Genomic DNA, 70,128 nt, shown 5'->3' with positions numbered 1-70,128 from the left:
CTTGTTCATCAAGGTGTTGAAGTCAGGATAGATCTGAGGAGTGAGCAGGGTCCTGAGTTCTGGGTTTAGTCCCTTCTTGAACATGTCCTGCTTCTTCTCGTCGTCGTTCACTTCATCTGGCGCATATCGAGACAGCTCCATAAACTGGTGAGTATATTCTTCCACCGACATACTCCTCTGCTGAAGTGCGCGGAACTCATCTGCCTTGCGCTTCATGGTGGCCGAGGGGATGTGATAACGGCGGAACTCCCTCACGAATTCATTCCAGGTGATGGTGGAGGCATCTCTGGCAGCAGCGCAGTAATTTTCCCACCAGGCTAAGGCAGTCCCGGTGAGTTGATGTGCTGCCAGGAGGACTTTATCTCGATCCTGGCACCCAAACGGCTCGAGCTTCCTCTGGATCCCACGGAGCCAATCATCTGCGTCCAAGGGGTTGCTGGATCCGGCAAAAGTGGGTGGCTTGGCCCTCAGAAAAGCTGTCAGCTTGTCATTAAAGGTCTGCTCTCGTGGCTGCCTGTTTACTAGAGCATTGGCCAGTGTCTCCAGTATGAGAGTCTGGTTATGGATTATTTGTGCCAGTTCCATGAAGGGTGGTGGTGGTGGTGGCAGCTGTGCATCATGATTTTCTCCTCTGCCCTGACTCACTTCTTGTTCTTCCTGGGGATGGTTTTGCCCGTTAAGGCGTACTCCTGCATCAGCGGCTGCAGGGTCCCTGACACGGGAGGCCCTCGTAACGCTTCGGGAAACCATCTGTAGAACAGGTGGGTTAGGGTTAAGATTAGGTGATGTTTAAGTTGTTTATTATGTAAGACAAAGCAGAATCACACTTCCGCCGAAAAGCACACAACAACAAACGCATAACAAGGCAGACAAGCAACTTCATTGAAGCGAAGCAGGGTACAACACGGGGACACGACTAGAACGCGTACAACACATCCGGGTACAAGTTCATACTAGGGTACAACTTAAACCGAAGGGGCTAGAGGGGTACAACACTGGGGTAGGGTCGGACATTCTACTCGCGGGGTGAGCCTTCTCCTGGGGCGGGGGGTGCGAGTAGTCCTTGCTCACCGTCCTCTAAGCTCCCATTCTCTTGGGGTTGCGCAGCAGCTTCTCCTTCTTCGGCAGCAGTAGACCCTTCGGGATTCTCGGGTGGAGCTCGAGGGCTTCCAAAGAGCGTTCCCCATCCTATGACGGGTGTCCCAAGTAGAACATGGTCTTCTCCGATGGCCGGAACTGGGGTCCCACTTCTGGTCCATTCTTGCATGCGCCGGTCGCGGGCTTGTCTGAGACTCTCCTGTGCAACTGCCTCACTGCTGATCGCGGCTGCGGCTCTTGCCTCGGCTTGGGCTGCTCGGACCTGTTGGAGTCTCACTGCGAGTTCAGCTTGCTCAGCACGATGGGTCTGCTCCCTCAGCAGGTGGGCCTGCTCATCGAAGAGTTGATCCAAAGCGGCTAGGTAGTTAGCCACTTGGTACAGAGGGTCCTCTTCATGGCGGCGTCGTTCCAGACTCCTCATGCGAGCTTCCCAAACAGGGGTTCTGATGGCCGGCGGGAAGAACCTCATTGGTGTGGGTGCTAGGTGTTCTTCGAAAATCCGGCATAGGTAGCGGAGTGTCTTCCTGATAGCCAAGGGGTAGGTGTCATGGTGCCTAAATCCCGTAGCGGTCACTCGCCAGGATTGGATGTCGGGGTAGTGATCACTTCTGGCGATGACTATGATCACCCTGCAGCGGAGAGTGCCATGATGCTCGTACTCTCTGCTGTAGTACCTTGGGCGTTCCGTGACGCCAAGGCTCTCCAGGGCGTTGATCAAGAGGCTGGGGAACCAGGTGCAGCTTGGCAATCGCCCTGGGTCCATCCTTCCGCAGCCATCTGAAAACAAAGATAGGGTGAGGATCTTGCACGAATATTTGCGGTACACAAAGGGGTAGATGGTTTTTATTTATGGCATCATGGTGGGGTACAACTTCATGGGGTACATGATTATTAGAGCAAAGGTTCTAGCTTAGAGACTACTCCTATCATGGGGATTCTTCCTCAATTCTAAAGGAGCGCTTCTTCAGTGGAAGGTACTGATCCATCACATCATCCTCGGTCTGAGTTCCTTTATCCCAGTGGGTTTCTTCGGGTTCTTCTTCTTCAGTCTGAGTGCCAACGTCCCAATGGGTTTCCATGGGTTCTTCTTCTTCATCTTCCTCTATCCATCCACCTATTCCCCAGCGAGCCTCGTACCTCCGCATCTGAGCTTGGAGAGCGGCTAGCGAGTTCTCGGCACGTGCGGCCCTTGTCCGCTGCTCTTCCAGTTCTGCCTCTTTTTCATCCATTTGGACTTGGAGGGCAGCCAGGGAATATTCGGCGTGTACGGTCCTCGTCTGTTGTTCTTCCAGCTCCTGGGTTGCCTTTTCTGCTCTGTGGACTTGTTGCTTTAGCTGTGCTGCTTGCTCGCGGTAGAGCTCATCCAGGCCGGTGAGATAGATGGACAGGTGGGATACAGTGTCTTCCAGATCTTCTTCTTCCCTCCCGAGTCCTCTCATTCGGGCGATCCAGGTGCGTCCTCTTCCTTCAGTTGGCGGGAAGAACCCCATAGGAGTCCGCTGAAGGTGATGCTTGTAGATCACTCGAAGCCGTCGCAGGGCTTTACGGGCGGCTTTCCGATAGGTATCCGGGAAACGGAATCCAGTGGTGGAGATGAACCAAGGGTCCACATCAGGATAGCGGGTGCTTCTTGCTATGAAGATCATCAGGTCACACCGAAGAGTACCCTTGGAGTCGTACTCCCGATAGAGGAACTCTGGTGGATCCACAACTCCGATGCGTTCCAGGCTGAGTATCAACAACTTGGGAAGGCCGGGCTCTGCGAAACAGATTCCGCCAATCCATCCATTGTCAGCCATCTGGAACAGGGCAAGAACCAAAGGTAAGTGTTTGTGTGAGGAAAGGATTAAGGATAGAAAAGTCCTAAGGTAAAGGGTCTAAAAACAGGTTTCGCTCCTAGGATCACGTCCTACGGCCAACCTACGGCTCTGATACCACCTGAAGCGTCCCCTCATAAGAGAAGACTTAAATGTGATACAAAACACCAGTCCCAGGAGGCTGATGCCACATTTATTACATTAGATGGTTCAAAACCGTACAAACCTTAGAGGACACTCGATACAGATGATAATAATAATTAACCAAGCTACGACGTAACACCAGACCGCAAACCACATGGGGTCTACCACGGGCTCTGAGTGCTGCGACAGCGGAGGCATCTCAACAGGGCCGGTTCCACAGGCAAGGTTGGGTGTAGAACGATAACCCTACTCGGTGTCGTCCGGTACGAAGTCCGGGTCTTCTTCTGTAAAAAGTAAGAGTGGGGTGAGTACAAACGTACTCAGCAAGTCCAACCACACCCACGGAGGGTGTTATAACAAAATAATATGCATAGGTAGATCAAGGATAAGGTTACGGTTTAATTTGAAGAAAAACGACATTTTATGCAGGGGTTTATTTTACGAAAAACCATTTAGAAATCAGTTTTTTTTTGCAGTAACACAGAGTTCAGGTTTTAAAACTGCTACCGGACTCCCCGTCCGTCGTAGCACACGGCACAACTGCCGGAACCAATTCCAAAACAACTCACACCAACCCATCCCAAAGAAACACTAGTTATGTGACCACACCGTAACTCGCCCAATACCGTGGGCACGGACTATTCGAATAGATTCTTAACTCTGCAGAGGTGTGCAACTTTACCCACAAGTAGGATACCACAACTCGAACACCGTCGTGTCGGTGTAGATCCCAACATAGCCATTACCCACCATAGCTAAGCCTGACTAGCCATCACGGGATGCACCAAGGGGTCATTGACCGTTCACTTAGGTATAACCGGGCATAAGTCACTCGGGGCTTATCCCTTTTCCTTAGTCACCCGTTGCTCTCAGCTCTCCTGATGGCTATCACACCAACTAGTGGGATTTATGCTACGCCGTTGCCCATTCAACGGTCGAGTGGTTTGCACGTTAGTGGAGTTAGGTGAGATGACACACCAACTCGGTCCTTAGACACGACAAGATGGATATCTCCCTTCTTTGCCCTGCCACACAGGCATAAGCACACCAGTCGGCAATTCACACAGAAATGCCGTCCATCCCGTCCATACTCATCTTTCGAAAATCCACGTTTTATCCCTTCCCACACGCACACATTTTCTTTATCAAATAAATTATGTTAAGAGTAAAGTCCTAAGCGTTCTAATATCGATTAACGTCCAAGCAAAATCAGACATTAATCTAGGTGGTCAAGGAATGGTCATCACAAAACAAGGGGCGGCTATCCAACCGTGTTTTCATGCAAGTAAAACCTATGCAACTTTATAAAACAGGCCATTGGGTGGTGATTATAAAACTAGGACAGAAACATGCATCAAAGGATGGATTGAACTTGCTGTCTTCGTAGCCTTCGGGGAAGTCCTATCCTTCGGGCTCGGGGTCGCGGAACTGGTCCTCGTTCTCCTGCTCACAGTACTGCTCGTTGACGGGCTCTCCTTCATTCACTCCGTGATCTACGACGCAAACAAACAAGACACAGGAAATAAAAGGTTTATCGTTGAGCTCGAAACAGAGACACATAAAATATAGAGTATAGAGTGCTAATTTCGTGTGGTTTCCGAGTGACATGGCCAATACTGAGTTAAATTAGGCAGGGTAGAGTTTTGGTTTGATCCGGGGTTGTTTGGTACATGAAATGATAGGTTTTATAAAGGTTCGTGGGTTAGTTAAGGGGCCAGGGACCTGGTTGTAAATAAGCTTGAGTAGGCAGGGGTCTGTTTGTAATTTTTTGTAATCTTTTGGGTTATTCTGGAGAGGTCAGGGGTATATTTGAGATTAAGTTTATATTGGAAGAGGGTTTATTCGCAAATATATTAAAGGTGGGGGAGATTCTGCAAAAGGCAAAAAGGGTGGAAGGTTCCTTTAAGAAAAAGAGGAAAGGGGGAGGGGTTTTTGGCAAAATTGCCATCCCCTTCCTCCCTCCCACGTTGGGAAACAGGGGAGGTGTCCCCGGGGTGCCGGCGGCGGCCGATTTGGCCGTCCTGGACCACGGCGGCGGCCGGGGGTGGGGGAAAAGGGCTAGGAGGGGCGTGGGGTTCGATTCCCCAGCTCACCTCGGCTCGGGGCGCGGCGAGGGAGCAGGGCGACGTGAACCGGCGACGGCGGGCGGAAATGGCGGCGGCGGCGGCGCTGTGAGCTGCGAGGAGAGGCGGTGGTGGCCGGGGAAGTTTGGGTGCGGAGGAGCGGCGCCGGCGGGGCCTTTTATAGCCGTTGTAGGTCGGTTTGGGGGGGGGCGTGGCCGGTGGCGAGTAGGTGGTGCCCGGCGGGCGGCGCGGCGGGCCTTAATGGCGCTCGGCCGCGCTCGCGCGTCGTGGAGCGGCGCACGGGCAGCGATGTTGTGCAGGGATGACGGGACGTGTGCGGCAGCGGTGAGCACAGGGCGGCGCTGTGCGGGGCAGCGGCGGGCGGCGTGCGGCGCGGCCAGGCGCGCACGTGGGCTCGGCGGAGCTCACATCGCTGCGGCCCGGCGCGTTCGCCCACGGCCCTGTGCTCCGTGCGCGCGTGCGCGCAAGCGGGGCGAGGCGCAGCGGGGTGGCGCGGGCGACGAGGCGGCGGTGCGCGGGAGCGGGCAGCCTGGCAGCGGCGGGTGGCGCGGCGGTGCGCCGAGCACGCGGTCCACGCGCGTGGACCGGCTCGGCGGGGCGTGCATTACGAGCGGGGGAGGCGGGGTGCGGCTCGGAGCGAGCGGGGCGGCGTGGTGCGTGTACAAGACCGGCGCGGTGGTCAGGCCGCTCGGCTCGGGGAGGGAGGAAAAGAAGAAAAAGAGAAAAGGGGGAAAAGAAATGGGAAAAAGAAATAGGAAAAAGAAAATGGGAGGGAGGGAAAGGAAAAGGAGGGGGGGCGGTGCGCGCCAGCGGCGACCGCGACTGCGGTCGGCCACGCATGGCGTGCGGCCACGGGAGGTGGGGCACGCGGTCGGAGGGAAGAGGGGAAAAAGGAGGGGGCGGGATTCGCAGCGGCTGGTCACGACGCGTCACGCTGGATGGGAAGGAGATGAGACGTGGATTGAATTCGGGTGTCGGGTCAGATCTCCGGGGATCGGGAGATCGGAACAGGAGGGTTTCCGGGAAGTTAGGGTTAGGGTTTGAGTCGAGCTCAACAACAAAAACAAATTTAGCGCATGATTTATTTTGGTGAGTTTTCGGGATGTCACATATAGCCGGTGAGGTTGATCCACATAGGATCCAAGATTTTAAAAGTTGCTACCGGACTCCTCATTCGCTGTAGCACACGGCACTGCTGCCGGACACTCTTCCAAAGCAACTCACGCCAACCCAACCATTCCCAGAAGATGTACTAGTTGTGTGACCAAACCGTAACCCGCTCAATACTGTGAGCACGGCTATCTCTGCAGATGTGTGCAACTTTACCCACAAGCGGGGTACCACAGCACGATCATCTTAGTGTCGGTGCAGATCCCAACAAAGCCATTACTCACCTTAGCTAGACCTGACTAGCCAATACGGGATCCACCAAGGGGTCATTGACCTGTCACCGAGGTTTAACCGGGGCATAAGTCACACAGAACTTATCCCTTCTCCTTGATCACCCGTTGCTCTCAGCTCTCCTGATGACTATCAGGCTAACTAGTGGGGTTTGTGCTAAGCCATTGCCACACACAACGGTCGAGTGGTTTGCACGACAGTCGAGTTAGGCAAGACAACACATCAACTCGGTCCTTATTGTGACAAGATGGATATCTCCCAACCTTCTTGCTCAACCACAAAGGTACGAGCACACCTTTTGGCGATTCACACAGAAATGCCATCCATTTCATCAGAACACATCGTTCATTTATTTTCAACAAATCCACCTTTTCCCTTCCCACACACTCACACATTTTCCTTTTATAAAACCATTATATTTGATGTGTAGTAGAACGAGAATAAGGTCCTAAGTAATTCTAGCGGTGATCAACATCCACATAAAACGAATCGTATATAGACATCAATCTAGGTGGTCAAGGCATAGTTATAACAAGTCAAGGGGTGGCTATCCAACCATGTTTTAGTAGTAAAAACATATGCAATTTTGTAAAAATAGGCCAATAGGTTGTGTTTATAAAACTAGGACAAAATATGCATCAAAGGACGAGATTGAACTTGTCGTTCACAAAGCCTTCCGGGAAGTCCTGATCGAGGTACTGTCCTTCGGGTTCGGGGTCACGGTACTGGTCCTCACACTCTTGCTCGTGGTACTGCTCGTCAATGGGTTCCCCCTCGTTCACACCGTGATCTACGGCACACACAAACAAGCACACAATAAAGAAAAAGAAATAAAGGTTTTAACATTGAGCTCAGATCGGGAAAAATTAAGATATGGTGATAGGAGTAATATTTTTGGGTGGTTTTCTAATGGCATGGCCAAAATTATGTTAGAAATGGCGTGATAAAGTTTTGGGGCAAACGGAGGATTTTTGGCACATGAAATGATAAGTTAAAGGTAAGTTTAGGGGCTAATCCGGGGTCCAGGGGCCTATTTGTAATTATTTCTGGGAGTGACAGGACTTGAATAGAATTTTGGAAATTGTTCAGGCCACTAAATGTTTTATATAGTGTAGGGGTTGATTTGGAATAATTAAAGATGGAGGGGGGTTCTTTTAAAAGGGATCTATAGAGAGGGGGGCTCTTTAATAAAAAGGGGAAAGTGCAGGGGCCTAGGGGTAAAACTGCCCCTTCTTCCTCCTCTCTGTCCCGTGAAACAGAGGAGGGGGCGGCCTGCCGGCGGCGGCCTGGGGCCGGCGGCCTGGGAGCTCGTCGGCGCCCGGGGAGAGGGGGAAAAGGGAGATGAGGCCGAGGGGGATCGATTCCCCTCCTCACCTCGAGCGGGGATGGGGTGTGGCGGCCTGGCCACGGTGGTGCGCGGCGGTCGGCGGCGATGGTCGTGGCGGCGGCGCTGTGGGCGTGGGGATGGGGCGAGCGGAGGTGGCCGGCGTTGTGGAGGTGGAGAGTGCGGTGGAGGGCCTATTTATAGGCCGGGAGGGCAAGGGAAGAAAATGGAGCGGTGTTGGCGGCTGGTGGTGGCCAGCGAGCTCGAGGACGAGCTTTAATGGCGGTGGGGTAGCTCCGTCCACTTGCGAGCGTCGCCTAGCAGTGCTGTGGCACGGACGCGACGGCGAGAGGACGGAGGGGCGGCGCAAGTGGGCATGGCTGGTGGCCAATGGCGGGGCGCCGTGTGCGTGGCCGGCTCTGCTTCGCAGGCGAGCGCGAGAGGCGAGGCGACCATGGGGGTACGGCGCGCAGAGGGCGAGACGGCGAGCAGCGGCCGCAAGCGGGGGAGGCGGCGCCCAGGGAAGGCGCCCGGCATCCAGGGGAGAGGCTCGGCGCAGGGGGCCTCGGCGTGCAGCGCGTGCGGGAAAGGGAGAGGGAGCAGGAAGAAGAGAGAAGAAGAGAGAAAAGAAAAGGAAAAAGGAAAAGAAAAAAGGGAAAAAGAAAAGGAGAAAAAGAGAGTGGCGCCGGCGGGATTCGCGGCGGCGGTCGGCCACACGCGTACTGCGGCGTTCGGCCGGTCAGCGACGAGCACGCAAGAACGAGGAAAAGAAAGAGATGGGACAATGATTGGTACTGGTGTCGGGACGGCGAATCGCTGGGAAAAACTTCGGGGGATCAGGATGTCGGACAGAAGGATTTGGAATGATTCGAGCTCAGCATCAAAAGGAATTTGAAAAAAATATTTTTAATGAGTAATTTATTTGGGTGAATTTTTGGGATGTTACAGTCCCCCTCGTCAGAGCAATGGGCGCTCCGGGTTTAATGCGTATGCCCGCGCATCTTCTGCACGGGCAGCCGCGTGGTCGACGTCGGCGTGATGCCTCGCCTGCTGCCGGCCTTGTATGACACTGCGCGCGTCGTAGTTGGGGCCAACGCGACCGTGGACCGGTGGCCTCGGTGGGAGAGGAGCACTGTGCCTCGGATGGCTCCCGCCCTGGGCGGCCCGCGCCGCCAGCAGGGCACGAGGCGGCGGCCTATCGACGGTGCAGTGGGGAGCTTGCCGCTTGTTGAACGGCGGCGAGCTCCACCAGGTTTTTAACCTGGCGGTGAAGGTTCCTCTGAGCCAGGTCTTCTGGCTCCGGGAGTGTCTGCAGAAGGATTGCTGCTGCGGCGATGTTCTAGCCCGCGCGGAACTCCTGCGGGAGTTCCATGCGGGCGTCCTTGATGATATCGCGGTTGACTCCGCGTGCATGCTGCCGCGCAGAACCAATGGGGTTTCCCCCCTTTGACCCGAAATGGGCCCACGGAGGCTGGTCCACCGGCGGGGGCGTGTGCTGCTGCCGAAGACGAAGATCCTCAGTGTTGGCCTGCGCATTGGCGAGTGCCTACGCGCAGTGATCTGAGGGGGTGTGCGTCTATTGAGACGGCACCACTTCTGGTGGCGGGTCATTGGGTGCGCCAGCCATGGCGCACACGTGTTGCGGGGCGGACGCGCCCTCCAGGTAGTTGTCTCCCATGCTAGAGGAATCACTCAGGGGATCCTCGAAACATAGGAGGTCGTGGACGGAGTCGGGATAGCTCCCTGCCATGCCCACGAACGAGGACTGGTGCCCGCGCGTGGCCCTGCGCATCTCCCGGGCGTAGGTGCCCGTAGAGTTGCATAGGCCGAATGGCAGCTGATCAGAAAACGAGTGGGGTGGCGCCAGCGGAGGTCTGCTCGCGAGCTGCCGACAAACATTGGCCAAAGAGTAGAGGACCAATTTGACATCCTCGGTGGCCGGGTTGGTCGCCATCATGAGCGCGATGCGGCGGAGCACCACGCGGGTTGGCTGTGATGGCTTGCACTTCCTGATACGCCAGCGAATCGATCGCTGGCGCTTTAGTTTGTGAAGCATGGGCGGAGGAGCGGGCTCCTCGGAGGCCGCCGAAGTGGCATTCTCCTCGCGGAGGTGCAGTACACCGAGCTGGTCGGTGACGAACTCCAGACTTCCAAACTGGAAGGCCTGGGAAGGCGGGAATGGTGGAGGCGCCCACGATCCGTTGCGGGGGATCGCGGGGAACTCCAAGGAGCCGAAGCGGATCGTCTCGCCCTGGCTCACCGCCGGGGCGGCGAATTGAGTGATCAAAACCATCCGATCGCCGAAGCAGTGAACACACAAAGCGCTCCCGATGGACGGCGCCAAACTGTCCTTACTGAGAATGGGTGACTACTAAACTAATCGATTGCTCATTTGTTGTGCGCTTGATCGGATATGGTCTAGCTCGCAAAGACTCGAGGATTCAGACTGGTTCAGACCGAATGTGCCCTACGTCCAGTATGGGGGTGGTGTTCTCGCTCTATTGCTCTCGAGCCCGGGTGCTCAAAGTTCAAAGGGGAGCTTACAAACTGTTCAAGCAGTGTCGAACCACTAGGAGTCCAACCCTTTTCCTACGTGGGGGGCTTTCCCTTTTATAGTTCAAGGTGGGTCCCCATTTACATATATCTATCGTTGTGTCTTGGTTCCACCGGGGAGTCCTTTGTCTTTGTCAGTCGTCGGGGCCCACTCGATCAGTCGGGAGTGGGGAGGCTTGAGTCCGGCTAGTTTTCTTGGGCAGCGGGTTGTCTAAGTGTTGTCCCATCCTTGGTCAGTTGGGACGGCGCTCGCCACTCGGATGGTCGCTCGGGGGGTCATCTCCCGTCCTGTCCGTCTGTACCTACGCCTCTTATCCGCAGCGCTACCGCACGTCCTCCCCGCGTAGCCTCTGTGGCGGAACCACCCAAAACTACTGGGCCCGGGTGCACTGATCTTCGTTGCTAAGCAACTCTGACCCAATTTTGGCACTCACCGGTAGTTCCTCGAGTGAAGCCTCGATAAAAGCCACGCTATTCCAGGATCAGCAGACAACACTCACACGAAGGTGAGCCCAGAGATTACAACACAAACCATTTCATACATCTCAGAGTGATTGCAGCGGAAAGAAAATTTATTACAAACCATGTTCAGAGTAGCACAGTACTACAGAGTTCCAACTACTCAATTATTTAAGTCTCATGTTCAGCGGAAGCATTAAAAGATAACTAACGAAATAACGTGACGCATCGGTAAAGCCCGTACGAATGCGTCACTCAGCGGGAGGGTGATTAGCACTAGCTGAAGGGCCATCCCACTCAACCGACCAACCCGGAGGTAGAGTACAAGGCCAAGTAAGACTCGCAAACAGATCTTCAAAGTTAGTACCTGAAAAACAGTGCCACAAGCAAGGCTGAGTATACTAATACTCAGCAAGACTGACCCGTCTCCGGATATAACATAGTCCGATAACTAGACATGCAAGGCTTTTTGGTTGGTAGGGTTTGTTTGCCAAAAAAATGCCGCTAAGTGTTGATCCTTACTTTCAGGTTTTACTTAGCCAGATTCTAGTGGAATTAACCATTCTAGATTTGCAACTAACTCTACTCAAACATGGTAGAGCAACCATTTAATCAACCAGCCGTATTATCATCATCCTGTTCCACTTGTTACTCTATGTGACCGAAATCATTAAGCAATCTCATGCCGTGAGAGGCGGACGATTCCGAATCGAATTTCAACCTGGCCAGGGGAACCTAGACCACACGCATGGGGATTGACTTCGCTCCCGCCCACGCTACTTTTCCCCTTTCTTTCCAGTCCGTGGATCCGGGTCACCCTCCCCGACTACAGAGTCCGACCACTCTGCACCCGTACGTCGCGACAAAAATATAAACCCTACTTCTACCAAGAGGGTGAATGGTCGTTCCACTCGCCGGTCCAATCAGGTACTTAAGCTTACCGATTACCATATTTCTCGGTATGTGGCTAGTACTTTCAAACGCTTAACGAAATGAGCCACACACCACGACCTTAGCCATTTTTGACTATACCAGCGGGGTATCACAACTACACAACCCCGCCCGTTGTCCTTACATTTCAACAGGAATTAAAGTCAGTACAATTCCTATTTGCTCGCGAGAGGCAGGAAACCACTCGACTTCTACCGTACCTATTTAGCCTGGCAACTAGTCGATAAAAAGATCCGGTATCAAACATAGGTTCCTAGGGATCATGCATCTATGGTTTTCGATCAACGCCTAGAAAACTTAAATGCAGAAAAACAAAATATTACAGTACATTAATAAATAGATAGCTGAATGATAATTCGGAAAATAGTGGGATTATGCTCCGGGGCTTGCCTTCTTGGGCACTGTCAGGCCGAAAAGCTTCTGGGGCTTGGCCCAGGTCTTGAGACAAGTTAGTACAGTTCAGATTAATCTCCTGCTCCGCACGAGAGTCCGCGGGCACCAGTTCGTAGTCTCCGTCCGCGAGATTACCCGTTTCTATATGCAATGCAAGATTATGAGTTATTCATGGATAACAATTTCTTTCCTTCACGATAAAGTTGTAGTCCACTTAAGTTATTTTAGTGCCGATTTCACATTTCATTGCATGGGCAATCGTTTATAGAGTAGTAAGCATAACTATGGTTATTCATGAATGAGTGGGGTTTTGGGTTTTCATTTTTAATTTCAACACATAACATGCTTTCATTATTTCTTAACATCACAACTACTAAAGAGCTAGTGATGAACACTAAAGTAACTCAGATTCAAAATAAGTAATTATGGTATAGATTTCAACATTTAACCATAAAGCAAAAACTATAACTAATCATGCAAAAGGATTACTCTAGTTACTTCATATTTTTGTACAGAATGTTCCACATGGATTCTGATGCTACAAATTTTATGCAAGCAACTTCAAAGCATGAACTCAGTACTGCAATTTTTCCAGATTTTATACACTTATATAGCAGAGGTGATAAAAAGATTAAAAACAGCAAGCCATTTACAAAGATTAATTCTACAGAAAGTTTTACTGAGGATTTGGTTCTAAAATTTTTACCAGAGACTATTCATGAGATAAACATACTTCGGAAAATTTTTCAAGATTTAACTCACTATGATAAATTAATTATTCAGTTAACTTAGCATGAGTTTGCATAAAATTATCAAGGTGCATTTGACCAGTATTGCATTTGAACTTTTTATTACAGATATAATATACTCTAAACAAGATCATGCCCAAAAATCATGCCCAGAAACATTGTGGATTACTCAAAACAAAAATAGTAAACCTAACCATAAGAAGCTAAGCATGATTATTCGACAAAGCCAAACTCAGTAACTGCAGCTCAAAATTTTTAGACAGGAACACAGAGCTAAAATGAGACTCCAGAAATAAACATGGATTTTTCTGAGCATAACAACTATATATGAGGAATTAAGTTGATTAAACAAGCATAAATCATGGTATATAGCAAATGAACTCTAATAAATCTGAAATTTAGGTATTAGCAGTGTTCTCGTTTTACATGCACGCAATAAAAATTTCAGAGCAAGTTCATGTGCATATTTTCCAGAATTAAATCGAGAAAGCTAACCACAGATTAGAGAATCTTGATTGTTCTAACATGATAACTGTTGTGGTTTGGTGTCATCTTTTTACTGTGACCTTATCATCCTATTAGTGATAACATATCCAAAAATCAAGGTCATTTGATGAGCAGAACTTCATGAACATGCACAAGGTGGTTTTCTTAATCTTTTTCCTAGATTAAATTCGGTTGAGTTTCTGCAAATGTGAATGTTACAAAATTTGTAGATTTTGTTACAATGATTCCAGATCAGTTGAGTTTGCATTTTTTTGATTTTTCTGTGATTTGTTTCGCATTTTAGAAGTTCACTGGTATACACTGTAAATCTTGCAGAGACACCCTTGAACGAAAAAAACAAATTACAACCGGGTCCTTCGCCGGCCTTCTCCGCCGTGGCATCTTGCCGGTGGTGTTCTGCGGTGCAGGGCTTACCGGGGCTGCCACGGGGAGGCGCGTGGGGGAGAAAGGATCGAGGAACACCTACCCTGGTCGACGTTCGAGCGTTTGGAGCACAGGTTCGAGCTCGTCGGCGTTGATGGCGGGCTGGTTGTTCGGTTCGCCGGCGCTGGAGGTGAAGGAGGGCTCGGGGTAGGGGAACAAGGCGCGCACGAGTACCGCGTGAGCTCGTGGATGCTTCTGGGGTAGCTGTCGGGCTCGGTCTTCCCCGGAGATGGCCGGTCCGCGGTGAGCCTGAGCTCGCCGGCGGCGGCGCAAGAAGGGAATGGCGTCGGGAGGGGGTCTGGGTTCGATTCCGCGCGCGGGGAGCGTATCTAGGAGGTGGCGAAGCTATTGCGGTGGTCGGAGGGAGCAATGTGGGGCTGGGCTAGCCGGTCCGCGCGAGCGGGATCTCGGCGGCCATGGCGGAGCGGCGGGAGGAGGAAGAAGGGGAAGAAGGGGCGCGTCTGTGGGTTCTGTGGGTCTTTATAGGCCAACGAGCTCCTGGGTGAGGAATGGAGCGACTGGGGGCGGTCGATTTGGGTCAGGGGCGCACGACGGCGAGCGGGCGGAGCGGCAGCGGCGCGGCGCATGGCGGGGGTGTCGTGGCGGCCCGGGAAGCGGCCTGGGACGCGTGTGGGCGTGGGAGGGTGCCAAGGGGCGGGCCAGGTGGCGCGGAGAGGCTTCCCCGGGTCCATTTGGCCGCGGGCGCGCGGTGGACGAAGTCCACCGGCGGCGTACGGCGGGCGGCGCGAACAGAGCAACCGGGGGAGAGAGAGATGGAGATAAGGGCATAAATGTGATTTCTGAAATTCCAGGGACCTCTCGGTAAACTAAAATTATCTCCTAATTGGAGGGCTCAAATGGAAAAGTGTTGAATACCACTTTTGCATAATTTTTCAAGGTCTACAACTTTCGTGTTATGCAAATTTTCATTTGAAACTCACATTTCGAACTATTGGTGCATTTGCATATTGGCACAAAAGGACTCTAGTTTTATTCAGTTTTTGAATTGATTTTGGCTGAAGTTCAATTGAGCACATGTCAATTGAAACACCTCTCATGAGCCAACAAAAATTTTGTGCACCTTTATGAATTAAATTTTGAGTAGCTTTTCACTCCTTTTTCTTTTTCCTTTAATTTCTTTTGTATGATTTGTCTTTTATTTGATCCTTTCTCTTTAAATTAATTTCTCAAATTTTTCTTTTAACTTTAACTAAGGTACATTGATTGGATTTAAAGGTGCTAACACCTGAGGTGTCACAACCTACCCCCCTTAACAAGAATCTCGTCCCGAGATTGGATGATTGAATTTGAGGTGGGGAAAAGGATATACCTGAGGTAGAGCTAAGGAAACCCGGATAGTGTCGATTAAGATAATCCTCCGTCTCCCAAGTGGCTTCTTCTTCAGTGTGATGAGACCACTGAATTTTATACATTTTTACCACCTTTCGACGAGTACCTCTCTCTTTTTGATCCAGAATTCTGAGTGGATATTCGGTATATGAGAGATCGGGCTCCACTAAAATTTCCTGTTGATCAATGATTTCCGTAGGGACTCGAACACATTTCTTGAGTTGGGATATGTGGAAAACATCATGGATGGCGGCAAGTCGTGAAGGAAGTCGCAAGCGATAAGCCACGGGTCCACATTCTTCAATGATTTCATAAGGCCCGACGTAGCGGGGTGCGAGCTTACCCCTGACTCCGAAACGTTGAACGCCTCGAGTTGGGGATACTCGTAAATAGACGTGATTACCAACCATGAACTTCAAAGGATCCCTTCTTTTATCGAAATAACTCTTTTGCCGAGACTGGGCTGCTCGGAGATTTGCTTGTACTATTTTTACTTTCTCTTCAGCCTCGACCACTAATTCAGGTCCAAAGATTTGACGCTCTCCAGTCTGGGACCAACTCAAAGGGGTTCGACACCGTCGACCGTACAAGGCCTCGAAGGGTGCCATCTTCAGACTGGCCTGATAGCTGTTATTATAGGAAAACTCCGCCAAGGATAAACATTTGTCCCAGTTCTTGTCATAATGAATGACACATGCTCGAAGCATATCTTCAAGAATTTGATTAACCCTTTCGGTCTGTCCGTCAGTCTGTGGATGGTAAGCTGAGCTTCGAATTAATTTAGTTCCGAGAGCTTCTTGGAGTTGCTCCCAAAACCTTGCCACGAACTGAGGACCACGATCCGATACAATTGTTTTGGGTATACCGTGTAGGCAGATAATCCGATCCATATAGATCTCAGCATATTTCTTGGCTCTATATTCAGTATGCACTGGAATAAAATGAGCAGTCTTTGTGAGCCTATCAACAATGACCCAAATGGAATCATGGTGCTGAGAAGTATTTGGTAAGCCCACAATGAAATCCATGCTGATATCTTCCCATTTCCAGGATGGAATTGGTAGAGGTTGGAGAGTTCCAGCAACTTTCAAGTGACTAGCCTTCACTCTCTGACAGGTGTCACATTCTGCGACATATTTGGCAATCTCTCTCTTCATGCGAGTCCACCAAAAATTTTGTCTGAGATCTTGGTACATCTTGGTGCTACCCGGATGAATAGAAAATTTAGAGAGATGTGCTTCGTCTAGGATTTGTTTCCGCAGATCAGGATTCTTGGGAACGACTAGGCGATCCTCGAACCACAAAATTCCTTTATGGTCCACTCGGAAACACTTATATTTATTTTCACCTGCTACTACTTGCTGCTTGATGATACCAACACTTTTGTCGTGTAATTGTGCCATGATGACCTGGTCATAGAGTGTCGGTTCCACCGAAATATGATTCAAAGAGCCCTGAGGAATAATTTCTAATTTCAGCCTTTGCATTTCAGCACACAATGTGTCATTATATGACTCCATTGCAAGGCAATTGCAGTGAACCTTGCGACTGAGCGCATCGGCTACCACATTAGCCTTGCCCGGGTGATAATGAACCTCCAGATCATAATCTTTGATTAATTCCAGCCATCTTCGTTGCCTCATATTCAGCTCACTTTGAGTGAAAATGTATTTGAGACTCTTATGGTCGGTATAGATATTGCAATGGGTGCCCATAAGATAATGTCTCCAAAGCTTGAGAGCATGAATAACGGCGGCTAGTTCCAGATCATGAGTGGGATAATTTAGCTCGTGTGGCCGAAGAGCTCGGGAAGCATAAGCTATCACCCGATTGTCTTGCATTAGAACACAACCAAGACCAGTGCCTGAAGCATCACAATAAACATCGTATGGTTTATTGTTGTCAGGTTGAGCCAAGACTGGTGCAGTGGTTAGATGTGCTCTCAATGTATGGAATGCTTCATCACACTTTGTGTTCCATTTAAACTTGACATCTTTTCTTAGTAGTTCTGTCATGGGCTTAGCAATTCTGGAGAAGTCCGGAATAAATCTGCGGTAATACCCCGCCAAGCCGAGAAAACTGCGGATCTGATGAACTGAAGTAGGAGGCTTCCAGTCCATCACTTCTTGTACTTTGCTGGGATCAACTGAAATGCCTTCACTAGATATAGTGTGACCCAGAAATTTGACTGTGTCCAGCCAGAATTCACACTTGGAGAATTTTGCGTACAGCTTATGATCTCTGAGACGTTGAAGAACAATGCGCAGATGTTGCTCATGTTCTGCTTCATCTTTGGAATAGATCAGAATGTCGTCAATAAAGACCACGACAAACTTGTCAAGTTCCGGCATAAATACCGAGTTCATGAGATACATAAAATAAGCCGGAGCATTGGTGAGACCGAAAGACATAACCAAATATTCATAGAGACCATATCGGGTTGAGAAGGCGGTCTTGGGAATATCGCAAGGCCGGATTTTAATTTGATGATAACCCGAACGAAGATCAATCTTGGAGAAAATCTTTGCTCCAGCCAATTGATCAAACAGTACATCAATGCGGGGAAGTGGATATTTATTTTTGATGGTCACCGCATTGAGAGGCCGGTAGTCAACACACAACCTCAGGCTGTCATCCTTCTTCTTTACGAACAATGCTGGGCAACCCCAAGGTGAAGCACTTGGGCGAATAAAACCCTTGTCCAAAAGTTCTTGTAGCTGGATTTTTAGTTCAGCTAATTCTTTAGGCGGCATTCGGTACGGCCTTTTTGAAATAGGTGCGGTACCAGGCTGAAGTTCAATGATAAATTCGATATCCCGGTCTGGCGGCATACCAGGTAAATCGTCCGGAAACACATCTGCATATTCACGGACTACCGGAATATCTTCGAGACGAATATCTTTCATGGCATAGGCACAAGAGTTGTTGCATTGGTGATGAGGTAAATATAGAACCGATTGACCATGAGTTGGAGAATTTATTTCGACAGCTCGGGAAGTGATATCTAACACTACCCCATGTCTTTTCATCCATTCCATTCCCAAAATAACATCAATTCCTTCTAGTGGTAATAGGATTAACTCGGTTGAAATCGTTCTACTACCCAACTTAAGCGGTGCTGTTCTAACCATTTGGTTGGATGCTATTTTACCACCAGGAGTAGATATCATATAAGAGCCTTTGGTGTGGCAAAAATCTAAACCAACTTTTGCTCCAAACTTAGAATTAATGAAGCTATGAGATGCACCAGAATCGAATAAGATAACTGCGGGGTGATGGTTTATAGAGAATGTACCCGACATGATTGGTGCTCCCTCGGGAAGTTCAGCAAGATTGGTGAAGTTAAGTCGGCCCTGCCTGACTTGAATGGTTTGCCTCTTGCCCTTATTCTGATCGTTCCTGCGAGAAGCCTGCCCTTGAGTTTGTCCCGCCTGGGGGCACATCTTGGCAAAGTGATCTGGACTCCCGCATCGGAAACAGCGGTTATTGTTATCAGGGCGAGCGGCTGGCTGAGTATTCGGCCTAGGGCCGTTCTGCTGCTGCTGAGGTGCAAATCGAGCTTGCTGAGGAAACCCGAATCGAGTCTGCTGCTGCTGTTGGGGAGGTCGAATAATCCAACGCCCTGGCTGAGGGGCCTTCTGAGAGAGTGCGGGTGGGCTATTTTGCACAATACGATACCTCGGTGCAGAGGCACTCGAGGGTCCAGCAGGTGCCTTGCGCTTCTTTTCAGCGCGGTGTGCAGAAATAAGATCTTCCTGAGATATAGCCATATTCACCAATTCATTGAAGGAGTCTGCACGGACAAGATTTAGCCTTTCTTGTAACTTGGTGCTAAGGCCTCGACGGAAGCGTTCACGCTTCTTAGTGTCGGTATCCGCGTGATGTCCAGCATATTGACACAATTGATGGAATACTTGAGCATACTGCACCACGGTACGAGTGCCCTGAGTTAAGGCCAAGAACTCGTTGAGCTTACGGTCAAGAAGTCCAGCTGGAATATGATGATCTCGAAAAGCCAGTTTGAATTCATTCCAATTCACCACATGATCAGCCGGTAGCATCCCGTGGTAATGATCCCACCACATACGAGCTGATCCGCGAAGCTGCTGCGCGGCATAGCGAGTCTTGTTCGCTTCGGAACAAGGAGTAGTCAATAGAGAAAACTTGGACTCGATCGTGCGAATCCAAGCGTCAGCGTCCAGAGGCTCATCCGCTTTATTGAACAGCGGAGGCTGAGTACTGAGGAAATCTTGGTAGCTCGCCTCTTGTGCGTGATGAGCATGATGCCCACCCCGCGGTTGCTGCTGAGCTTGAACCAGCTGCCGCAGAATTTCCGTCTGGGCGGCAAGAACCTCAGCAATACCCACTGGTGGAGGAGGTGGAGGTGGATCGCCATTCCCTCCGGCTCCAAAACCACTAGGGGTGCCTCGAGTTGATCCAACCATCTGAAATGTGAGTACTTTTGCATTAGGCTCATCATTATCATCATTTCAAATGGAATATACAACTCAAAGTGACATGGAGATACTGGAAATTGCTTAATCAGGTTGTGCAGCAACGCCAGCGATACGAAAACGCTCATAACTGGAGTTCGGGACTTGATATAAACTTGAAATTTTTACAGGAGATAGATAATTTCATGATCTACAACTTTGGTAGTCATCACAAAGTCAGATTTCCAGAGTAGGTTAGTCGAAAAATTCATTTACTCCTCCTCTGGTTTTTCTGTTTCACAGAAAACAGAGCTTCTGTAATTTGCGATTATCTCCTGCAATACCAATCCGTTTGGGCTGAAATTTTGCGAGCAGGTTCCTGATGAAATTTGGAACAACTTTGGTATTCAACTCAGGAGCTAAATCCGAAAGGAAAAGAGGATAAAAATTCGAACTAGCTGCTGCCTTCAGCTTTTTGCAGACCACTGACAATTAACACTAGTAGCATTAGGGGTTCATTACATCCATCGTGCTCTCATTTCTACTTGGTCACTCCTAACATCAGTACTAAGGGGGTTACTCAACTCTAAGTTAGCCTAGTAGCCATGATCCAAAAGTAGGCCACACTAAGAGGAGTCTACAAAATCTAAGAAACAGCGCCTCGGTCTACATGTTGACCGATGCCTCACTCGCCGCGGGAGTGTGAACCTCAACCGGCGCGGGCTGCGGCGCCTGGTCCTCGGAGTCCATCTCTGAAACGCCCTCTATCTCCTGGGGCTCGTCCTCCTCGTCCACCTGCATCTCGTCGGGAGGTGCGTGAAGGGCATCCTGCGCGTGCTGTATCGCGTGGAGCTGCCCCTGAGCCTCGTCCACCTCAAGCTGCAGGTCGTGAAACTGGTCCTCCAGGAAGTTGATCGTAGCGTCACGATCCGACACAGTGTCCTGAAGCTCGTGAACCTAGCCGTGGAGCTGGGCGATAAGAGTAGCCCTGCTCTCGAGCTCGGTACTAGCCTCCTGAAGCTGCCCATCTCTCAGCTGGACTGCCAGGTGCAAGGCCTGAGCGTGGTCCACCAACTGAGCGACGGCGTAACTCTGGTAAGTGTGAAGCCTGTAGAGGCCGTCCAAGCACATCGCTGTTGTCCGAAGTGCCCCGACCGGGTCAAGGGTAGCGACCACGTCCACGTGTGCCATCCGGTCGAGCCAAAGCGGGTCTGCCGGGTCAGGTGCAGGGAACAACCCGAACGCGGTCAGAACTACCTCCAGAGGGCGCAAAGAGCAAAAGGTGGTCATCGCCCTCATGGCGGTAAGCTCCCAGGTGTCCAACAGGTAGTGACCGACCATCTGAGTCACGATCGGCTCCCACCCGTTGAGCGGGTGCTGCGGAATCACCATTGTCACACTGCAGCGACGAACTCCGTCCTCCACAAACTCGTGGCCATCGTAAACCGGTGGCTGGAGGTAACCGGCTGCACTCAAAAGCTCCCAAAGACGGCGGGGAAACCCGTCCCAGTGCAGGCAGGCGGAGTGCACGTGCCCCTGCGCGTCAACGACCAGCAGCTCTTCCATCTGTCCCAACAAAAGACCGATGGATCAGCTGATGGTAACAAGAACTACTAACTCTGGAACAGTGAAAGAAATGGCCAAAACTGTAGAGAACTTGCTTCAAAAATTCTCAAAAATTTACACAAGATCCCTCTGATATTAAGGAACAATTCACCTAGTCATCACTAAGGTCAATTCAGATTCTATGGGGGTGATATGCTCAGGTATTCAGAGTGATGTCAACCAGGAAAACTGAGTGTCCAGAGAGGGTGTATTTTGACTATAACTCTCAACCCAGACGTCAAAAATTTTTCAAATTTTTATGGTAAGCTCATCACTTAGTTGTCTACAACTTTCATGTTGAACGATTTTTAGTTTGAACAACTTATAAAGGTCGAAAAATTTCAGTTGTATAGACTGTTCAGAGTTAACAGTTTTACACATGGTTGATCCAAAAATACAAAGGCCATGCTAGAAGGCTTCAAAAATTTTCAAATTTTTACAGCAGCTTGATAACTTAGGAAACATCATTTAGTCTTACTACCCCAAGTCGATTTGAGTGACTTAACAGAAGGTTAAAATTCGTGGAAACCAGGTTACAGACTTTCTGGATGCTCCGTAGGATAGTATTTTCGCTGATTTACTTGCGATTTCTCCAGAGATTTATTTGCTAACCTTTTTGAGAATGAATGCAGAACCTATACGTCCTCACCAAGGAAAAATTGCCAAGTAACCTTGGTCTTACGCGATGACTTTGGTGGCATACATATTACGTCTCTCACTATATAGCTACTCGATATAGCTAGATAGCCTATAATTCGATTTCGAGTTAGCGTACCTGCAGAAGATTGACAGTATATAAAATGAACCTTTCGTGCCAGCACTCACGAAAGCGTCCCCATACATTACCGATCACTATAGAATCGGCATCCATACCATTACCGCCGTATGGACAACGTTAAGCATACGTTATCGAAACAACGTATTGACTGAGTACCGTCTTTGACGGGGAATTGAATTCCAATTTCGAACCATTACTCCCCATATACTCAACCGAAGTTGGTATATGGGCAGCAGCTCAAGTAGGCCACTGCTTGAGCTCCAGCGTTCGGCTCGCATCACCGACGGAAAGGTCAGACTCCCTCAGCTGACTGAGTAAGCATACCTTCGTGGCGATGATGTAGTTGCAGAATTTAGATTACAGAATTTAAAAACTGAAAAGTAATGTGCTGGAACTTAGCCATACAAAATAAGCCACCTGATTATACCCATAAGATCCCATAGGGCTTTACGTTCTAGACTTGTCCTTGGAGATCCTAAACTCTTTCAAAAACTTTAGTAGTTTTGAAGTCAAGTTTTGATTTATTGTTTTGAAAACCGAGGCTGTCATCTCTGGTAGGCTGTCTGCGAGCTCTGATGCCAGCTGTGGCGGAACCACCCAAAACTACTGGGCCCGGGTGCACTGATCTTCGTTGCTAAGCAACTCTGACCCAATTTTGGCACTCACCGGTAGTTCCTCGAGTGAAGCCTCGATAAAAGCCACGCTATTCCAGGATCAGCAGACAACACTCACACGAAGGTGAGCCCAGAGATTACAACACAAACCATTTCATACATCTCAGAGTGATTGCAGCGGAAAGAAAATTTATTACAAACCATGTTCAGAGTAGCACAGTACTACGGAGTTCCAACTACTCAATTATTTAAGTCTCATGTTCAGCGGAAGCATTAAAAGATAACTAACGAAATAACGTGACGCATCGGTAAAGCCCGTACGAATGCGTCACTCAGCGGGAGGGTGATTAGCACTAGCTGAAGGGCCATCCCACTCAACCGACCAACCCGGAGGCAGAGTACAAGGCCAAGTAAGACTCGCAAACAGATCTTCAAAGTTAGTACCTGAAAAACAGTGCCACAAGCAAGGCTGAGTATACTAATACTCAGCAAGACTGACCCGTCTCCGGATATAACATAGTCCGATAACTAGACATGCAAGGCTTTTTGGTTGGTAGGGTTTGTTTGCCAAAAAAATGCCGCTAAGTGTTGATCCTTACTTTCATGTTTTACTTAGCCAGATTCTAGTGGAATTAACCATTCTAGATTTGCAACTAACTCTACTCAAACATGGTAGAGCAACCATTTAATCAACCAGCCGTATTATCATCATCCTGTTCCACTTGTTACTCTATGTGACCGAAATCATTAAGCAATCTCATGCCGTGAGAGGCGGACGATTCCGAATCGAATTTCAACCTGGCCAGGGGAACCTAGACCACACGCATGGGGATTGACTTCGCTCCCGCCCATGCTACTTTTCCCCTTTCTTTCCAGTCCGTGGATCCGGGTCACCCTCCCCGACTACAGAGTCCGACCACTCTGCACCCGTACGTCGCGACAAAAATATAAACCCTACTTCTACCAAGAGGGTGAATGGTCGTTCCACTCGCCGGTCCAATCAGGTACTTAAGCTTACCGATTACCATATTTCTCGGTATGTGGCTAGTACTTTCAAACGCTTAACGAAATGAGCCACACACCACGACCTTAGCCATTTTTGACTATACCAGCGGGGTATCACAACTACACAACCCCGCCCGTTGTCCTTACATTTCAACAGGAATTAAAGTCAGTACAATTCCTATTTGCTCGCGAGAGGCAGGAAACCACTCGACTTCTACCGTACCTATTTAGCCTGGCAACTAGTCGATAAAAAGATCCGGTATCAAACATAGGTTCCTAGGGATCATGCATCTATGGTTTTCGATCAACGCCTAGAAAACTTAAATGCAGAAAAACAAAATATTACAGTACATTAATAAATAGATAGCTGAATGATAATTCGGAAAATAGTGGGATTATGCTCCGGGGCTTGCCTTCTTGGGCACTGTCAGGCCGAAAAGCTTCTGGGGCTTGGCCCAGGTCTTGAGACAAGTTAGTACAGTTCAGATTAATCTCCTGCTCCGCACGAGAGTCCGCGGGCACCAGTTCGTAGTCTCCGTCCGCGAGATTACCCGTTTCTATATGCAATGCAAGATTATGAGTTATTCATGGATAACAATTTCTTTCCTTCACGATAAAGTTGTAGTCCACTTAAGTTATTTTAGTGCCGATTTCACATTTCATTGCATGGGCAATCGTTTATAGAGTAGTAAGCATAACTATGGTTATTCATGAATGAGTGGGGTTTTGGGTTTTCATTTTTAATTTCAACACATAACATGCTTTCATTATTTCTTAACATCACAACTACTAAAGAGCTAGTGATGAACACTAAAGTAACTCAGATTCAAAATAAGTAATTATGGTATAGATTTCAACATTTAACCATAAAGCAAAAACTATAACTAATCATGCAAAAGGATTACTCTAGTTACTTCATATTTTTGTACAGAATGTTCCACATGGATTCTGATGCTACAAATTTTATGCAAGCAACTTCAAAGCATGAACTCAGTACTGCAATTTTTCCAGATTTTATACACTTATATAGCAGAGGTGATAAAAAGATTAAAAACAGCAAGCCATTTACAAAGATTAATTCTACAGAAAGTTTTACTGAGGATTTGGTTCTAAAATTTTTACCAGAGACTATTCATGAGATAAAAATACTTCAGAAAATTTTTCAAGATTTAACTCACTATGATAAATTAATTATTCAGTTAACTTAGCATGAGTTTGCATAAAATTATCAAGGTGCATTTGACCAGTATTGCATTTGAACTTTTTATTACAGATATAATATACTCTAAACAAGATCATGCCCAAAAATCATGCCCAGAAACATTGTGGATTACTCAAAACAAAAATAGTAAACCTAACCATAAGAAGCTAAGCATGATTATTCGACAAATCCAAACTCAGTAACTGCAGCTCAAAATTTTTAGACAGGAACACAGAGCTAAAATGAGACTCCAGAAATAAACATGGATTTTTCTGAGCATAACAACTATATATGAGGAATTAAGTTGATTAAACAAGCATAAATCATGGTATATAGCAAATGAACTCTAATAAATCTGAAATTTAGGTATTAGCAGTGTTCTCGTTTTACATGCACGCAGTAAAAATTTCAGAGCAAGTTCATGTGCATATTTTCCAGAATTAAATCGAGAAAGCTAACCACAGATTAGAGAATCTTGATTGTTCTAACATGATAACTGTTGTGGTTTGGTGTCATCTTTTTACTGTGACCTTATCATCCTATTAGTGATAACATATCCAAAAATCAAGGTCATTTGATGAGCAGAACTTCATGAACATGCACAAGGTGGTTTTCTTAATCTTTTTCCTAGATTAAATTCGGTTGAGTTTCTGCAAATGTGAATGTTACAAAATTTGTAGATTTTGTTACAATGATTCCAGATCAGTTGAGTTTGCATTTTTTTGATTTTTCTGTGATTTGTTTCGCATTTTAGAAGTTCACTGGTATACACTGTAAATCTTGCAGAGACACCCTTGAACGAAAAAAACAAATTACAACCGGGTCCTTCGCCGGCCTTCTCCGCCGTGGCATCTTGCCGGTGGTGTTCTGCGGTGCAGGGCTTACCGGGGCTGCCACGGGGAGGCGCGTGGGGGAGAAAGGATCGAGGAACACCTACCCTGGTCGACGTTCGAGCGTTTGGAGCACAGGTTCGAGCTCGTCGGCGTTGATGGCGGGCTGGTTGTTCGGTTCGCCGGCGCTGGAGGTGAAGGAGGGCTCGGGGTAGGGGAACAAGGCGCGCACGAGCACCGCGTGAGCTCGTGGATGCTTCTGGGGTAGCTGTCGGGCTCGGTCTTCCCCGGAGATGGCCGGTCCGCGGTGAGCCTGAGCTCGCCGGCGGCGGCGCAAGAAGGGAATGGCGTCGGGAGGGGGTCTGGGTTCGATTCCGCGCGCGGGGAGCGTATCTAGGAGGTGGCGAAGCTATTGCGGTGGTCGGAGGGAGCAATGTGGGGCTGGGCTAGCCGGTCCGCGCGAGCGGGATCTCGGCGGCCATGGCGGAGCGGCGGGAGGAGGAAGAAGGGGAAGAAGGGGCGCGTCTGTGGGTTCTGTGGGTCTTTATAGGCCAACGAGCTCCTGGGTGAGGAATGGAGCGACTGGGGGCGGTCGATTTGGGTCAGGGGCGCACGACGGCGAGCGGGCGGAGCGGCAGCGGCGCGGCGCATGGCGGGGGTGTCGTGGCGGCCCGGGAAGCGGCCTGGGACGCGTGTGGGCGTGGGAGGGTGCCAAGGGGCGGGCCAGGTGGCGCGGAGAGGCTTCCCCGGGTCCATTTGGCCGCGGGCGCGCGGTGGACGAAGTCCACCGGCGGCGTACGGCGGGCGGCGCGAACAGAGCAACCGGGGGAGAGAGAGATGGAGATAAGGGCATAAATGTGATTTCTGAAATTCCAGGGACCTCTCGGTAAACTAAAATTATCTCCTAATTGGAGGGCTCAAATGGAAAAGTGTTGAATACCACTTTTGCATAATTTTTCAAGGTCTACAACTTTCGTGTTATGCAAATTTTCATTTGAAACTCACATTTCGAACTATTGGTGCATTTGCATATTGGCACAAAAGGACTCTAGTTTTATTCAGTTTTTGAATTGATTTTGGCTGAAGTTCAATTGAGCACATGTCAATTGAAACACCTCTCATGAGCCAACAAAAATTTTGTGCACCTTTATGAATTAAATTTTGAGTAGCTTTTCACTCCTTTTTCTTTTTCCTTTAATTTCTTTTGTATGATTTGTCTTTTATTTGATCCTTTCTCTTTAAATTAATTTCTCAAATTTTTCTTTTAACTTTAACTAAGGTACATTGATTGGATTTAAAGGTGCTAACACCTGAGGTGTCACAGCCTCTGCCTGAAGGACAGCACGCCCGGTGAGGGGTGCCTTACTGCGGCCAGGTGGAGCCGTCCGGTCACACCTGCTGGCGTAATGGAGTAGCGGTGCAGGGAAGGCCATCATTACGGCGTGGGAGGCGATGTTCGTTGACGCACTCTCCCGTTGTGTCGCGAGGCCCGCGCGGCCGGCACTGTGCCCTTGTCAGAGGCCCTGTAGACCACGTTCGTGCAGCAGGAGGAGAGGAGCGGGCGTCGTGGAGCCTGTACGGGGCCTAGTTTGACCGGCAATGCCCGTTTCGTGGGGCGGCAGCCTTGGAGCGCACGGCCCGGGTCGTCTGGTACGGCGCTGACCCGGGGCACTAGGTCGGGAGGCCTCCACATGTCTCCTGAGGGCTGGCCTTCGGCCGTGATGGCTTCTGAAGGAAGGCAGTCGCCTACGCCGGTTTGGCGGGCCACGCCGCAACGAGCCCAGCGGGCTTGTTGGGCCTATTATTTAGAGGAATCGGGCCCGTCGGGGATCCCGGGTTTACACCCCCGTCAACATCCTTTTGAATTAAAAAGAATATTTATAATACTCCAGAAAAACCATGAAAGGTCGGAAAACATGAGCCACAGTTCAATGAACCTTAGGCCGAAAATCCATTGAAATTCGAGAAATACACAAAATCCCTCCACAACCATAGAACTAGTGATGGCTAGGAAGGTCGAAGAATCCACCAATTTAGTCAAAATATGCCCAAATAATAAGATCGACCAGGGGTGTTTACATTTGCCGGCGGTAGTTTCTAACAGTTGCTGATTTATACATAAGCTAGCTTTGTGTATTTAGTTAATGACTTTCCATAGTTGGATGTATAGATCATAAAGCTTGTTTGCAATACGCTATTCTAGAACTTAAGTAGGTAAAAGATAAAAGTAAACTATGAGCCCACAACTGAACCTTGGAGCCTCCAACTCTTCAAGGATAAAACTATATATGTCACTTGATTTCCAATCCCTAAACCTGATGCTGATTGCCCCTGTCTGCCGCATTAGCAGCGTATATTCATCCTTGAATATGGCATCATGTACGGTTGCCACAAACAACATTACTGTATTCTTTGTTCCATACTATTTTTGAAGCAAATTGACCCAACATAATTTTTTTGTGTCAACAAATTCATCTACATGCACCGCTATTAGCATCACTGGTAGACCCATTTCTAGACTATCTTTTTATCCATACTACATTGGAGTCATATATATATATATATATATATATATATATATATATATATATATACTATATTGTTTGATTTTTTTCATATGAATTTATTTTCGACTCAGCCTCTTGGCCCCTCCTATGATAAAATCCTGGCTCCGCCCCCTGTATAGAGGACGAACAACAAAGGATGCCAAAAACAAAAACATGTTGAAATCCTCAAACTTTTCCACTAAGCCTGGAAGACTTGTCCTGTAGGCTAAAAATCCTCATACTTCTTCGGTAAGACCATAACAACCCGGGAAAACAAAACATGAGCTATACCTAACGAAAGAAACTATAGGAAGGTGGGGGAAAAATTCTTCAAACCCCTTTTAGTACCAGGAAGACAAAAAACATTATCTATAAGCTCACCGTTCACCCAAAAAATCGCTCTCATGAGATGTGCGGCCTCCAAATTTTGGAAATCGTCCTACTACTCAGTTTCCCAAGAATGACCTAGTATGACTTTTACGACGCACAATACGACCATATACTGTTTGAAAAAAACTCGTATGAAAATATTGGACGATTAAGATTTTTCTATACCATATAAACATTGATTAGTAGTATGAGTTAGTATATATATCTAGATAGTATAGGTAGTATAAGAGTAATATGGGAAAAATCATTTCAGTATAAGGTTTCATCCCTGATGCAACGGCCTAAAAGTGTTGCAATATGTCAAAAATGGTTGCAATAGAAAAAATGCAAAAAATTATAAAATTATCCTTATTTTTATTAAATTACTAATATAATGACAATTTTACCCCTTCTAATAGATGGTTAGATCTTTTCTATACTACATACTATCAAATGGTAGTAGTGTGCCGCTAAAAAAAATGGTAGTATTGTGCGCCGTAAAAGAGATCGACCTAGCAGGCTGAAAGTCATGAGTTCTCGCTCATGCTTTAAGACAACAATAATCTAAATTTGAATATCTTTATAGTAGTCCTGATCAAATGGCGGCGGATCGGGCTAGTTCCTGGTCGTGTTGATAATAAACTGATATATTTTTGAGTCTACAGTACCGGTGAATGCATTGGTTCAGCTTTCTTCGGGTTGGGTTGTTTTTTATTTTTCTGATTGGCTCATGTTTTTTGAGGTTGGGTCATGCTTCAGGTCAAATGTGCTAGCTCGGTGCACTGCTGGCTGGATTGTATTATTTCCAAATGGGACGGATAGGATTATTGTATCTATGTGAGTGCTTCAGTACATATTAATCCATGCATTATTTGCTGAATGTTCATATATATATATATATTATCATAACGAAGATTAGCACTACTACTGCAATATAATTAGGTATAGAGTACGTGCCACTAGTACAGATGCAGCCTTTAGTTCCTGTTCCTAAGGGCCTTTAGTCCTGGTTTTGGTCCCGGGACTAAAGCCTTCTTTGGTCCCGGGTCCAATGGTATTGGTCCCGGGTCCAATGATGATCGGGACTAATGTGTTGGACCAAAAATCATTTCTGTAGTAGTGTGCATATATATTCAGTCAGATTATTATCCTGTTCGTCGTTGTTTCAAGTAGCGAGCGAGTGTTACACATATGTCTAGGACGTACATGAGGAATGAACCAAAGCAAAGCAATGTATATATACAGATGGTCGAAGAGAGGTCAGAAGCAAGTGAGTGAATAAAAAAGGATAGCCAAGCGGTGTGCAGCCGGACTGCCGGCCGGAGTGAGGCTAATCATCGAGTGAAGCTCACGCCTGCGCCTGCATGTCCTCCGTCGTCCCTATCTATCGCTGCTGCGTGCCATGGAGGATGAATGGATCGGAGCTACACAAGCAACCTTTTAGCAAAAGCCAAAACTGTATTATCCCACACACCTCTCTGCCGGCCAGCCGGCGCCTTTTAGAATGAAACACGCGAGAGCCTTTCCATGGAAAGTAAGGTACGTTTCTCCATCTTTCATGATCCAGATCCACAACAACATATATATGTATATATGATCATGTTTTATGATCTGTTTTTTCTTAATAACCTGATGATTTAAATATGATGATTCGAATAATATGTATACTAGCTAGTTGACACTGAAATTAATTTATATATCTACTTCTAGCTAGGTGAGTTTTGGATCTCACTACTTATTATTAGCTAGTATATATAATTAATAATAAATATTAATTATGCGTGCAGTAACCCTGCGTGTAAACTGTATATATAGTGGTTATTTTTGCCCATGTCTCAGCGTAAAAATTGTACGTTTTTCTCATGTACCTGCTGCTTCATAAATTCACTTCTTATAAGTAGAAAGTGAGGATTAAGTATTGCATATATATATATATATATATATATATATATATATATATATATATGTCAAAACAAGGGTACGGTCCAACACTGACCAACTAGCTAAATTGATGCTCGAGTTTAATGTCTTGACAAATCCAATGGAAACTTATGATGCCTATCTAAATTGATGTGATATATCTTCCTTCATCCTCTCCCTACTCAAACTCAATATCTCACATAATAATGCATCAGTAATGCACATGTAGGAAATTGAATGAATGCCAACCCGACTGCTTGGCCTTATGATAAATCCTAACTAATCATAGGATATATATAAATAGCAGCAGCTATAGGAAAAATGAGCATTATATATATATATATATAATAAGCTTCACACACACACACACATGGTCCCTCCATTCTTAAATATATGACGTTTAAAATAAATAATAAGTTCAACTTTAAACTAATTAGCTTGTAATAAGTTTCTTATATTTAACAAGGTATGTTTACATACACACCCTACGCTCCTACCTGTAATTTAGCACAGCCAAGGAATGACGTCAGACTGTGATGAGCACCTCTCTCTCTCTATATATCCATCTATGGTTATATTATCGCGCAGATAATTGCTCATTCGATCCTCTAGATATATATATGCAAGAAAACTATATATGATCCAATAACAACTAAAAGTTTATTAAAGTGGAATACTAACTCATCATATACAGTAAAACCATCCCTTTCAGCGTTCAGGCTACCCATCATATAATGTGTCATTATTATCTTTCCAAGGACTATCTTTTACATATGTTTATTACATCTCCTAGGTTGGAAACACGGTTACGTCAAAACATAAGCATGATACCAGAAGATACGCATATATCCCTCCAAATCCTTTTCACACTAGGATTTTGTGTGAGAGAAAAATAATACTGGCTGGTTGGCTGACAAGCCAAGTGAACACGGTGATTATATATATTAAGTATATATGTGAATGTCGATGAAACACGAAAGGTCTTGGAATACTTCAATTTGAGGCAAAATTAAATTTATGGATAGCAAGTCGCCCAAATTTCCAATTTGCTCCAAGTTTATTTGAAAAGGCAAAATCCTAACTAAAGAAAATCTCATTGTTGCTGCATGCCTTGCCTAGCAATTACGATCTAATTACACCATTCAGGAGGGCAGCCTTGATTTGGGAGGAAGATGATCGATCTAGTGATGAGCCGAGTTGAATGAAGTATTGCATTGCAAAGTGGGAAAGAAAAAGGAGGAAGGAGGAAAAGAGGTTGATGATGGGAAGGAAGAAGGAATGATGGCGCGAGGCAGTGGATAGGGGATTTGTTTGGTGCTGGTCGGCCGGGCCGGCCTTTAGCTAGTTTTTTGCGTGTGACCTAGGGTCCCACCTCGAGGCCGGGACGACTAGACAATAAGGTCGCTGTTCTCCTACGTCTCCTCAGCCCGGCCTCCACGCAGCACCTTGCTCCATCTCCATCTATCCTACTCTCTCTCTCTCTCTCTCTCTCTCTCTCTCTCTCTCTCTCTCTCTCTCTCTCTCTCTCTCTCTCTCTCTCTCTCTCTCTCTCTCTCTCTCTCTCCGCCGTACCCTGGCTAGCAAGCTCTTCTTCTTCCTCGTCGATCATCTCTCACTTTGTTGATCATTAATTGCCTCTGATCGATATTCACGGCCACCATAGATAGATTGTGAGCTCGCTCGTCGATCTATCTCTGCTATCTAGCTGTTTCTTTATACTCTCTTTCATCAGGCTAGGGCGGCCTCCACTTGCATTGGTTTCCTTTTAACATTTCCATCAATCCCGTTCTCTGCATTTAGTTTGATCTCGTCAACCCCGTTCGTCCCCCCGTTCCCGTTCCCGATCTGCACACGGCAGCCGCCCTCCCTCCCTCTCTCCTCCCTTCTCCTCTCTCTCTGTGTGCTAGCTAGGCTAGGCTACGAGGAGGAAGGGAAGAGGAACAAGGGAGTTTGTATGCATAGCTCATGCAGATCGATGAACTCTTGCCTGCTATAGCAAGGTAGGTATCATACCTCATGCTACATATATATGCTGTGAGTTCAACCTAAACTACTACTATTCGATCGGTTCATCAATCGATCTCTGACTTGTGATTTCTTCATTTCTTGTGCTGATCCTCTTGTTCTTGTACTCGTATCTATCTGTGACATTCTTCTTGGGATCTGATCCAGATAGTGACCTAGAGAGAGAAAGAGGGAGGGAGCTAGAGAGAATACACAGAGCAACCAAAAGACAGGGAGAAGGAAGATCAGAAAAGGTTCTTCATTTCTGTCTCCTGGCTCTATGTACTATATATAGCTGCAGCTAGCAAGCTAGATCTTCTGCATTTGTACAAGGTTTCATCACATCTCTCTGATTCGGATTCCAACTAAGATCAAAGAAAGGTATACACACAGCTCTCTCTCTCTCTCTCTCTCTCCAGATTTATTCTGTGACGATCTTGTTCTATACTTTGTATGTTGGATCTCACGGCCGGGTTGCATTATATTCAGGCATATATAAGACCTTGATTTAATTAGTTAGAACCCTAGAGATATATATAGGACTATATATATATATTTACGATATGAATATGATATATATTATCTATATCGATCTATACATCTCTCTCAATTCAAATTCAAATGTACATATACAAATAGTCTCGTCTTGATATCTGGAAATAAACTGTTTTTTGTTATAACGTACAGTCTACGAAACACACACACACACAATTGGGGTCATAAGTCATAACATACAAGCAGTGCTGCAATGATTTTGTCTTCTAGACATATTTTCGAAAGGGCCAGATTATTAGCTAGGTTGCACGACGAGTACTAATCAGTAGTATGTAGAATACAAGTATGAATAATACATATATAATTTTTTGCTACGCCAAGTTTGAAATCAAAACCATTTACCATTGTTACCTTAAGTGCATCAAAGTCTAATTTGATTTCATTTATTTATATTATGGAAAAAACCTTGGCGGTGTTATTCTAACTATCAGACAAATGAAAGAATCCCTGCCTGTTTTAGGCATGTGTGGGGTATACGCGGCATATAATTTCTATAGGAGTTTTGTTTCACATTTAATTTGTCTCTCTCCCACTGTGCCCTATACATTATGCTGGATGGTGTGATGAAAAAATTGTACTCGATGTGGACAGAATATATAGTATCCATCTCTACAAGAAAAATATAGTGCATATGTTCTCTTATGAGAGATAATAATCATACATGCCACAAGATCTTTTGTACAAGTCGTACAGTGTACACATTAGTATAGTACTATACTATACTATATTAATTAATCCATATCAATGGTATGCGCAATAACTGATCCGAACATAAATCGGTTCAAATTAATCAATATATCCACCCTATTCTACATTGAGCAGAACGAAAATGATGGTTACTTAGATGTCACCAGCTAGCACATACGATCATGCATAGATGCAATGCGTGAGTGCCACACGTACTTTAGTGGAATCGTTGATGGAGACCCCAATGCAAGGGGGATGAAATACACTATGCACATCATGCATACATCTAGTGATCATATAGAGACCAGCCAGCAGCCTGCACTAGGGAGGGCCTGCAGGACATGTATGATGAGAGAAGCTTTCAGCAGCAGCAGCAGCAGCAGGGGAACATTCCACAAAGAGTAATGAGTGGGTGATGCTCAGCTGCTCAGCACCACATATATACATCACATGCATGCATTGAGGCCATTAGTGCATGCGTCACTACTGCAAATCATCATGCTTGCTTCGAGTATTACTTTTTACCTGTCCATTATTATTATCGCATGCGTCCGATCCTCTGCTAGGTTAAGTTAAAATTATGATGGTACGCATATGCATTCATCAATTGCACCTGGATGGCAGGCCGGGTTGTGTGGTCTAGCTAGATATTATAGCTAGCTTAGCTTGATACAAAACATGAATTCATGATCTGAGATCAATCGTCTAACGCCTTCTAATCTATTAATAATTTCAGATTACATTGATCAATAGATCCCAGCCTGTCGGTCAATATATAGATGGGTATGAGCAGCACACAAGCACAGACGACGCAGCAGCTAGTTCCTCCAGGTTTTCGGTTCCACCCGACCGACGAAGAGCTTGTGGACTACTACCTCAGAAAGAAGGTGGCCTCGAGAAGGATTGATCTCAACGTCATCAAAGATGTAGATCTTTACAAGATAGAGCCATGGGATCTCCAAGGTCAGTCATTGGTAATCGTTACTGCATACATTATATTATTATTAATTACCTGATCATATCTATCATATATACGATCTAGTGTCTCAATTACATACATTATATATTCTCATACACAATTAATTTGTGTACCATATATATCGATGCATGCATACTGCAGAGAAGTGCAGGTTGGGAGGACCTGGCGAGGAAGAGCAGAATGAGTGGTACTTCTTCAGCCACAAGGACAAGAAATACCCGACTGGCACCCGGACCAACCGGGCCACCGCTGCCGGGTTTTGGAAGGCCACTGGCAGGGACAAACCGATCTACGCCAACAAGCAGCGGCAGCTGGTGGGCATGAGGAAGACCCTGGTGTATTACAAGGGCAGGGCTCCCAACGGCCACAAGTCCGACTGGATCATGCACGAATACCGCCTTGAAACCAATGAGAATAGCCCTCCGCAGGCAAGTCATTGATCTTTTATTTATTTATCTATCTATTTATCATATAAGCAATGTTCAAAATACATTACACAACATGCATAAAGAGTTCAAAATGCGAATCCTAAAATGTCATATTGGTCTCAATGGTCATTATATTCTGTGTACCGATCAATTCTTTGCCACATCTCCCCTTTAGTACCCAGCTGATAGCCATGCAGTTCTCAGTTGTCGTCGTTACTCGATCATTGCAACCAGCTTTACCTGCATATCAGAATATCATGAACAAAAATGACCACCGACAGTATTACTTTCCAAGGATACAGTCTACTCAAGCTTATTGCATCTCAACGTTCATCCTAAAAATAGGACTGCTCTAAGTCAACTGCATACTACTCCCTCCATCCCAAATTATTAGTCATTTTAGTTTTTCTAGGTGAATAATTTTTCCTATGCATCCTCTAGATATATATTATGTCTAAGTGCATAGCAAATTCTACTAAATTACTAATTACATTTTCAACATGCACCGTCTGTATTTCAGGAAGAAGGATGGGTAGTATGTAGGGTGTTCAAAAAGCGACTACCAACAACAAGAAGAGAATCAGACCATGATGCACCATGCTGGTATGTTGATGAGGATGGACCCTTCATGCATGACCTTAACTCCCCCATGAACAGAATGCCGCCACATCACGCCATGTCACAGCTGCAAGAACAGCACCTCCAAATGCTGAACAACACCTACAAGAGGGAGCTGAAGCTACAATTCCAAATGTCAAGCCATCATGTTCTCAACACCATTCCTCACGAGCTAGAGAGTCCTTCCCTCCATTCCTTGTTGGTCTCACCAGATCATCAAATAAATTTGCACCACCATGCTCACCAGCATGTTCAGCTCATGGATGATGCAGTCGACCAAGTCACCGATTGGAGAGTTCTAGACAAGTTTGTTGCATCTCAACTTAGTCATGATGCAACAAAGGGTGTAGATTATACTGACGAAGGAGATATTATTCAGGTCAATGAGAAGCAAGAGGTGGCTACTGACTATGCGTCAACGTCAACATCCAGCACCCAAGTTGATCCATGGAAGTGATGATGCAATTAATCAAACATAATACCTCATATAGAAATATTATCTTAAGATCTACAATAATGATGATTATTATATCGGAACAATTGGACAGCTAAGTAATTTGATCTCCGGAATTACGTGTAAATATATAAGTATTGAGATGTGTATCATTGTACTACGTACTTATTATATATGCGTTTCAGGATGTTGTACTGAATACTGTGTTTTATATGAAATAAGGTCATGGAGAACTCAGATGCTTCATGAATCATGATTTGTAATAGGTGACACTATTTCAGTTATGTGATAGTAAGATCTATCAACAAATTAACCATATTACATATTTGTATTTTGCTGTGATTCTATATAATGTACTTTTGGCATCACTTTTTTTCCTTTAAGTGGAATACTATTATGGCAAGTTATTATTAGATAATATGAAATCCCTAAAGTGCCGTGGTTAGAAAGAGAGAGAGAGAGAGAGAGAGATGATGCAAAAAAGACATGCATTCTAAATCTCAAACGATATTGTGGAGTTATATGAATTATTTTCGCAGAGCTGTAGCATCATTACTCCTAAAAAAATTTCAGTACACTTGACCAACTACATATATCTATCTCTATCTCTACTATTTCTAAAGCAAGCAATGATTCCTTCATCCGTTAATCGGAATCCGGACAAATCAATTGGAATCCCAATCAAAACCTAGACAATCAATGCCTCGTCCGGTCACAACACATGAGTGAAAGAGCACATAGTTGGTCTCACGTAGGTCCGGGTAAAATTTATATTACACGTAGCAATGCATGACACCGTGCTAGTGATATATAATAAGATGTTCATACATGTACCACTATATACTTCTAATACTTTGCATCATCTTTTTCTAATATGAAAGTAAAAAAGTTCTATGTAGAAAAAATGTTGGAAATATATCAAAAGTGTGTGCGCGCAAGTTAGCTGTTGGACTAAATCAATTCTTAATAAAGCAAGAATTTGAAGGATATGACTAATAATTTCCTATATGTGATCCGAATTGGAAGGGTGAACAATCATTCTTGCATTGTCAATTTGTATGGGATGTGAATATGAATCCATTTATTCTACAGTCTATTATCAGGGACCAACTCATTTACTGATAACTCCTCGTTCGTTCTATTTATAAGAACACACACAGGACTAATTAACTAACATCTAAAAAAACGCAGAATACATGTGCCTAATTCTTATTTTTCTAGAAAGAAGGCTATATGTATATATGAACGAAAAATATACTGAGACATGTTTTTTTACGTTACATTTGAATACATTGCAACTAGTTTGCTTGAATAACTCTTTTGGAAAAGTTTTCTTGGATAACGTGTGTTCAGGGCTTCAAAGCAGATCAGCTATGACTTGCTGTATCTGAGTCCGAAGGTTATACATGTGTTACGTAGAGCCTAAACTTCATCCACTATCTGCAATTAATGAGGAACAAATTTCAGGCCAGGATATTAGTGGCACCATCATTCGAAACTTCTCGGATAACAGTACTTACGGTGGCTATGTTCTATCAAAATTAACACCGATAATCACATCAACAAGGGACTCTATCACAGATCATCACACTCTCACACAGGTGTGTGTGCGCGCCCTGGTCTGGAGTAACTGCTTAAGGAATCACTGAGGATGTGTAGACCTCAATTACAGTATAACGACTATATATATATATGATATGATGCAACGGACAAGATCATAATTGGTAAGGCAGAACTGGACAGGAGTATTATAGCAGGCAACTAATTGATACCTAGAGTAGGATGCTTAATAAGAAACGATATGAAGAAGACTAAAGGGCACATGCATGTAAAAACTTGTCCAGATCGAACATATCATCAGGCCAAAGAATGGAAACTAACTAAAACTCGGTTTCATCATATATGTAGTTATAAACACATGCCATGAGCATCAATACAAGAAGTACTTGGACAAGCAAAGGCATAACAATTCTTTTCAAAGGGATATATAGAATGATAGCACAGACGACTCACTCTGTCGTATACCAAGTTGACCAGTAAATAAATGTCTATCTAGAGAACAGTTAAGGTGAAAAAAATGCCAAGTTTCCAAATATTAGGTGAAAAAAATGGTAATAACAGTAACATTAACTCACCTACCACAGAGAACACACTGGTGATCATGGCCCACAGGGATTACGTGGAGCAAGCACAAGCCGGATGACAAGATTACAGGAGAGAGCTAGAGATAACGGATGATAGCGACACGTCTGAAGGAGTGGTACCAATGCAGGGATCCAAGGGCAATGCTTCCTGGCCGTTGCTTTAAGAGATTAAAGATAGCAAGCATATGCATAGGAGCAGCAAAGAAGACATGGATGTATGCATTGCATGCCTCCCACCAACTGATCGAGCTTCCGGCTTATATAGTGCAAGCCCCACATACACCTGACTGCAAGCCGGCCATGCCGACACACTCTCTTCAAGCAATATAATGCAAGCATTGCACACTCCAGAAAAGCATGGCCTGCGGCATCACATCTCTCAACTACTACCTAGCTGTGTATACTACATGGTATGATGGGATACATACGGGCCTGCATGTCAGTGGCTACAGTCCGAGAGGAAAAAAGGCAACCACAATATGAAGGAATTATTTGCGCGTGTATGAGGGTAGAGAGAACAGAGAAGGTATGGAAAAAGGCAGGGGTGTTGGTAACCAGGCAGGCAGCAGCTTGCATGAATGAGATCGATGGAGGATGAGATGAGAGGGGGCATCGAAGTGGGTATAATTAAGTACATGGAGAGAGAAAGAGAAGGGGAGGGGATGTTTGTTTGTAGAAGAAGATAACATGATGCCTGCGTGAAAGCCCTCATGTGAGACCCCATCATTTCTGCTCACAGCGCTTCTAAATCTCTAGTTAATCCGCCATACACATCTGCAGTTTTCACACTGCATGTACAATCATTCATGTGTCAATCTTATTCCCAACCAAACAAACAATATTAAAAAGGATTCCATCATATTGTGGGACATGCATATAAGAAGCTAATAGACGCTACGTTACACATATAGATAGATGCACATGCACTCACTACTATAGAAAATATTTTCAGCGCCAACATTTTCACCGCCGGTTCTTAAGGGACCGGCGGTGAAAACACTACTAGAAAACAAGTCTTAGGTCCACCCCAAAAGTACCGGTATGGAGATGAACCGGTACCTATGAGCATAGGTACCGGTTCATCTCCATACCGGTACTTTTGGGGTGGATGAAATCTTTGAATGAGCCTTAGGTACCGGTTGGTATTATCAACCGGTACCTAAGGCTCTCCATAGGTACCGGGTGGTAACTTTTATATTAGTACCGGGTGGTACCACCAACCGGTACCTTTAGACGAGCCTTAGGTACCGGTTGGTCAACCGGTACCTTAGACTCATCCATGGGTTACTTCAAAAGGAAAGCATCTCCTTCTCAATCAGAAGAACTGTGTAGCTGAGATGGTAAAGGAGCAACGCGCAAGGCTAGAGGTCGCGAGTTCAAATCCCAGCCAAAGAGAATATTTTTCGTGAATTTTGGAGGCCTTAGGTACCGGTTAATTTACCTGGTACCAAAGGCTCCCGGTACCAAAGGCTCGAGCCTTTGGTACCACTTTCGGGGTACCGGTTCAAAAAACCGGTACCAAATGGCACCTGCAACCGGTGACTTAAGGCATTTTTCTAGTAGTGAAATATTTCACCGCCGGCCCTAGATCAGTTGGGTGCAGTGGGGAATAGGACCGGCGGTAAAAACGATTTTCACCGCCGACCCTAACTACATGTCGGCGGTGAAAATGAATCTGTAGTAGTGAGTAGTGAATTGAAAGAATGCCCAGGACATGCATATAAGAAACTAAAAAGAAAGATATGCGACCAAGGAAAAAGAGCTCCTTGTACTTGCTTCATTATTGTGTTCATTCCACGCTGGAGAAAGTATGTATGATGTCATCCATGGACCAAGACCCATGAGCTACCAAAACAAATATAACAACATTGATCTATTATTTCCACCAGTTCTTTTCTTGAAAGGAAAACAATCTTACTATTCTGCCTATCTCAGAAATGAATAGAATCATTGGGCTGCAAAAGAACAAAGACATGGACCCCTCAATATTTATAAAATGGAAATGCTTCACTCATATTTATAAAACAGCATATAACATCACAATGTGCACAATGATCAAAGTGAAATATATCAAGAATTTTATTCAAGGAATCATGCGGGAAAGTTCATTTATATATCAGTCCACAAGAAGGAAAAATATATCATCCAAAACAAGGGAGGAAAAGCTCAATTGAATCTATCTATTCTATAACTGATGATGTGGCTATGTTAAGCCAGATGCCCTAGAAAAGTAGCAATCCTTTCCAAATGCTGATTGTTACTAGTGTTTTAACATTTTTTATTTATTTCTGAAACCAATGTTAGTGTTCAACTCTCAACTCCTAAGCTAGTGCTATATATGATTGAACTTATGAGCATACGGCCCCTCTCTCATGCACACCTCCCAACTTTGACCAAGCTGATGAAGTAAGAAATAACAAATTGCAACCATGCATGCCTAGTTATCATCTAAGAACAACAGATATAGTTTTTTCCAATAAAACAAATATGTAACCTGAAGAAATAAGCAAACTCTTCAGTGCTGCCTCATGGGGGAAGTTCTAGAAAATACTTTGGTTTTTGGATTGAGCAACGAAGGCACATACAACTACTAGATATAAATTGCAGTTGGGTTTACAGAAATCTACCCCTGTTTTTTTAAACAAAAAAAAAATAGGAGACGCAGTTATAATGGTTTTGGATAGAATTTCACTAGATGGCAGGGCCAAACTTGCGTGCTGCCGCTGGGATTGGGAACACCAATCCTACCGCCGACTGCGGTGGCTGCATATGCAACAATGATTGCAGCGTGTCTCTTACCTGGAATTGATATGGCATGACTAAGCTGCACCTGTATGCAGCACTCAGGACCAAGAAAAATACACTCATGAGTTGAGTTGGGCATAGACTCAGCCACACATGAATACCATTCCCTAGCCGCAACCACAAGCAACCACAGTGAAACAACAATAATGCAGCTAGTTCTGGAGGCAGAAGCAAACATGCATACGGTGTGGAGCTCACTTGGGGGACAACCTACAAGGGGACAATGCTTCTTCCATCAGTGATTGCTGTTTACTCCACCAGGGACCAGACGCTCAGAAAAAGGCATAAAGGGCACAAGCAAAAAAGGCTATGTTGAGTTGCTTTCAAGCGTCAGCACAGGTGTTTGTCCTAAGCACCTATCGGAGGTTTGCTACTTCTAATTTTTATTTGCCAGTTCCGAGGGGTTTGTTTGCCCAGTAATTCGAGCTCAAATGCTGTGAAATCTCCAGTTTTAAGGAAAAAAACAAGTAAAATAAGAAGCAGAATAGTACTTTGCGACTAATTTTTCGGTGTGTTTGGTAACAGTGGAGCTCTACTGCAGGTTATTCGCTTAAGTATGCGGAATTTATTATACCTTCATTTAACCAATATGTTCTTATCCATGGCCCATATGCAGTTCAAATAACGCTTCAACAAAACAACACCTTGGACCAGTCCAGCAGCAATATAAAATTGACCTGACCACATAATTAATTTTTAATGCTATCACGGCTAAGGAAGCTGTAAATAGTAAAGCAAGAATATACAAATATTTTCAAAAAAATATTCCAAATTATAGGCAACAGAGCCCTGAAAGGAATTTAATCACAACAGTGCTCAACTAAACCAGTGTTGTTTGTTTTTTACTAACAAATGGTTCCTTGGTGCCTCTGAGTTCATATTAGCATTTATAGCAAAATAAGAAGCATTAAAAAAGTAATTGTTTTGTTCGAACTGTCTATTCGATTCCAGATCAAGTGTTTAAGAGCAGTTCCATAGTTCCATGGCACTCCAGGTTTGTCAGTATGCATGCTTATGCATGCTCATTTCTTGAAGGCCTCAGAATGTTAAGCACTTTAGCAGTTATATGCTCCGTGACTTTTTTTTGAGACAACTTTCAGTGAACTAGTAAAGTTACATGGACAATTTGCTACTCATCAGAATAGGCTGCAAAGTAGTAAATGGTAATGGTGATTTCCTGTCATCGAGAAAAAATGACGAAAGCAGAAAAGAGCAGCAAAGAGAATAGTAGATGTTTTAGGTGGCTGATTAGCCGTAATACACCTGACAGTTGGCAGTTTTTATTGCAGCAAGAATAGAGCAATAGCACCTAGTTAATTGCAGCCTCGCCAAAGACATATTTAGTGGTAGGCACAAGAAGTGAGAGACTGATCGTTTGACCCAACAGGTGGCTCCTTACGTGGTATTGGCATGCTTACCTTAGAAAGAACTGGTGAAGGAGACAGACACCGAAGATGACCGTGGGATTGGTAGGTGAGCTTGTTGAGATCAACCTGGTTAGACAACACAACAAGAGAGGTAACACGATCAGGTGCCGTTCATTTCCCTGACCTTGACGAATCATGTTGCAGAGTAGGTGCTCCAGCCAGATTTTTCATGTTTCTTGCCGACTTTGTTGTTGCAGGCAGCAGAGCAGATGCCACGACTTTAAATCCCATAGGGATGTATCTCCATCAATCCGGCCCCTGCAGGCTGTGTAGGGGAGCGCGATCACATCACAGGCAGAATCGCCTGCTCCTGTGTCCTGCTAAGCCGCCGCCGGCCGACTCCACTCCTGGAGCCTCAATCGATTGGGAAAATCACAAACTGTATTCGTAACGTTCAAGCAAGCCTTGCAGAGCATAATAATCAATTAGCAAGGCTAGATGGCCATAACATAAAATAAATGTCGAAGGATACACATAATGTGAAAGGAGCCCAGAAGCGCAACGTATCCTCAGTACCAGTAGTACACACCACAGATTCACCTGCTTCATGTAAAAACGGTACTGGAAACAACAAAAACTTCCCAACAGTGTGTGGGAGATTGTACAGCAAGCAAAAAAAAGAATGCTCAAAGGTGATCGGTTGGAGCAATTAGCACACACTGCTCATCTTCTTGAATCTTACAGCAAAACCATGAGGGAAGCTTTGCTACAAGGAACAACAACCAGCAGTTCATTCCAAAGAACAAAGATGGCTGGATTCAGTACTTGTTTCGCCATGCATACCAGTTAAGCTTCAGCTGATACCACAGGGGAGAGACCCCGTGGACTCCCCTCGACACCCGCGAATCAAAGACATTGAACTCACATCTCCGCAGGGAATCTAGGAGGACCTGGGCTGGCAAGGCTGGAAGGAGCACTGGGATTGCCTCTCTTGGCACAGACGAGGCCAGGTCCCGTGCCCTGTGCAGGTGAGCCTCGGCAACAGATGCAACCTTGAAAACTGCATCAGGCAGCCTCTCGTCCATCCTGACCTCCGACCGGCCACCATCCCGTGTAAGCAGGCCGCACTCCTCGGCGATATTAGCTGGGATATACGGAATCACCCCTTGCTTATTTACATGGTGAGGCAGTGCCTTGAGCAGTAACAAGAGACCACTGGCTTTGCCGATGTGCGAGGCGGCGTGATCAGCGACAGTGGACTGTATACCACCAGCCTGCAGCGTCATGTAAAGGATGGTGGACTGGGTGTCTTCAGCATACCTCTCCAACTCAGCACTTGTCTCAGGAATGGCACCCTCATCACCGTTTGCGTCATTTATCCTTGCCTCCACAGACCTCTTGAGCCAATGCTTGCTTACCTTGTGCTCCGAAATAACCGAAGAGAGTGCCTGGGCAACGGGGTGCTCAACCAGCTTGTTGGCAAAGACCTTGTCGATCACTTCCTTCCACCAGAGGAGGCGCATGAGGCCAGTCTTAGGGTCCGACACAACGTCCATGGCTTTTGCTGTCTCGACGTTGAAGGCCCGAAAGGTGAATGCAGCCTTGCGCATGGCTGGGGGCAGGTGGAGAAGGCACAGATAGTGGTGGTAGTCATAGCTGCGGACTTGCTTAACGCAGTATGAGAGAGCTGCTTGTAGGCTACTGCTTGCTGCAGGTGTGGCGCTCATGAATCCTGTATCAGGTGTGAATAAGGTCCTGCAGGACACTCAAGATTGAGATGCACACAGTTAGATGCAGTATAGAACACCTGAACATAACAAGGTGTGGTAAGTTACTGACAAAGGAAATTAACAGGAAACACGAGTTTTGACCCAAGGAAAGAAATTTGGGTCCCAAGAAATTTCTGATCCAGTTTAAGGGGTTACTATTGAATGTCTGAACTTCCGAATTTGCACCCAAATCAAACATGGCATGCCCACATGCAATTTGCAATTGATTTGAAGCTGAACAACATACTATGGAACATACATACATACATAAAGAGGGTATAGAACAATTTGACATACATATTTTTTTTCGAAAGATTTTGACATACATACTCGGTGGACAGATATATGACAACAGAGATGGACAAACCACTAGAGGAGGATGTCCTGGCTGAACCAGTCGTGACCTAGCATAGTCTGGACGGAGATCGAGGAGGAAGGATTACCGCCTGGTGGCAGGCACCCATGGGGAGTAGGGCCGAGGAGAGGGAGAGCGCGGGGAGGGGAGGAGAAGGGGGCCGGAGGCGCAAGGATCCATACGGCCTAGGGTAGGGATCCGCAAGCCGATGAGCAGCACTCTATCAGAAGGGCAGAGCAGAGCAGAACAAGGGACAGAGGGACCGGAGGGAGAAGCGTACCGGTGCGTCGCCGGAGACGGCGGTCGGGCGGCGGCGGCGAGACGGGGAGAGATTTTTTTTTTTTTTGAGACGGGGAGTTCGACGGTCTGTACATCTATCAGGAGTGCTTTTGTTGTTAAGTGGGCCGAGCCGGGCCGGCCCAAAAGGAAGGAATTGAAAAGGAGGTTTCGTTTCGACCAGCCACGTGGGCTCTTGCCGGGCGTTATCCAACAGGCACCAGCACCACTCGACTCCAGCTCGCCGCCGGCCACCGCAGCGATGCTCCTCCTGCGCGCCCGCCCGCCCGCCGCCGTGCCGCTCTCCTTCTCCACGGCCGCCTACTACAGTTTCCCCCTGACCTCCCCGTCCTCCTCCTGCTGCTGCACGGCCGCGCGCTGCTCCGTCGGCTCCTCGGCCAAGCTCTCCGCCGTCAAGTTCGAGCCCCTCCGCTCCGACTCCGATCCTTGGGGTGCGGACCAAGGCGTGGCCACCACTGAAGACGGCGAGCAACAATTCAACAAGGATGGTCCGGAGAGGGATCGGAAGGGCATCCCCGGCATCCACGTGCCGCGCCAGCGCTACATCGCCGTCCCCAAGGCAGCCCTCCTCGACGCGGTCCTCTCCCAATTCCCCTCCGAAGCCGACGCCGCAGACTTTAAGCGCTGCGCCAGGTGCTCTGACATGCTTATTATGGATGTATAATATATGTGGCGGCTGCAGACAGAACAAATCCCAAGCAATCATCAATCTCCCTGTGCTTGTGCTGTGCAGATGCTTGGACGCCATCCTTCACGCCGAGCACAAGGGGATGCTCGAGGAGATGCGCACCTCTTACATGCTCACGCAGCGCCACCAGGAGGACCAAGACGATCAGACGGACAGCTCCGACGTCCAAGCCATCGTCAACGGCAAAACCTCCTCTGGCTTTTTCGGCATCACCCAAGAGGACGGGACATTATTCCTTACCAGAAGCCTGGGCTTGAGAACTCTGCTCGGACTAACCTCAGAACCTGGTTCCAAGACCAGGTAATAGCAAGAAATGGAATTGAATATATAGATAGTCTAGTTGGTTGTCTAACACAGTATTATGTTCGTGTGCCTTGGCTAATGATCGATTGCTTGTGTGCCTGGGGTATTTGGGGAAAAAAAAGAGCTGCTTTTGCAACTCAGTTCCAGCGCTCCTTCATGAACCTTCTACGCAATGCTCAGTTCGAAGAACTCTCTGCACAAGATTTGCTCTTGACATACGCCCTAAACACTGACTACCTCTTGACCTTGCCGATTTATGTTGACTGGAAAAAGGCAGCTGAATCCAATGCAATAATATTCAGGTGATCATTTTCTTCTTCCTTCCTGATGCACAGGCACAAAGCAAATTGTCGTGGTAAAACTTGTCATCGACTATTTCAGGCGTGGGTATGCTACTGAGAGGCAGAAAGGGCTCCTATTAGTTGAGAAACTCGATTACCTGCAATCAAAACTCTTGCAGAATATATTCTTCAGCCTCTCCAAACCCTTGAAAAAGCCAGGGAAATGGCTTAACGAGGTCAGTCAGTCTTTCTGTCCAGACATGCGTGTGCGTGATCATCAATATGTATTCTTGTCGACCTTCCATGCAATTAACCTTAACTCCTAGTAGCTAGAGTAATGTAATACACCTACACAGAGTTGTAAGTGGGTTCCAATGCTAAAATAACATATATCCCAGATCATCTACAAATGGTGTTAAGAGCTGAGGTATTGTTGCACACTATACTACATGTACTTTTGGTTCTTTGTACAATGGAATGAAATCATATTCAGCATTATTCCTATGCACACTTAGATTATTGCAAATTGATCCAAGCAGCTATCAGAACCATCTGGAATAATTTGAGTGCTGCAGTTCTCACAGCGTCTAGGCAACATGTTCTGAATTGCCATTCATGTTATGTTCAATTTCCGGAACTCTTATGGATTGTGGGACGCTAAAGCTGTCAATGTGTTTGCGGGTACCTGCGAACTGTTGGCTAATTGTATGTGATTATTTAGTTCATGGCAGGCTTTGAAAAGATCAACAGGGAACCAGGGATTTCAAATCTGGATCGATAAATTAAGAGACTGGCTTAAAGAGCAAACCTACGCAGATAATTCACTGTTGTTGATAGAAAACTCTTCATGGGACAAGCTTAGTTCTGATCAGTTACCCGATGATGATGTTCCTATTTGGATCGCTGCACAAAGGGCGGTGTCTCGTTACGAAGGAATTCTATCACCTGTTGGTCCTCGTGGTAGATTGTTAAGGAGACTGCTTACATGGACTGGCTTAATACCTTCTCTGCCTGAAGCAACGATAAAAACTGATGATGAGACTAAACATCTTGAAGGACATGTGAGGTTAGACCCCAAGAAGATGTGTCTTTCTCTTCACTTTAGGGATGCTATATCATGTCTCGGTAATAGTAGTAGTTTGTGCAAATTAATGCAGCTCAGGTGTACATTTCTGAAGCTAGTCCACACACACTCTTGTTCATTTGCACACATCCTTCGAGGCCACAACAGATGTTGTTGTTATCCTTCAAATGTTTCTTTCTGTAGATGTGGAAAATTTTTGCTACAACCAACAATAAAATTGTCCCCCCAAAAAATTATATTAAAATGGAGATTTTTCTTGTTAATTTCTTGTCTTGTGTTATCCTATAGCTTGACCGTTGATTTTTACTGTCTTAATAATAAAGTATATTCCAACTTTCCCTTCAGGCCAAATTTTCTACCAAGAATTACCCTTGCAAATATATGGCAACCTGCAAGCAGGGAATCTTGCAACAACAATTTTTGGGAGATAGTGAAAGTTTCTTTTCGTATCTTATTTGGGAGGTCCACTCTTCAGGTATGTGGGAAGTTGATTTCAGGTCACTCATTTTTTTACTGATACGGTTGCTGTCACAAAGAAGGCAGAGTGGTTTCTGTGTTAGTTCAATAACTGTTTGATCAAATACTTACATCACATGCAAGAGACAACATAGCCTTTTGTCCCAAGCAAGTTGGGATAGGCTAGAGATGAAACCCAAGAGAAACAAAGGTCACGGTTCAGGCACGTTGATAACTAGTCTCCAAGCGCTCCTATCCAAAGCTACCTCTTTAGAAATATTCCACTCCTTAAGGTCTCTACTAACCGACTCGTCTCCAAATACTTGCATCACATGAGGGAGGGAGGGGGGAGAGGAGCAGGTGCACATATATGGCCATGAAGTGCCTTGGACATCAAAACAAAAGCTAAAAATGCATTTCAAATAGGACACAGGATGTACACAACTATTGTCCCAATAATCTGACATGATACTATCATGGATGGACACAGGTGCCCCATGTATCATTGAGGCATCGATGGCAAGCAAATAAGGGATTGAATAATTTTGCATATGGCAAATAAGGAACTGATCTTCAATCGAATGATTTGCCTGCTGTTCTGTTTGTACTTGGGTGTCATTAAACCACAACAATGTTACGGTACACAAGATTTGCAAAGAAGATGCATAACTTTTCTTTGACAGGAACCAGCATTCCAAGAGTTGATCCTATTATATACTGATGAAACTGCTCAAAGTGAAAAGAAGGATAAATCTGAGATGCTTCCGCTACAACTAAAAATTTATGAGAAGATTCCGATCCCAGATCTGCCAGTAAGTGCCTGAGCCTCTGATATCCGGACAGTTATAATACCTATTAACTTTCATAGCTAATAGAATGAGAAAATTGACCAGAAACTCCTAGTTATTTAATTATTTTAGTACTGATATGGCTTTCAAAAACCTGCACGCTGTTCACCACATTGGCAAGTGGCGACATAGTAACTATCATGCTAAAATTTGTCTGCAGGTGGTTTTTCCCCACAAGAAGTTGTCCTTCCGCATCCTAGATACAGTAATTCTCTATGGAACTTATCTTTTTATTATCATTCCCCATTGCCCATGTAAACACTTTATAAATTCTACAAATGCAGGAGTATAATTTGTTACTATTTTATTTTAGTCCACTTCGGTTTGTTAATAGCCTTTTTCTTTTTTAATACAGGTAAGGCTGGACATAGCTACTGTAATAGGTCTGTTGGCATACGTTGTCAACTACAAATTTGAGAGTTTGGCCTCATCTCCGTAAGTATGTGATTTGTATCAGTAGCTGATGGAACCACTTATTTAATTAAGAAAGTAATGTATGTTATTTTTTCCTTTTCCATGGTAATGCAGGTCAGCTTTTCTCCTTGATATAATCGCTATTAGTGCACTGCTGATACTTGTGTTCCGTGTAGCACTAGGCTACAAACAGACTCGGGACAGATACCAGGTAAATAATTTGCTTTTTTTTTCTTTCTATTTTACAACACGACCCTTTAGTTAACTGTATATCTTTCCCAGCTTCTTGTGAATAAGACGTTGTATGAGAAGACATTAGCAAGTGGGTTTGGTTCAATTTACTTTCTTCTGGATGCTTCTGAGCAACAACAGGTTAGATTCATCCTGAGCAGGCAAAGCATGATTTGCAATTTTGGGTTTTGCTGTTTGAGGGAAATAATCCCATTAAATGATTGGTCTTGTGCAGTATAAAGAAGCACTGTTGGTTTATGCTATGTTGCTGTGCAGAAAGAAGTATCAGGTAGTGCATGCTTTGCGCTTGGTACCTCGACTCGTATCCATCTGTGTTACTGACTAGTCTTGACTTTTCCTATGCAGGTGTCATCGCGTGCAAGCATCAGAGATACCTGCGAGCAATTCATGTACGAGAAATTCAAGGCGAAGGTGAAAAACAGTATTTTCTTGTACCCTCTTGTTTCCCATGATATGTTTAGATGATGACGGATTGAGGTTTTTTTTTATTTAACTTGTAGATTGAGATGCCGATTGACAAGGCTATAGAGACGCTTGTGCGGTTGGGGTTGGTGATGGAGCTTCCAACCAATGGTGGGTCGCGCGTGGTTGGTGTTCCATGTTCAGAAGCATATGAGATCCTGAGAGGCCGGTGGGATAGCTTGTTGGAACACAAAACAGAGCAAGGTGGGTGGGCGTTGCTATGATGGCTTTATAGGAGTCTTGGGTTGCCTTATGTCTGAAATTATCTGTGTGTTTTGTGCAGCCTGATGTAAATCTTATCGTTGGAATGGCGGCAACCAGACCACCTTGCATTTGAGCCGTCTCTGGATCTGGCTGCTGTACATACATAATACATGGCTGGCTATTCGCGTCCAAATTTGGACTGCTGATGGAGAGATGGCAAATGCAAATGAAGCAGAGATGGCAAATGCGTTATGTGCATGCTTAGGACAAGCGATCAGCATTAGTACTGTTGATTGATGCAATATATCGCCATTATTATTTCATAGATATATTGTTATATGGTGCTGGTGATCCATCTCATCTGGGCCTGGTTGCGTTGGGCAGGGCTCCTTGGGCCGCCCTGGGAATCGATCGAGAAGAGACTAACTAGTAGCAACTAAATGGATAAACCTTCCGTCTCTCAAAAAGAAAAAGAAAAAAAACTAAAAGGATCATTATACCTCTGGTCCTACCGTCCGTCCGATGCAGTTGTAACGAATTTCCGTGCATTTCTCCGATCCGATCCGGCGAAATTCGTCAAATTGGCAACCTCGGAAACTCCTTTTTGTGCGCGAGTCGTTGCAAATATATAGTGCACTGCACTCGGTAATTAACCTCCTCGCCTCGCCTGTAGGAGGAGGAAGCAATCTACTCCTAGGTTAATTGCTCTTCTCGCCTCTCTTAATTACTACTCCCTCCGTTCCAAATTATAAGTCATTCCAAGAATCTTAAAGAGTCAAACTATTTTAACATTTGATTAAAATTATATAGAGAAATATAAAAATTTATGACATCAAATAGATATACTATGAAGATATAACTAACAAAGAATCTAATGATATTTAATTGGTATCATAAATGTTATTACCTTGCTATATAAATTTAGTCAAACTTGAAAAATTTGACTCTCTAAGATTCTTGACATGACTTATAATTTGAAACGGAGGGAGTATTACCTTGCTGGTTGTGTTCTTTTCGTGTGTCTCATGTCATCTAGGGTTGTTTCTCAGATCTCACCTCTTTGGTACTAGATTTTTTTTTTGTTTTAGTAGTTTTTTAATACAAAGACGATGGATGGATAGACATATATGTACCTTCTTATCCTCGAAGGAAAAGGAGGCCAACGGGGGCATCGATCTACTGTTACTGGTTCCACATGCCCCGGAGTAGTGTGTGCCTTGCTGCCAGCTAGAATTTGCTTCCTCGACACATGCGCACGGATAACCTTGCCTCGCAAACAATTTTGTCCAGCCAAATAAACGCTACTGCTCAACGGTTGGTAACTCTTTAGCGTTTAGATGGTTTGAACGGTATTTAAATGAAATTAAACAGGCTGAATAACTTTATATCATATCGTTAAATATGCATGCTCATCTAATATATGTATTTATGCATACAAAAGTCCAGGTGTATATATTTGTACATATGCATGCATGAAATTAAGTATACACATATTTATTCATGTATACATATAAGAATGCAAGCAGATTTGTCTTTATTTGCCTATAAACCGTGGCGGCTATTTAGCCCATCTAATAACGTTTAATTCTTTCTGTTACCCGTACGTTCAGGTCGTTTATTCCCTTTATTTATCATTTATTAAACAATCAATCATCTAATAATTAATGCACAATTTACAGCCTAAATAATACAGTTTACCTCTACCTGTCGTTTAGCACGGTTACATGCTGTTGAAATGCTGCACCAGGTGTGTCCGTTTAATAAACCATGCATTTACCCCATTTAATGATCGTGCGACACGTCTAGATGACCGTTTAGTCTGATAAACATATAAACGTAAGTGACCGACTGTTTAGCATTTAAAACTTACTGTTTAAAATTTAGAGGTCGTGTTTAGTAGAACATTATATTGAGTTGGACTCTTCTTCCTCCTGCGCGATGACCAACCTCCAAGCTTACTGTCCCACTCAACTTGGCGGGCATCCCCCTCCGGTTCATGCTGGCCTTGACTACGACACCTCTGGAAGAAGGCAAGGTATAGTAGCAACTCGCTTTGTAGGCGGGTGTATGATCGATGAAGTGTCCGTACGATGGCAACGACCGACAAAGCCTCAAATTCAGGGGCGTCGCAACTGATGCCCTTTTAGAAATAGCCTAGCTATTGTGAAATAGGCCAGCCCACTTGATGATTTCGTAAGTGCAGATCGGTCCAAATAGAATGAAACGCTGTAAAAGCACATAGCTACTACTACAGTCACAATATATATTGCATATACTTCATTTTGAAAATATATGACACGTGGCATTGGAGTCGTTGTGCTGCTCGGACATTGACACTCTTGCTTCTCTTTCACTTGGATCGAGCTCCATACATGTTGTTAACTTGATCTATCGGGAGCGGCTAAGTGGACATGCAAATATATCTCTCTGATTTTTTTTTGGTTTTTTTCTGAAAGCAACCCCCTCCATCTCTTCATGTATGTCAGCTGTGACTATCTAGCTATCTGCAGTGCTTTATTTCGTTTTTCTCCTACTGCTGGTAATTTATTTATTTATTTTGATAGCCTCACCGTACCTATTTTTATGAGATAGCCTCACTTTTGTGGGACTCGATCGCTTGCGAGGCCCATCAAGGAAAATGGTAATAAACAATCACTCTGTTCACTTGGCTGTGGCTGATGACTATTACTGATTTGTTATAAGAGAGTACTACTGCTAACTGGCTAGTAGCTGGTGGCTGGTGCTGATTTAGTATGTGAGAGCAGTACTGCTTACTGGCTAGTAGTTGGTGGATGGTGGCTAGTAATAACCGCCTCCCGGCCACCTCCGCCCGCGCCACCATCTCCCGGCGTCCAACAGCGCTTCCTCCTCCAAGGCGCTGGGAGGGCAATGCGGTCCAGGTGTTCCGCGGAGCCACGTGGAGCCACAATTTTGTGGCTCCATCTCCTCCGTTCTCCGGAGCCGCGGTGCTGCACCCCGTTTGCCAGGGCTCCGTGTGGAGCCGGCGCTGGAGCTCCTTTTGGAGCCCTGCCAAACACACCTAAACATTCTTCTCCGCCTATAACCTGATGAGATGGACGGCTCCGATAGATAGCTGGATGACGTCGAGTGGGGACCACCACTACCGGCGGCATTTCGTCCATTCGCCACCCCTCTCTCTCTCTCATCCCTTCCCTTGCGGCGCTCACTCAGTCTGCTCCGGCGGCGGCAACTGCTCGGGGGTTTGGGGATCCTTCGGTGCCTTCAAATCGCTGCTTCCTGCGGTTTCATTCCATACCCTAACAGTCGAGTCGAGGTATGGGTTTCATGCTCCAATTTTCTTAATTCCTTCCCTTTTTCCTTCACTCTATCGAAAACTGCCATTCCATAACCTGTTTTCCCATTACACCCGCTGTACTTACCGATCGTTCGAGAATAGTATGACATCATCATCGGCATACATACATAAGACTTTTATCGCCTCCACCTCCTTGATATTTTTTTTCTTGTTAATCCAAAGATGATTTTTTTTTTACCCTCCGTCGCTTGATGCAATGTTGGGGGCCGAATGAGCGAGTTCATGAGAGAGATAGAGAGAAACCTTTCGTTTCTCTTTTCCTCTGGTTGGGCTTTCCACACATCCACTGCCCAAACTTTGAGGATTTTGTATCTGCTCTGCAATGCCATCCCTTGCCTGCAAAATGGCAGACTTTCTTACCCCGGCCCTGCTCACTTCATGCCTGTCATCGTTACATACATGCGCACTCAAGGACTACACGGCGTCGCTTTTGCTTCCCATCTGCTCTGCAGTTTAGTTGCACATGTTATTACTTTACAAAGGCTGTAAGACAGGGATGATGAAGGTGGCACTGCCTTTCTTTACTATCTCTTGCCGCCACTATCCTTCAGGAATGCCGTACCGGACTTCTTATGCACTGTATGGTTGCCAGATCGTCCCTTTTAGAGTGCAGCTAGTAAACTTAGTTTCGCCGTCCTCAGGGTTTAGCTTTCCTCTCCATGCACTTGACTTACTTAGCACATCTTCATCTCTCGCAGCTCTAATGGCAAAAGAACAGGATGGATCCCCCAAGCTCCGCCACCCAGAATTCCAAAGGATGCGTGTAACACTGACCATAGGCGTCATTGGGCTCTGTGTCACATCATACATTCTTGGGGCTTGGCAAGGCACCTCCAACAGCATCAAGCCATCATTCATAAGCACTAAAACAAGGTGCGATAATCTGGTGCGATCCTCTGGTACTCTCCTGGATTTCCAAGCCCACCACCAGGTCAGCTTCAACGAACCCGCGCTTGCGCCAGAGAAATTCCCATCTTGCCAGCTCAAGTACAGCGAGTATACCCCCTGCCAGGACCCGAGGAGGGCAAGGAAGTTCCCAAAGAATATGATGCAGTACAGGGAGAGGCACTGCCCTAAGAAAGAGGACATGCTCCGCTGCTTGGTTCCTGCACCTCCAGGCTATAAGAATCCCTTCGAGTGGCCGAAAAGTCGGGACTATGCTTGGTACAATAACATTCCTCATCGGGAACTCAGTATTGAGAAGGCAGTACAGAATTGGATTCAAGTTGAGGGAGACCTGCTTAGATTCCCTGGAGGTGGCACCATGTTTCCACATGGTGCTGATGCTTATATTTTTTTTTTTTGAAGGGGAAAACAGTAGGGGAAAACCCCTACTGTGGTATAAATATATATATTAAAAAAGGAAAGAATACAAGTTAGGGTTAGAAACTGTACAAACCGAGAGAAAGAGGGAGGGGATTGAAAGAAAAAAGGAAGGAAACTAAATTGAATCTAGCCACGCTAGCACTACAGAATGCTCTGATTCTTTACACCTAAGCAACTGCCATTTAATGGTATCGATGAAGCAAGTCTTCCAAGCTTGAAAACTAGGAATTTTGTTTCTAAAGATGTAACCATTTCTTTGCTTCCATATTTCCCAGGCTGCAATAGAGAAAACCTCCATGAAGAAAGGTTGCCCAAAATCCTGTTGTGCTTTGATCATGGTTTGGAAGAAGTCTAGAGTGTGGTCCCAGCCAATATGCAGAAAGTCCCAGCAAAGTTCACTGAAAGGGCATTGGAAAACGAGGTGATAAGTTGTTTCTTCTGGTGCCGGATGACACATCACACAGTTTGCCTCCTCATTCTCATCAATGAAGTGCTTTCTCTTTAGAAGGTTTCTAGAATTAATTCTGTCTCGGAGAAGTAGCCAGATGAAAACTTTTATTTTTTTACTGAGTTTTGTCCTCCAGATCCACCTGAAAGGATCAGGTGGTGTGATTGATGTGAAAGCTTTCTTGTATAATTTTTGTGAAGAGTAGATCGCATTGCCCCAGCTGTAGGTCCAGACATCATTACCTTGTAAATTTTGCATCTGACTATGAATGTAATCATTGAAACTGTGAAATTCTTCCATTGCCACTTGAGATAGAGGGAGCTGGAAGTTTGCTTGAATGTCCTGGTTATTCAGATAAGTGGCTAGAGTGATATTGGTGTTAGTAGCATAAGTGAATAAATGGGGGAATTTAGACTGAAGCATTTGCCCATTCCAGATATCCTGCCAGAGCAGGAAAGTACTCCCATTTCCAGTCCAAGGAGCTGCAATCCCTCTGAAATGATCAATCGATTCCATAACATCCTTCCACCAAAAAGACCCTTTCAATCTGGTTGCATGTGGCACTGCACCATTACCATAGTAAGCTGTCCAAACAAGCTGAACCCAAGGGACATCCATTTTATTGTAAAATTTATGCAGATGTTTGATGAGCAAAGCTTGGTTTTGGATTCTTAGGTTTTTGACCCCTAGCCCTCCATTTTTCTTGGGAGTAGTTACTTTAGACCAAGCAATTAGGGGTTTACCAGAACCGTCATTCTTTCTCCACAGGCAATCTTTTCTTGCTCTGTCAATGGCTTTGATGACTGTAGCAGGAAGCTTTAAAGTGCACATAGCATAGGTCGGCATTGCCGTTAGAACTGCAACAACTAAGGTTAGCTTGCCAGCGGTAGACAGCCAATAGGAGGTCGCAGACAGTCTTCTTTCCACTTTGGAAATCAGTGGTGCATAATCCTCAACCTTCGGTTTTGTTGTGCCCATCGGTAGGCCAAGGTAGGTGAAAGGCATAGATCCTAGTTGACATCCAAATACCGCAGCCAATTGCTCAGCCTTTTCTTGGTGAATATTTATGGGGATGAGGCAAGATTTGCTGTGATTTACCTTGAGGCCTGTTGACTCCGAGAAAGAATGCAGGATTCCTTTTAGACAAAAAAGCTCTCGCTGAGAGGCTTTCATGATCAAGATGGTGTCATCTGCGTACTGAACAACTGGGAAGTCATGTGCAGAAGTAGGATGAAGGGGGTTTGACAGGAGCCCCATAGTTGCTGCCCTATTGACTATAAATTGGAGAAGCTCTGCTGCAAGAACAAACAGAAGGGGGGATAGGGGGTCACCCTGTCTGACCCCTCTTTTGCAGTGAAAAGTTTTCCCTGGCGTTCCATTTAAAAGAATCGAGGAGGATCCTGATCTCAAGATAGTCTGCACCCATCCAATCCATTTTTCTGGAAAACCAAGACTATTAAGCATGGCAGTGATTGTCTGATGCTCAATCTTATCAAATGCCTTCTCAAAGTCTAGCTTTAGGATCACAATTTCCTTTTTGGACTTGTGACATTGTGCAAGATACTCATAGGCCCAAGCTAAACAATCTTGGATTGTTCGGTTTCTTATAAAACCATACTGGTTTTGGTGAACCATCTTTAGAAGAAAAGGTTGTAGCCGGTTTGCCAAAAGCTTAGTCAAGATTTTGAGAACTATGTTTAGAAGAGAGATTGGCCTGTAGTCATTGACCCTGGAAGGATTGTTGATCTTCGGTACCAAGGTGATATAAGAATTGTTGATGGGCTGTAAGTCCACTATGCCATTGTAGAAATCAAAACAAAGCTTATAGATATCCTCCTTTACAATATGCCAGCATTTTTTGAGGAAAAAACCATTGAAACCATCTGGTCCTGGAGCTCTGTCTGCAGGTATGGACTTAACAATATCGTCAATCTCTTCTTTAGTGAAAGGCTCCATCAGGGAATCCAGATTCTGAAAACCAGTGATGAGAGCGCTCAGATCAAATAACAATTCTGGGTTATCACTTTGTCCCATTCTTTCCTTGAAGGCTTCCCACAGCAAGGCTGCTTTTTCATTATGCCCAACCACTAAATTACCACTAGGGAGTTGTAGACTTGAAATTGTGTTAATTCTATACCGTTCAGTTGCAGCGGAGTGAAAAAATTTAGTATTCTCATCCCCTAGAACCACCCATCTGCTCGTGTACCTTTGTTTCCAATAAGTATTCTTGTACATTATCAGCCTAGAGACATGATTTTTCAAGATATTTCTGAAATTGGCCTCATGTAAGTAGAGCCTTCTATTTTCTTCAAGCTTATCCAGTACTTCTAAAACCCTGTTGCAGTTCTGAATTTTGATTTTGAAATTAGACAGCCCTTTACTCCATCTTTTCAAAGCTCTCCTCAGATTCTTGAATTTAGCAGCCACCATAGTTGCACTAGAAGAGGATCTGACTTCAACATTCCAGGCCCCTTGAACCACATCAAAGAAACCAGGATGCTCCACCCAGAAATTTTCAAATCTGAAAATCTTTGCTTTCGGTATTGAAGTGCCAATTTGAACCATGCATGGGACGTGATCTGAAGTATGGTGAGCTAAAGGCAACATCAAGGTGTTTGGGAAGGCCATTGTCCAGTTTAGAGAGGTGAAGCACCAGTCCAACTGCTCCAAGAGAGGATTGTCCTGCATATTACTCCAAGTATAGTTTCTTCCCTTGAGTGGGATCTCTATGATGCCAAGATTGCTAATGATGGAGTTGAAAGTATTCATATCTTGGAAATTCCCCCCTGGTCGGTTTCTGTCTTCTGGGGATCTGTAAAAATTGAAGTCTCCTACAATAATCCAGTTTTCTGAAGGGCTGATGTTTAAGTTATTTATCCAATCTATGAAGGAATCCCTGTCAGGTCCATGACTTGGGCCGTAAACTGTGGTCAGGGTCCATATGTCATTGTTGTGGTTGGAGGTGAAATGGACTGTGATAGCAAACAAATTGATTTCCACAACTTGACCCGTGAAGATTGACTCATTCCAGCCCATAATAATGCCACCTGATGCCCCTCTAGAGGGGGAGTAAACGAATTTGTTGAAACGTCGGGGAGCAAATTTTTTTACAAAGAAAGGATCGAAACTTGTTCTCTTTGTTTCCTGGATGCAGTACACAACTGCCACACTTTCTTCTATTTTTTCCTTAACTGCTTTACATTTATCCTCTTCATTTATCCCTCTGATATTCCAATTGAGAATGTTCCAGGACCTATTCTTATTGTTAGTCGCCATGGCCATCAACAATCTGTTTGTGACTTCATCAACAATTCTAGGGACACCTCCACAGGAGGTATGCCACATGTCTCCTTTGCCACAACTTGGATGGCCTGTGGAGGAATCATAGGGTAGGGTGCCGACAAATTTTGGAGATCAGCCAGTTCAGGAAATTTGACAGGGCCAGGGAATTCCTCCGATGAGAAGTTGTTGATATTGCTTTGGTGTTGCTGAGGTGATGCTGATGGGGAGGATGGCATGACAGGTGTCTGATAATGTCGGGAACCTTGTTGGGTTGTAGAACCCGGCTTGTAACCTTGATTCAAGATCTGCAACCTGTGGCTTCTTCTAAGGTCTGTTGTGTCCATTGGAGTTCCCTCATTTACTTTTCCTTTCCCCTTGTTTTGGTGTTCTTGGTCTTTGCTGTGAACTGGGACAAGCTGAAGCAAGGCTGCAATATCTGCTGTTGTTTGCCGTTTCCTGATGACTCTGCTTCTTGCTCTCTTGTTGAGCTTCAGTTTTAAGTCCTGCTGCAGCTTGAATCTTCTCTTTTGGTAAACCTTATCTTCAGTAGCAGGAGCAGGGGTACCCATCTCCAGTAGAGAGAGAGCCTGTGGCTGCGTGGTGGACTGGTGAGTAGCAGGATGCTCAGCTTCTTTTGAGGAAGAGGGATCAGTCAGGCGAATCCTTGTTACTGCCAGCAAATATTCTTTGGGGTAGTCATATTCTACCCTTTGATAAGAAGAAGATGTAGATGCCTGGCCAGAAGACATTGGAGCTTGTAGTGACAGGCTTATGCTTTGTTGATCCGGCCCCATGAGCTGCAAATTGATTCTGACTGGATTGAAAGGCAGGTTGTTCCACCATGCTTGATCCTTATTTGCTGGGAGAGCTGTGTTCATGAGGTCCTGCAACTTCTGAGTTACAAAAGAAGGGATCCATTGCGGAAATTCCTGGGGCTGAGCTTCATCTATCAGCATCAAATCATGTTTCTGAAGCACCACTTGCTGCGCCGATGTGCCACCCCGAATGAAAAGGGCAACAGACTGGTTACATGGTGAGATCGATACTTCTCTTTCTGGCTCATCAATTTGGTTGATGGTCACCGGGTCATCTTGCTGTGGGAGATGATGCATATTCTGCTCCACTAGGTTGGCCATTATATTCTGCTCCACAAGGTTGGCCATCTTATCTCCCTCTGGGTCGTGCTGTGGAGCAGGGAAGTTGGTCATCAGAGTTGCTTTTGCGTGGGGTGGAGTGTCCTGAGTAGCGGTGTTGGGCGGAGCTGGAGGAGGAGACGAAGAGTTTGGGGCGGGTAAAGGCTTGTCGACGCTCTCCGGATTGAAATGAGGCTTCTGCTCGCGTGTTAACTCCAGCTCTCGATTCTCACGTGAGGGGTGTACTGCACTGTTTAGCTGCATCTTGGACTGCGGTTTGGGCCTCCAAACATCACGGTTGATGGCCTGTTTTGTGTAGCATTGCTTTTCAATATGCCCCTGGCGATAACAGAACCTGCACCTAATCCTTCCCCTGCAAAACCTAATTAGGTGTCTGGGAGAGAGGCAGCGGTAACAGCATTTAGATCGCTTAGGTAAATGATGGGACGTGTGCGCCGACTGAGACGTGCGCGCCGAATGCTGCAGCCACGCCGACGTAGGCTCATGATGCCCTGTAGGTGTTGACTGGTTGCCCTTGGGAAACTGTGGAGAGGGTAAATGTGACGTACTGTTGTGAGCTGCCACCGTCCCATCAACAACCACAGCTCCAGAATTTGGAATTTGAAAGCAGGGGTTAGGCAGGCAGCTGGAGGTCTGAGCAGCTTGTTGCGGCTTAAGCACTATTAGGGGTCCCTGATTACTGTTGTCATCGTTGATGGCTGAAGAAACCTGCGATTTAGTACCAGAGTCGAGAGGACATAACACTGACCCAATTCGAATTGCAAAGGTTGAAGGAGCAATCACTGGCTTGATCGGAGCTGCCTGGTTGTGATTTGGACGAGATTTGATTTCTGGAGATGGAAGTTCAATCTGCTCATTGAAGATCACTGACTTGACAAAGCTTTTCTTTTTCTTTTTCTTGCTAGTCACAAGAGTCCACTGTGAATCTTCTTCTTGCTGCCATTTCTTGAGTTCTTTGGTCCAATTCGGGCCACCATCTCTCCAAAGATGGAAATAGACATCAAAGCTTTCTGCCACAATGCGGCGCTTAGAAGCAATGAACAAGCCCACATCCTTAGAGGCAACCGCAAAGCGAAAATGGCGAGGAGATTCTTGCAGAACATGAAAACCATCGGGAGCCCCTCCAAGAACAGAGTGAAGAGCATGACCAACTGATTGCTCTGAAAGCCGGAAGGTATAGCGACGAAAGATTGCCAACATGAAAAACGCTCCACCGAGAGAAGAGGAAGGGTGATGAACCGAGGAACGGAACTTATGGAGCATTTCCTTTTGAAACACCGAACCCGGTTTCAGATCGAAAACTTGCAAAGAAAACGAACCTCTATCACCTTGAGAGAGAGCAGCTCCATATTTCACCCGGTGCTGATGCTTATATTGACAACATAAATGCTCTTATACCATTGAACGATGGCAACATCCGAACTGCACTTGATACTGGATGTGGGGTGAGTGACCTGAGCCATTTTTCTATGATATTGTGTGTGTTATTATTCTCTAGAACTAAAAAAAGAGTTTCCAGAATTTAGAGAGATGTTATATCCTTGCTGTTGTACAGGTTGCAAGTTGGGGTGCCTATCTTATGAAGAGGAACATCATCACCATGTCATTTGCACCAAGGGATTCACACGAGGCACAGGTGCAGTTTGCATTGGAGCGTGGGGTGCCATCCATGATTGGAGTGATGGGGACTGAGAGAATCCCATATCCCGCTAGAGCGTTTGACATGGCGCACTGCTCTAGATGTTTGATCCCATGGAATAAGTTTGGTAAAGTCTTGTTGTTTCATTATGTGTATGGCTTACAGTAACTACATTACATTGAACACAAATTGATTGAGTCTAACCCCACATGATGGGTTTCAACAGACGGTATCTATCTGATTGAAGTAGACAGAGTTCTTAGACCAGGGGGCTACTGGATCCTCTCTGGGCCTCCAATCCATTGGAAAAGGCACTTTAAGGGGTGGGAGAGGACAGAAGAAGACCTGAAGCAAGAGCAAGATGAGATTGAGGACTTGGCGAAACGTCCCTGCTGGAAGAAGGTTGTAGAGAAAGGTGATCTTGCTATATGGCAGAAACCTATCAACCATATTGAATGTGTTGATAGTAGGAAGGTCTATGATGCTCCGCAGATTTGTAATGGCAATGATGTAGATTCTGCTTGGTAAGATTTCTTTTGTTTTACACTTTTACTCTCTTCATGTGAAGTGTTTATTGATTGCAGCAGCTCATCCTGATTGAACAATTTAGGTACAAGAAGATGGAAACTTGCATATCTCCTCTTCCAGATGTGAAGAGTGAAGATGAAGTTGCTGGTGGAGCTCTTGAGCAATGGCCAAAAAGAGCATCGGCTGTTCCCCCAAGAATAACCCAAGGTTCAGTTCCAGGCCTTACTCCTGAGAAGTTCCAAGAAGATAGCAAGTTGTGGTCAGAGAGAGTAAATCACTACAAGAAATTGATTCCACCACTGGGTAAAAGATGATACAGGAATGTGATGGACATGAATGCAGGGATGGGGGGTCTTGCAGCTGCACTGATGAAGTACCCTCTTTGGGTGATGAATGTCGTTCCTTCAGGTTCTCCTTATGATACCCTTGGTGTTATTTATGAGCGAGGGTTTATTGGCATGTACCAGGACTGGTGTGAGGCTTTCTCAACGTATCCAAGGACATATGACCTCATCCATGCTGATAACATTTTCAGCAGTTATCAGGATAGGTAATGAAATAACTAGTTTTCACTCTAAGACATGTTTTTTTTTCCTGCATTCACTTCACTGAAGATCTGTGGTTCTTTACAGTACAGATTAATAGGTTTATTTGCTTTTTCTGCTAGTATTTGGGTCGTAATGTGTAAAACATCCAGCTTAAGCAAGTAGATATTAATGGACTTGTTGCAGGTGTGACATAACATACATCCTCCTGGAGATGGACCGAATTCTAAGACCTGAAGGGACTGTGATCATCAGGGACACAGTTGAGGTGCTGGGAAAGGTACAAGCTATTACCGAAGGCATGAGGTGGAAGAGCCAAATCATGGATCATGAATCCGGTCCGTTCAACCCTGAGAAGATCCTAGTGGCAGTCAAGACTAACTGGACTGGAAAACCCGCTCAGAAGCAATAGCTGCAGCCTTGGTACTGTTCTTCATCAGCGAAATTGTAGACATGGCCTGCCTGGTACCACCAGTCCACCTCACAGTTTCGGTTGACTCCTAGTTTCAGGATATCTGTATATAGGAGGCAATGTGAGGTATGTAGTTGGGATAGGTGTCAAACATCTCCATTAGCTGCCTTCAATGTCTGTAACACTTTGCACTGATGTAAGATGATGTTTACTTATATTTTGATGTGCTATTGCATCCAATAAGCTGATGCTGATGTGACAAAAGGAGATTGTAGCTGATAATATGTTCCTGTCAAAAGTAGGATAACAGGGTTTTGGTACAGAAAAAGCTCATTCATAAAGATTATACAGTGGTCGAGTGCTGCTAATTAAAACTCAGTGAATCAAAGGAGTGTTGTCATGCAGATGTGCGCCGGGATAATTTCATAGACCATCAAAACAAAGGAACTCCAGTCTAGGCTCAATATGAAGCCCAGGTGGCTGCGCCTGCACCCATTGCTTGAGAAAATAACAGACTTGGAGGAGCAGGAGCTGATGCACCACCCTGATCAATGAGACCAAAGTGTGCCAGGAGCCTTGTGATGAGCACGCCTGCAACGTATGACAGCCCAGAACTGCTGAATCCGATGGACAGGTAGTACAGGAGGGTTGCAATGTATGTCCTGGGTCTCTTGACATGTGCCTTCGCAATCGCGAGCAACCCAATGCACATGAGAGATGCAGCAGCGACCGCCATCATCTTGTTCTCCCTGTTGTTACTCATCCTGAATGACAGTCCGTAGATGACTGGTGGTAGCAGCCCGAAGAGGATGTATGACAGTATGGCTACCACCATGTGAAGCCGGTACTTTCTTCGCCTTCCAAGCTCCAACCAGTAGTGTCCCACTTGCTCACTGCTTTCGGCCACATCTCCTGTGTTTCGCAGATCAGCAATCTGTTCGCAACAAGGGAAACTTGAATTTGTCAGATGTGGGTCACATGGTGACCGCAAAGAGGATGCGTAAAATTCAATCCAGCCAAGAGAAGTATGTTACATTGTGGTAAATTAGGGGAAGCCCTCCAATAAGGTTTGCTATGCCCAAGATGAATATGTCCACTGCAAATGAATAACATGATTACATCAACACCAGGGGAGCTAAGTCAGAAAAAGTTTTTTGACTTGAGTTTCAAAGTAGCTCAGCAATACAATACAAGAACCAACAAAGAAACTTACGAGTCTTGGCACCACTTGCTGCTGCTGCTGACACAACCGAGAGGCTCGTGATTGATTCAACAAGGCCACCATACACTATGGCTTTCAGTATGTCCCATTCATCCCTTTGATCTAATGGTGCAGGGTGAACTGCTGTCTCCGATACGGTAGCCTCAGGGACTGGCACTACTATATGAGGCGACTCACTTGGTTGAGTAATAACTGGAGTTGGTTTCTCACCTGTCAGGTTTTCGACTCCTGCAGGATGACATGCCATCATCGTTTACAATATAAACAAAAACAATCCCAAATGACATGTAAACATAGGGAGAAAATATCGCACTACTTCGGGATGAAATGCTGTTCAAGGTTAGCTGACATCACCGATGTGCTCCATGTTATTTTAGGATGCTTAGACAAGCAAGTAATATTTGGAGGTGACAAATAATGCTCAAATATTTTCTTCATATGAGCAGTACTTGTAAATGGAACCTCAAAATAGTGTGAACGAGATATCTGACAACCAAATGCACCATACCTGGCAAAACTTTTGCTGGGACTTCAAGTTCAGGATTGAAAAACGGTTGGTTGAAAAATGAGTTGTTCCCAGAGGCTCCTGTTGTGTTTCCTTGAATATCTGTAAGAAAACAAATTGGCAATGTAAGCATGCACATTACTTACTTTATACAAATTCATCAGACCTACCTTGTTTGTGACCCAGGTGAATGCCACTAATCATATCATCAGCAGGTTTTGAGGGAGGAATCTGTTCTTGGTGTGCTCCGCCTCGCTGCTCAGTTACCACATGTCCTGTCTGTGTGAATAATCCTGCCGAGGAGTTTCACACATATCTGTTACTCTTTTGCACCACTCTGATACTAGCTGATTTAACTAGTCCTAAACAAACCGTAATTCTGCAACTAACCTCTGTAGATTAATGATTCTAAGTTTCCTGATCTATCCTCTGGTTCTTTTCTAATAGAAAATAAAAAGGGCGCAAGTCATAATTTCCATGTAACATTGTTATATCTTATTATTCTATCTTCTGTTTTGGTAGCATTACAAGACTACTGTTATTTGTTAAGGACAATTTTTTTTGAATTTCTCCATAGTTTGCAAGTAGAAATTTATGCTAGCTGTACTGGCGCAGCCTCTAACCTACTAAGTTTTACCTGACATCACAGTAAAATTGTGCTATGTGAACCCAAAAATATCATTATTGCATGGCTACGTGCCTTGATGGCATATTCTATAGAGAAACAAACCTGTCTCGCTCTGCGAAGATGATGATGTGTGAACTGCTACATATGAAGATGTGGTTCCATGGGATTCACTGAACGGTTGTTTAATTTCTTCTTCATTCTTTCCAGTGGTGGTTTGGACTGTAGAAGATGATCCAGCTACTAAAGGTTTCTTCAATTGTTCTGCTTCACCAACTGTAGAATGACTTTGAGAAGATGATGCTCTGTCTTCAACTGAAATTGTATTGTCGGAACTCTGTGAGCCACTTAACAGTGGCTCCTTCTGTGAATCTGTAACGTGCTTGTTGATCAGAACATTAACAGGCGCTTGCTACCCTTCAGACTAAGTGCTCATCAATAAAATAGTTTAGTAAGTATGTAACAATGTCATTGGTCGAGAAACTATCATAGTTTAGTATGTAACAATGTCATTGGTCGAGAAACTTTCATAACACCAAAAGTAACTCGCCAGTGCAATAATTGGTTCATGAACTTCTGACAGAAAAATAGCAGAAGAAGAAAAAAAACACTTTAAGAGGAACATTGTTATTATAATAGTGCCTGGGCATGTTTAAAGCATGGCAGAGTCAACTGTGGTTCAATTACTAATCAACCTGGATTCTGTACTACAGAGAAACCACTAGAAAAAACCTCTGAAGTGGAATATGCATTACATACCTGCATCAGTTGATTTCTTGGGACTATCTACTGTCTGGAAACAAGAAAGAAGCCAGCTTCCACAATGTTCAGGTGTCGCTTGTGAAGCAGCAGGACGTTGAACCTGGACTTGTTGGTTTGCAGCTCTCCTTTCAAATATACGGAATATATTAAAACCACAACCTGTTGATAACACATGAGTTAAGCTGGTCCATTTGGAATAGGATTTTCTAGCGACACTAGTGTAAGCACAGGAACATGGATTTATGATTATTTTATTCTTAAAACTAAACTAGAAATTTATTTGTATAAATGCTATCTGTCAGTTTTCCAAAAAGAAAGTTATCTATGTCAATCATGCAACACTTCCAGTTTTACTTTTGTAGTAAAATGTGACCACATGTGTTAACCCATGTTCTTTACATATCTCAGACTACATAAGAAATAATTTTCAGATATATTAGTCATAGATCTACAGTCCTAAGTTCAAATGCACTGATGCTAATTTTGTTTAACTGAAAGCATGCTTTACTGGGGAAAAAAAAAGACTATGAAGTGTAGAAGTTCAGGTGTAAATAATAACTCAGGTTTTTAGTTCAGGTGTAACTACAAGGTGTAAATAATAATGCATGAAGGCAAGTTTTAAGATACCTGTTGGAATGAAGAAAGTGAAGCATGATAAACATCTAAATACTTCAGGCGATTCTTGATCATGGCTTTCAACTGGAGTTTGGTTTGAAACATTGGCAGAAGGCTCTTCAAGCTGTGGTCTTTTTGGTGGTTCCTCACGCTTTGCTTGTCTTACTGTTCTCTTCCTCTTTTTAAGGATCACCCTTCGGGTTATGCATGATTTGCAGTTGGGACAATAGAGGTCATGAGTCTCTTGTTCATCAAGGATTTTCTCAAGATCGTACTCTTGAATGTTCACTTTATCCTTGGTGCCATTTTCATCCTTCTCAACTTCAATTTCATGAACTTCAGTTGTACTTGTGCTGCCATTGGGAATGTCAAGAACACCGCTCCAGTTTGGCAAGACATTTTTGCTCTCGCCTATTGCTGCTATCAGTTTGAGCGGCTGTGCTTCTCCCACTGCAACAGTCATGGTTTCAGCACCCCTAGAGATTTCATGCACACCATTAGAGTGTGACTCATTTTCCAACTTGCCATTGCTTGAACTTTGGTTAGTTTCTTGATCATTGACGTTTTCCTCTTCCTCAGTCCCTTTGGCTTCTGCAATTGAAGTTTCATTCGAGTTTTCCTTTTGGCCTTCAACTTGCACCAGTTCCGTAACTTCATCTTCATCAGTAGCATGATCAGAAACTGAAACCAAAAGTAGAGTAGCGACATCAGTACTAGTTCTGACATTGTGGAGCTACTTTTTTTTTCTTTTGCCATATATAAGAGTATGCTTTGTGCAGTAAGAAACTTAGGAAATGATGAGAAGAAAGTGCAAAGAAATGAAGCCAGACAGACAAAGCAGAAGTAGCTGAATGCAAATAGAAAGAATACGAAATGGTAGCCTCTCGTTAATTATTTAGTATTGAATGAGTGTTTGCCTGGATTTCTTCTCATTATCTTGTAGCATGTGAAAGGGAATTTGAGGAGCTGATCGCTATGATCCTACATTTGCGAATACTTAAGACTAACCTTTGTTTGGCGAATAATAAAATGGTCCACTCTGAACTAACGATTCAACATTGCTCGCAATTTGGCAATATCCTTGATGATTGAGGATATGATCTGTGCACGGACCACTCAAGCGGTGCGTCCAATCGCAGTGCCGGCACTTCCATAGACCTTCAGTCGAGAAATAGAAAGGTAACTTTTTGGATCCGCTTTGAAAGTCTAACCGACTAACCCTGTACCCGTGACTAGAAGAATTTCACTGTGGATGTATCCACAAGCAGTAGCAAATAATTTCTAGCTATGGGGTGGGTCCGAATTCGGTAAACAGAAGAGGGGAGGATGGTTTTCCTAAAATCACAAGGTTCTGGTGCAACTGAAAAGTTATTTTACATGCACTCCAGGAGTTATTCAGGCATATTTGAGGTTCATAACGAATAGTCTTAATTATTATGAATACTGATGGCAATTGTTCCTGTTGCTAAACACATATACTAGTAAGAAGTACAGTTATGATGAATAGTTTTATTCCAGAAGATTGGAAGAGAAAGTAGTATTGTTAGAGACCAAGAAAACAAGAATCTCGTACAGTTCATATTACACCATACCTTAGAATGCCAGTTTGGACTCGTGGGCTAACGAAAAAGTCGAACTTTACAGCTAAGAATAGGAACGGCGACAGACAAACCTTGAGTGTCCTTGTAAAGAGACATACTACTAAGCTAGTTCCTTTGCAAAGAAGACGAACAGCACCCACCCAGGGGAGAAAAGGAAGTGGTTCTGGTTCCCAAGACAGCAGCTAGTTGCAGGAACTCATGGTCTGATTTGCAAGCGTATAAATAAGAGATGGCGAACATGACCGGGAATTGAAATTTTGCAAAAGAATGAAAGGTGCGTGGCTCCAAATGAGTCGTGATCCACATATGCAGTTTTTGTTTGCTAGCAGGCTGGTGCGGTGGTGTGGTGGCCATATATGTAGGCGCAAGATTCTGCAGTTTGCGACTGCCTTGGTCCCTACTCACACACAAAGCCTGGTGCTCCGTATATCTCTAATGATCTCTTCTGTGCAGCTAATTAAGAAGAGTGGCATGGCATGCAGATGCAGTTGTGGTAAAAAGAAGCAGGTAATAAGGGTAAATTAGTATACCGCGCACATGATGTTTTGTGATGGTTGAGGGCACCCCACAAAATGCTCGATCTCAGAGTAGTACTGTACTAGCGTTGGGTATGTGTAGTAACTACTAGTTAATAGCCAGAAAGGGGACAAAAATGAGCAGCAGAAATGATGCAGACACACAGGCAGGAACAGGAGTTGACCCTCTATTTTCCGACCGAAAGAAAACAAGTAAAAAATGCTAGTACTAGGCTACTAGCTAGAAAAAAAAATAACATTGAATTTGAGGGTACAAGCAAATGCAAGGAGAGTAAGCAGGCAATGGAAGAAACCAAATCAAATCTCCAGCTTGGACTGACTGACTGACTGACTGCAAATGCAAGGAGAGGAGACGAGATGAAAGCAATGAATATAATGAAGACAGTATGTACTGCTATTACCTTTGGCTGGATCGAAAAAGACGCTCTTGTCCTCCTGCTCCTCTGCTGCCGCCGCAGCCGCCGCCGCCGCCGCCTTGAGGAGCTCCTCCACCACCACATCGCCTACGTTGTCGCCATGGCCCGGGTTAACCATCGTCTTCTTCTTCATCTCCCTTGTCTGGAGGCCCCCGTCAGCGTCCTCTGCTTCGTCGTCCATGGCCGGCTCCGGCTGGTGCTGCACGCCAGTCTCCCACGGCTTCTCCACCTCCATCATCCTCCTCTCTTCCTCCCTGGGCCTGGTGGTCAGCAGACTGAGACTAGCAAGTAGATGAGGGGTGGTGGATTGGGATGGAACAGAGACAGGCAGCTCCTCTCTTTTATACTACTAGCAAGCAAGCAGCAAGGGTGTGCTTTTTTTTTGTCAAGCTTGTTAATTAATGGTGATTATGAGGTGGGATGGGTGGGACCCGCGTCCCCCGCAGAAGTAGGCCTCTGCTGGAGATGAATCAATCAATGGAGATTATATTTTGTTAGAGAGGAATTAATGGATGGGATGGTGAAGCGACCTCGCCGGCGCCGGCGCCGCTGGGGAACGGGAAGGAAAACGTTAACCACGTGAGGACAGCCTGAGGAGGCAGACAGAGATGGCTGCTAGCGACTCCGGACCCGTCCCTTCCCTTCCCTTTCTTGGTAGGAGGAAGAACTCACACCGGCTTTGGGGGCCCACCCCACCACACTCCTGCTGCTGGATAGGAGCAGTTCACACACTGGACTTTTGTTTGGTCCATCCATCTGCCTCTATTATCCTCCTCATCACAGGCTTTAGGCTAGTCTCAATTTATAGTTTTATCATACAGTTACCTAGAGCAAAAACTAGATAATCGAATCGGATGAGTATTATGAGGATGAAACTCCTCTCACATTTCATGAAACTCAAATGAAATTTCACTAAGACTGAACTTACAAAAGAGTCCGGAGGGAGTAATATCGATGCTATATAGCTAGAATTATATATATGTATATAATTAAAAAGTAGTGTTGCGGGCTCAAGGTGTGTGAGACTTTAATTTGAGGGGTGCGGCGGTGTGGTGTGAATTGTGATCCACGCTTGCGGTGTAATCAATTCCAAACCACCAACTGCATACATGCTACTGTAGCTGTAGTTGATTTGGTTTTATATGTACTCCTATAATCTTAAAAAAA

The 70,128-nt window shown here is 45.2% G+C and overlaps 4 protein-coding genes and 1 pseudogene across 12 annotated transcripts; 3 read left to right on the top strand and 2 right to left on the bottom strand.

Annotated features, from left to right (window-relative positions):
* Positions 1-32,028: 32,028 nt before the first annotated feature.
* Positions 32,029-36,478, top strand: LOC120670914 (NAC domain-containing protein 105-like). Of its 2 annotated transcripts, none has more exons than XM_039951106.1 (5): positions 32,029-32,554; positions 32,727-32,939; positions 34,554-34,763; positions 34,921-35,207; positions 35,728-36,478. In XM_039951106.1, exons 3-5 carry the CDS (start codon positions 34,580-34,582, stop codon positions 36,280-36,282), a joined length of 1,026 nt encoding a protein of 341 aa, XP_039807040.1. In that variant the 5' UTR covers positions 32,029-32,554; positions 32,727-32,939; positions 34,554-34,579; the 3' UTR covers positions 36,283-36,478. The 2 variants fall into 2 exon arrangements, with proteins under 2 accessions (XP_039807040.1, XP_039807039.1); XM_039951105.1 differs by having other exon boundaries at positions 32,030-32,554; positions 34,537-34,763.
* Positions 36,479-43,073: 6,595 nt separating this feature from the next.
* Positions 43,074-45,095, bottom strand: LOC120669564 (NADH dehydrogenase (ubiquinone) complex I, assembly factor 6-like). Of its 2 annotated transcripts, XM_039949348.1 has the most exons (3): positions 45,000-45,068; positions 44,808-44,904; positions 43,074-44,350 (listed from the first exon to the last, which is right to left on the bottom strand). In XM_039949348.1, exons 2-3 carry the CDS (start codon positions 44,897-44,899, stop codon positions 43,414-43,416), a joined length of 1,029 nt encoding a protein of 342 aa, XP_039805282.1. In that variant the 5' UTR covers positions 44,900-44,904; positions 45,000-45,068; the 3' UTR covers positions 43,074-43,413. The 2 variants fall into 2 exon arrangements, with proteins under 2 accessions (XP_039805282.1, XP_039805283.1); XM_039949349.1 differs by lacking the exon at positions 44,808-44,904 and having other exon boundaries at positions 45,000-45,095.
* Positions 45,096-45,183: 88 nt separating this feature from the next.
* On the top strand, positions 45,184-50,348 carry LOC120669562. Of its 4 annotated transcripts, XM_039949347.1 has the most exons (15): positions 45,186-45,649; positions 45,750-46,004; positions 46,130-46,309; positions 46,389-46,524; positions 47,020-47,354; positions 47,718-47,847; positions 48,512-48,640; positions 48,837-48,881; positions 49,032-49,111; positions 49,205-49,301; positions 49,373-49,462; positions 49,557-49,610; positions 49,688-49,753; positions 49,843-50,008; positions 50,088-50,348. In XM_039949347.1, the coding sequence occupies exons 1-15, from the start codon at positions 45,258-45,260 to the stop codon at positions 50,090-50,092; spliced, it is 2,160 nt and encodes a 719-aa protein (XP_039805281.1). In that variant the 5' UTR covers positions 45,186-45,257; the 3' UTR covers positions 50,093-50,348. The 4 variants fall into 4 exon arrangements, 2 of the variants coding, with proteins under 2 accessions (XP_039805280.1, XP_039805281.1); XM_039949346.1 differs by having other exon boundaries at positions 45,184-45,649; positions 49,843-50,348; XR_005672698.1 differs by having other exon boundaries at positions 45,185-45,649; positions 46,130-46,524; positions 49,032-49,115.
* Positions 50,349-53,136: 2,788 nt separating this feature from the next.
* On the top strand, positions 53,137-62,922 carry LOC120670111 (annotated as a pseudogene).
* LOC120670110 (membrane protein of ER body 2-like) lies at positions 62,887-69,441 on the bottom strand. Of its 4 annotated transcripts, none has more exons than XM_039950111.1 (10): positions 68,947-69,441; positions 67,417-67,566; positions 66,421-67,089; positions 65,791-65,952; positions 65,137-65,403; positions 64,577-64,699; positions 64,410-64,508; positions 63,893-64,129; positions 63,714-63,775; positions 62,936-63,613 (listed from the first exon to the last, which is right to left on the bottom strand). In XM_039950111.1, the coding sequence occupies exons 1-10, from the start codon at positions 69,197-69,199 to the stop codon at positions 63,140-63,142; spliced, it is 2,496 nt and encodes an 831-aa protein (XP_039806045.1). In that variant the 5' UTR covers positions 69,200-69,441; the 3' UTR covers positions 62,936-63,139. The 4 variants fall into 4 exon arrangements, with proteins under 4 accessions (XP_039806046.1, XP_039806049.1, XP_039806045.1 ...); XM_039950114.1 differs by lacking the exon at positions 68,947-69,441 and adding an exon at positions 68,081-68,228; XM_039950112.1 differs by lacking the exon at positions 67,417-67,566 and having other exon boundaries at positions 62,887-63,613; positions 68,947-69,428.
* Positions 69,442-70,128: the final 687 nt, after the last annotated feature.

Source organism: Panicum virgatum, chromosome 4N (genome assembly GCF_016808335.1).
Source record: "Panicum virgatum strain AP13 chromosome 4N, P.virgatum_v5, whole genome shotgun sequence".
NCBI classification, from domain to species: domain Eukaryota; kingdom Viridiplantae; phylum Streptophyta; class Magnoliopsida; order Poales; family Poaceae; genus Panicum; species Panicum virgatum.
The sequence above is the reverse complement of the archived record's forward strand: the minus strand, read 5'-3'. Positions and strand labels throughout refer to the sequence as shown.

What these genes read in the sequence shown, in the direction of transcription:
- LOC120670914 (XM_039951106.1), top strand. Translation starts at nt 34,580, where the DNA reads ATGGGTATGAGCAGCACACAAGCACAGACGACGCAGCAGCTAGTTCCT. An exon ending in AGAGCCATGGGATCTCCAAG is followed by an intron (nt 34,764 to 34,920) that starts GTCAGTCATTGG and finishes TGCATACTGCAG; the next exon opens with AGAAGTGCAGGTTGGGAGGA. An exon ending in ATGAGAATAGCCCTCCGCAG is followed by an intron (nt 35,208 to 35,727) that starts GCAAGTCATTGA and finishes TCTGTATTTCAG; the next exon opens with GAAGAAGGATGGGTAGTATG.
- LOC120669564 (XM_039949348.1), bottom strand. Translation starts at nt 44,899, where the DNA reads ATGGATCCTTGCGCCTCCGGCCCCCTTCTCCTCCCCTCCCCGCGCTCT. An exon ending in TGGGTGCCTGCCACCAGGCG is followed by an intron (nt 44,351 to 44,807) that starts GTAATCCTTCCT and finishes AGTGTCCTGCAG; the next exon opens with GACCTTATTCACACCTGATA.
- LOC120669562 (XM_039949346.1), top strand. Translation starts at nt 45,258, where the DNA reads ATGCTCCTCCTGCGCGCCCGCCCGCCCGCCGCCGTGCCGCTCTCCTTC. An exon ending in CCTTCCGCATCCTAGATACA is followed by an intron (nt 48,882 to 49,031) that starts GTAATTCTCTAT and finishes TTTTTAATACAG; the next exon opens with GTAAGGCTGGACATAGCTAC. An exon ending in TGTGCAGAAAGAAGTATCAG is followed by an intron (nt 49,611 to 49,687) that starts GTAGTGCATGCT and finishes TTTCCTATGCAG; the next exon opens with GTGTCATCGCGTGCAAGCAT.
- LOC120670110 (XM_039950111.1), bottom strand. Translation starts at nt 69,199, where the DNA reads ATGATGGAGGTGGAGAAGCCGTGGGAGACTGGCGTGCAGCACCAGCCG. An exon ending in CAAGAAATCAACTGATGCAG is followed by an intron (nt 65,404 to 65,790) that starts GTATGTAATGCA and finishes AGCACGTTACAG; the next exon opens with ATTCACAGAAGGAGCCACTG. An exon ending in ATCTTCGCAGAGCGAGACAG is followed by an intron (nt 64,700 to 65,136) that starts GTTTGTTTCTCT and finishes ACTCCTCGGCAG; the next exon opens with GATTATTCACACAGACAGGA.